Genomic DNA, 67,958 nt, shown 5'->3' with positions numbered 1-67,958 from the left:
AACTAGCTATGACCTGATCTGACATGAATAACATGTGCAGCAGTATGTGCTGCTTGATTCATGACCAACTTTACTGTGTGCGTCTCTTTGATTTTATCTTATCAAACAACAGAAACATACTGTACTATACTCCTCTGAAACTGTTGCAGAATTTAGCAGAAAGTGCCATTTTTTTACCTATGTCAGATTTCTGAGTGCATGACAGCTCTTCAGGCAGTCATCTGTGATCAAACCCCGTTTTCAACGGTGAGGAAACATGCATCAATATGTCATCAGTCCTTTGTGCACCATGCCGTCAATCTGATACGGTGTATAGTGTGGTAAAAGGCCAAATGTGCTAAATTGTGTTGTACAGTCATTTCCAGTGAGCCACTGATGTTATAGGATATCAATACATCCAGATAGAGCTGCTAGAGATAAGAAGCTTGTGAAAAGATACCCTGTGCATGTGGACTGAAACAGTCACTGCTGCAGCAGGGTATTTAGCTTGGTGCTGGAAGAGGGCCCTGGTTTTTAGAGGCTTGGTTGTGAGAACTTAGAGTGGCAGGTACAAAGTGACAGCACATTAACTTGAACTCCCTGATGGCATGCCTGCTCTGTTCCAGGCTATCCCCCTTATTCCCCCCACTATTCCCACTTTGCGTACCCATGGGCTCTTAATGACACCATCTAGAAGAGAACATTTCTCACTGCCCATACCTAAGGGTCATGGCCACTCATTGTCATGGTTCCCAAACAATCTACCAAACTGTCAGTCCTCCAAGAGGCACTGCCTGCCTTCAGCTGGCCTGGGGCATGCCTGGAAGACGTGGCTCAGAGGGAGAGATGTAGGGAAGGAAGGAAGGAAGAAGGAGAAAAAGAAGCAAAGAGCAGATAACAGAACAACAAACAATGAAAATGTTTTGAAGACATTTCTACTCAGAATTGAAGATTTTTTTTGAAAGCTGACTGGACTTTAAAAAAAGGTAAAAGAAGAAGCAGTTACATATTTAAATAGATGTTCAGCTTTTGTAGGTTTCTCATCAATTCACGGTACATGAAGTGTGACTGAAAGGAGCATTCTTCTCGAGTGCCAGTGAGGTACTGGTAGAGAAAATGAAACAAAAAGAGCAGCAATTCATAGTGAGCATCAATATGAATATTGTGGCAAATGAGAATGCTGCACAGAAATGTTGTTTGCCACCACACCACCAACAGCTCACAGAAGAAGATCATGCTGTGTTGTTGGATAGACATCAAAGACAAAGGCCTCAAATAATTTCTCTGTCACACTGGGTGATCCAGCAGCACTTCACTTCCTCCATATGTACACAGACAAGCTGATATCCATAAAACCCATACATGCACACTAAAACACACACAAATATATACACGTCATACACTCTTATATACACTGAACACGCACCCTCTTTCATCTAAACCACTTACTGTTGTCCTGCTTTTTAACAAGTGGCATTTTACTTGGTTTCAAAGTCAGCTAACCCAGCACCCAGACACAGTATCACATTTGGGAATCTGGTACAGTTGTCTTGACCTTTGACCTCTAAGTCTTTGAAACCTGGTCATACTATCCCAGCGGCACCACCGACCCCATACAGACCCTCCCAATGTGGCATCTGTGGAAATGTACACCAGTGTTGTGCTCGTTACTAAAGTTAGCGTGGCAGAGGTCGAGCCACACAGGGAGAGAAGTGAGGGGTGAGGATGTTTTCACACTTTTAGAGTCTTGAGATTTTGTGCTCGGTCTTTCCAGAGTGCCTTCGGTTCCTCTGAGGACATAAAACATTTCAGTGGTATTAATGCCTTTCTATTTGCAAAGTGTTAAGACAGGGTCGTTTTAAAACCATCTGACTGATGAGCATAAGCTAAATTGTCACTTGCCCTTGTGTGAACTCACAAGAAACTGAAAGCTGAGACTTCTTAAAAGCATGCTACATACTGTGACGCATTCACTGCATTCAGTTTCAAACATTATCCAAGAGAGGTGTTTAATTTGTATCTGACACTTATCAGGATGTATTGATATGATGCATGACTTTACTGGAAAAACTCACACTAACATTCACTTGTCTTGAATATTTGAGAAAATCTTAGACATTTGGTCACCAGGTTCAATGACAAAACTTGCATTAAAAAGTGTTTTGTAGTACTGAAGGCTATACAAACTAGATTACCTCAGAGAGCATGTTAAGGCTTTCCCATCTGTAAACTCACTAACTTAATTACAAATTGTGGGAAATTTGATTAGATAAGCCAATCATTTTGGCAATCAGACTCAATGGAGACCTACAGTATTTGGAAAAGAGAACACACAGACTGATTGTTCAGTTAGTATTTCATTACAGGAGTCTTTCCAGTAATAGACAATTAACTTCTAAATTTTAAGTTTTAATGTCTGATTCATCTGATCTAAAAAACACTTGATTCTGACAGTATAGAACACAGTGACCTTCAGTAGTTTCATTGGATTATTTTCTTTTCTTTTTAAATTTTTTTTAAAATATTTATCTTGATTTAATTTCATGCTTTCCATCATGAGGTTTTGCTTACAATCTCTTACTAACCAACATATATAATAAAACCTTAATATATAAGATAGTATATACTATCCTAGAATAGTGTCAGGCTCACACAGACACCTCTCATCCTGACCCCCGACCCTCTGCAAACACAACACACACACGCACACACATACGCACACCTCTCCCCTTCCCTTCCCTTCCCTTCCCTTCCCAATAATGGGAAGGGAAGTTCTTTGTTCTTTTTCAAGTCTTGTAGGGCATCATAAATGTACTTCCATACCTCATTGATTGCTTCATCTTATTGTTATCTTCAGAAAATGTCTTTTCTATAGTCAAAGAAATTCTAATCAATTCTTTCCAAATCTGTAAAGTAGGGGCCTCTGTTTTTTCAGTGTTTTATGATGAACTTCTTTTAAACAAGGGAGGAAAACATAATCTGCCATCCCGTAGGATATCTTATTTTTCGGCATTCTGAAAAATACACAGTCAAGCTGAAAATTGAATTTGTTTTTACAAGTAATAAATATCCATTCTTTGATTTAATTCCACATTTTGTTCACTTGTACAAAGCCAGAAGGAATGCATGAGGGAGTTGTGAGAGCCACACTTCATACACCGATCAGAGGATAAACACTTATGAATTATTACTCAGTATTTTTGTCATCAATTTGTATTGTATTAAGCGTATATTTTCATTACTGGTAATGCTGTTAGTGAGATATAAGCATTTCTTCCATTTTGTGTGGCTTCTTTAAAATAGAGATCTTTATTCCATTCATCATACAGCTTTTGCAGTGAGTAATGTTCCTTCAGCAGCATGTCGTATATTCTGCCATTTTATTGTTTCTTTTTTCCTTCTTTGAACAGAATGTCCTCAAAGGGTCCTGGCACCAAATCATAATGTAAATAAAGTGAATTTATTCTCAAGTTCTATAAATGTTTGAACCCTACTATGCATAATTATATCTGATAAATGTTTAATTCCCCTTGTGCCCCACTTCAGCTCCACATTTTTTATTTTTATTGATGGATATATATATATATATATATATATATATATATATATATATATATATATATATATATATATATATATTTAAATTTTGTTCCATGATTTTAATGTGCTATTTACAGTGAAGTTACATACTTTCATATTGTGTTTTGTAAATAGAGATGTAAATAGGTTGTGAGGCTTTAATTGTTAGCTTTAAATATTTGTCCAGGGTTCTTCAGTTGTGTTATTGATAATATGATCTATATAAAACATCTGTGAGGCATAATAATATGGTTGTAAATTTATTTTGAAGAAGAGTGCTTTATTAGACCAGACAAAACAGGTGAGTAAAGCATGAAGTCATTTAAAAAATATTTTGGAGGGATCAAAGGTATCTTTTGGAAAATAAAGAGAAATTTAGGCAACCATAACATTTTAAACAGATTTATCCTTCCAGTTGAAGTTATGGGCAAGTCTGACCACTTGTTAGTGCTACTTTTCAGTTCATTAATTAGAGAAAGAAAGTTATCTTTGTATTGAATTGTTTTTTTCAGAACTTATATAGCAACCTAGGTTTCTTATCTTTCTTTCCATTGAAAATCCTTAAAGTCTTGTGGAATGCTACAAGATCCTTTATTGATTGGTATCAATTCAGTTTTTTCAATGTTCATCTTATGACATGATATTTTGGAAAAATCCTCTATGATATCCATTGTCTTTGGAAGAGATGTTTTAATATTAGTTAAATATATCATTAAATCACCAGCAAATAAACTAAATTTTTATTTTGCTTTATCTACATTCATGCCACTCACTTCTATCTTTTTGAGTCAAAGGTGCAATTGCCGATGCAAATAAGGAGGGAGATAACAGGCAACCTTGTCCAGTGCATCTTTTTAATCTTAATATCTCAGATAAAGTTCCATTAACATAAACCTGTGCTGTTGGTGACTTATAAATGGTCTTCATCATGGTAATTATTTCTTCAGGAAATTCAAACATTTCTAATACTTTAAAAACACAAGCTCATTCTAATCAGTCAAAAGCTTTCTCTGCATCCACCACCATCAGTGTCAAGTCTAGCTTTTGCCTCTTGGCATATTGTATTAACGATAGACAGGTTCTAATATTGGTTTTAAGACTTCAATTTTGTATAAAGCCAGTTTGATTATAGTGAATTATATCTGGTAGTATCTTAGCTAGTTGATTATTTAGGACTTTGGTAAGAATTTTATTGTCGCTATTAATTAAACTTACAGGTTGATACTCAGACAGAGTATTGCCCTACTGTCCTGGTTTTGGTATCACATTGACAATTGTTTGAGACATTGTTTGTGGGAAAACATGGTGCCTTCATGCATTTTCAATAACATTTAAATGAAATGAGCTAATCTGTGTCCAGAATATCGAATAAAATTATATCGGTAATCCATACATACCCGGCGTCTCTTTTGGATGAAAGCTATCAATTGCGCTTTTTAACTTCTGATATTATTTCCTTTCTTAGATCTTCTTTTTGTTCAGCAGATAGACATTTAAATTTGACTAATTTTAAAATTCAAGCCTCATCTCCATTGGATTATTATGACTCTTTTATCCTTTTGAGTGTGAGGTCAAACAAGACATTTTGACCTCAGATGAAGGGAAGTCACTCACATAAACAAATTTATATATGCAACACACACACACACACACACACACACACACACTGAGTACAAAAGCACGATAAAAGCAGCTTCCATTACTGTTTGAAATGCAGAGACATTATGCAAAGCATTGTTTCTATTAAAAACAGCCTCAGGCCTCTCTCCCTCTTTCTATGACCTGAGAATTCTAACAGCAAACAAAGCACATGAGAAAAATCAAAAATTGAAAAAGTTTCATTGTGATGATTCTCACTGAAAATGCAGTGTGACTATGCAAGTGGATGGACTTCAGGCTGCCTGCTGTTGCCTTTGTGTTTGGTGTAGTGGTGTTTGTCCAAAAAAGATAAGGACCTGTCCATGGAACAACCGATGGGATTTAATTAACAGTGAGTGACAGGGCACAGTTGCTGGGGCGCTGTGTTCGCCAGCGATTTTTTATTTATTTTTATCCTGTCACAAAAGATACAGCTCTTTCCTTTTAGTTGTGGGCTTGTGGGAATTACTCTAGGCAACAAGTTTTTTTTGTAAGTATGGAAACGGAAGAAAACGTCTCATCTTAATTGCTCCAGCACTACTATGTCAGAGAATGTGGCTAAGTAAAAATAGCTGTTAACCCTGGATCGGTACGTCTACTGTGAGGGGGTTAGTCAGTGACACCAAATACTCCATGCCTTAATTACTCTTTAAAGTTGATGAGTCACCATCTTTATGACCTAAATACTAAGCGCGAACTTGGTTTAGACTGTGGTGTGGACATGGATTGCTGGCATGTTCACCGTCAACCTGCCACTGAGGATACACATCCTCCCTGGCTGTCCAAACAAATGCTGAGTGCTACAACTAGCCCCAGGAACAAACAAACATGCATTCATCAGCAGCGTCAATCAGTCACTAAACTGTTGCAACACTGAAGCTTTCAGAGGCACAAGTAGTCATTCCAACCCTGTCCAGATTGTTTTTGATTCCATTTTTACCCGCGTCTCCCTCATCACTGAACAAATGAAATTGGAACGTTGTAAATAAACATATCCATTGTTCTAATGATCTGGTGAAGGCTATGACGTAATTAACCAATAAGAGGCGGACTTTAAATAGCCTGACAAGGCCAATCAATGCTGATCCACACATGGTGAGCAGCAGAGGCTTGCTCTTAAACAGAGGCCATTCAGGCTTTGGTCAATCAGAGAGAGAGCTCCTGCCATTTCCAGTTTAAATGCAGTTGAAACTAAAAGGTTGGGAGTGGTGGATGGCCTTAAACAAAAAAGTAACCAAGGTTTAATTCTCAAACTCATGGATGTTTTCCTCTGTGAGTGAATTGTTTTTCTGAACTTTAACCCTAAATCTATTTAAGTTGTTTTCATTACCTATCCTAACTAGAATTTTTGCTGCTTAAACCCAAACCTACCTGACAACCACAGCTTTTGTTCTTGGCTAACCTTTTCCTGTGACAAACCCTCAAAAAAGGCACGTCCAATCTAATCCTTGCTATCGTCACATTACCCAATTCATAGAAAAGAAACATCAAACAGGTACATACATAATTTATGTCCTAGAAGCATTTTGTATTTCAGAGTACATTTCTGAATTTGAATGTTTTCCCGTGTGTCAGTTTAAAGCTTGTGTTTCTGTGCTCATGCATGGCTAAGCAGAGGACAAAAAAACAAAATGTCAGGTCTAAAGGGCTTTTACCTGCGGTTTGGACTGAACTCTAGACAACTTTAAAATGTGAAATCTTTTATTGCATGCTTTTACTCGTGGCTGTTTCATTCATTTGACCTCCATTAGAGATAATCAATACTTTATTGATTGCTATTACCATTTTGCTCCATTTCGTGAGAAGTTCCTGCACAGTGCGTATGTCAATATGAATATGCTTAAACAGTTTTCACATTAATCAACACCTCAGATTTTATTTTCAGAGACGCTTCAATACCTGGTTTGCATGTCCGTGTTTGCATGGAGAATGCATATGAATAAATCTTTCATGATTGGAATTACATGGAGTTTTAAGAGACAGGGATGTTATTTATAGGGATAAGTTGAGAACAGTGCTTTGAGTGTGTGGGTCTGACTTTCAGAAACTCCACTGGCACAGAAGTTCAGCATCAGCAACAAGATTAGTCTTTGGGAATCTCTATCTTCCTACGTATGTTGCAATTTTTGGAAAATTTCTGAGCTCTTTTTCCACTTTCCACACAAACATATCTGTCAAGAGATGAGACTGTAAGCCTTAGAAAAACATATCCTCTTTCAGAGTCAAGCACATTACCAATTACCATTACGTAAGCTGCAACCCACATTCTCATTTAGTTGTAATGTTCCCCAAAAAGATAGCAAGCATGCCTTTTCTGAGAGATTGTTGGAAGTGATATCTAAATGCTATGGTTGAAAGAACGTCAGCTGCTAAGCACAAATCCGTTTGAACTTCAAATAAGCTAGAGACAAACGTAGTGGGGAGATCAAGCATATAAATCAAAGTAGCAGCACTTCAAACACTGACTGCAGGGACAAGTGAATCATAAATGGGAACACTGAAATACTTACGTGTTATTTATTCAATTTATGGTAAGGTTTTTTTTTCCAGAGTTAGATCAGATTCTCTATTCTTTTTGCTTCTCAAAAATAATATTTTATCATTATTATCTATTCATGCTGAGGTCTGCATATAAAATATATTCTACATCATAGTGCATTCACAAAAATCAGTCAGTTACAACAGGAATTCTGCTTGCATATTTGGTCCAAATGCTATATTTAGCCAGAATTCAAAGGTTTCTCCAGGCATCTGTCACTGAGAAGAGTATGAAAGCAAAGTCTAGATCTAGACCTTGTCAAAAAAGTAGCATCAAAGGATGTGCAGTTATATCTATGACTTTAATCACTTCAGATCTAATTAGGGGGTAGCTGCAGATAAAGCTCAATATGATCTTCTCAGGAAATTCCTCTGAACTTCCATGAAACCTATAGTGACACAACACCGTTGTGACTCTTCTTACTTTGCCAGTCTCAGCACTGAGAGCAAATGAGAGATGTGTGACGAGTAAAGCCTTGGTGCTTATAGAAACCAAGCAAAACATAGCAAAGCTGAGGGCAAACAGTGGCAGGTACTGACACTGAGTCAATACAGGTTTCCTTACTCAGGAAGACAGATTGACACAAAGCGGAAGATAAAGAGGAAAAAAAGGAAAAGAGTAAAAGCATAGAGTTAAAGCTGAATAGTGAGAAAGATGGAAGGAAAAAGCAGTGGTGTGCGTGAGACCGGGCCTCGACAGTCAGAGGGAAAACGAGTACAGACTTCAGCTTTCTGACAACGGTAATTACTTCCCTGGCTTAACTCATGGCCTGAATCTCCTTCACAGCCAACTAATGCTAACCACTTGGGTTCAGTGCTGTATGTTCCTGTGATGAGAGATTGCCTGTAAAGAGTTTGTGCTTTACTTTTCCACAACCCAAGCCTAACCAGAGGGGCACACTTCTTAAAGATGACAGGACAGCAAAATTAATCCTCAGAGGGCGAGAGAACTTAAGGATTAAGTGCCATATCTCGCCAGCCAATGAGAGGATTTGAGCCTGTCTGGCCCCAATGTCTTGGCCAATCACAGCCAATGGCAGAGGATCAAATGCAGGGAGAGCAGAAGTGAAGAAATGATGCATTATGATAGGCATGATATAAAAGAGTGGCTCCTCACCAATCTGTAGGACACTGAATACAAAATATATCCAAAGAACAGATAATGGTTATATAGTAAATGATTTAGATGTTACTTCAGCTATCTCATAGTGAAATGGTAGGTGTGCATTTGCTTTAATGAATAATTTTGATGTAGACATTTATATAGCAGCCTGTTCAACTGTAATCATGTCAGTTTTCAGAGCTGTTAATATGAATTTTGATCAAATATTTATATCATATTGAGAACATTTTGTGCTTGTTTGGATTTATTTTCCCAGCATGTCAGTGTCTGTGATATCAATGCTGGGTGTGAATGCATAATGACTTTCATCTGTTAGGCTTGTTTAGCACTTGGAAGACAAATGCAAATTAATTTAATAAATTGCTTATTTCAGTATGCTATGAAAACCACATAAAAATGTTTTTTACTTTTCTTTTTTTTCTTTTTTCCCCTTCTCATTAAGAAGTGCATCTTCATTATCTACAATCTCTGTACCTACGTTGCTCTCATTGTATTGCAGTGCACCAAAACAACCAAAAGCGGTAAACAGAAATGCTAAGGTTAAAGGTGAGCAATATGATGGCTCCAAATTACTTTCTGTAACGATATGGACACATGTAGTAGTAAAACAAGATGCTTTAAAACTTGTAGCGATAGTTGTAATCAAGTTGCAGCACACCCACCTGTCCATACACTAACACACATGGACACACACAAGCATACCATACAGTGGCAATAGGAGCCCCTCTCACCAACATGACGTTGAAGTACATTGTAAAATTCATCTGTTTGCCTTCACTGCCCTCTAGTGTCAGTACGTTGGTATTACTCAAGCACAGCAAAAATCCAGTAAATATGGAACATTATCACATTATTATAGGTTTTGTTTGCTGACATATTGTTCCTACTGAATGTTATATAGAGACCCAGCAACAAAAGGTTTAACTCTGTATTTTTTATGACAGTGTACATACTGATAGAAACCGTTGTACCTCTACATATAGTACATAAACAGTCCAGACCATAAGTATTTGGATAGTTACACATTTTTTGTTCTTCAAACTCTGTGTGTCAACACATTCAATTTGAAATAAAATTATGGATACTACATTAAAGAGCCAAAAAGCTCTAATTTGAGTAGGTTTACATTGATATTGAAAGAACTCCTTTGCACACATAGTGCCCATATTGCAAGGGTTCACAAGTATCTGGACACTTGGCTACTAAATGTTTCTTGGGCAGCTGTGTGTTTTTTCAATGTAAGTTCATGCAAAAAAGTGCTCAGATGTGGCTCAGAGTTGATGGAGAGTTGACAGGTGTCATTTAGACTGAGGTGGAGTTGTCTGTCAGTATGAGGAGTAAAGAGGTGACCTTGCAAATGAAGATGATAATGAGGCTGAAAAAAACAAGCATCTATCAGAGAAATATCTAAGGTAGTTGGTTTGCCAAAATCAACAGTTGGGTACATTTTTAAAAAAGCAGGTGTGCACAGGAAAACTAGAAAATGGCAGACGAACTGGTAGACCGAGGAGCACCAGTCTGGAAAATCATTAGCATGGTGAGAAAAAGCCCTTTATGACTGCAGAGCAAGTTAAGCATGCTCTCCGGGATGTAGGTATACATGTTTCTATGTCAACAATCAAAAACTTCATTACCATAACCTAGAGGATTCAACATAAGATATAAACCTGTGGTAAACCTCAAAAACAGAAACGTCAGGACATACAAAATTAAACTGGTGGAGTTCTGGAACAAAAATCTATGGATTGATAATAGATGATTGTTAATTGATGGATTGATTGATGATGATTGATTGAAAGATAATTGATGATAGAATGATGAACATGTTGAGAAAAAAAGGAACAGCTCATGACCCAAAGCATTGCACCTCATCTGTCAAACATGGTGGTGGTTCTGTTATGGCTTGTGCGTGTATGGCTGCCATTGTAACTGGCACACTGGCATTTATTGATGATTTTACTGCTGACAGATGCAAAAGGATGAATGCAGAGGTATACAGGAACATTCTGTGTGTGCAGATTCAGCCAAATGCATTTCATCACTCAGCAGGACAACGATCCTAAACATACAGCCATAGCAACCAAAGTGCTTTTCAAGGTGAAGAGGTGGAATATCCTTGACTGGCTAAATCAATCAACTGATCTCAATCTGATTGAGCTGCATTTCACTTACTGGAGACCAGACTAAAGACAGAGAAACCAGTGAAGTCCTGGGAGAGCATCACCAGGGTCATTCACTGCAAAGGATTTTCCTAATTCTCCCACACACTTTTTTCCATATTAAACCTACTCAAATTAAAGCTGAGACTTGGCACTTGGCACAACATCCACATGACAAACTTTTCCACATCTCTATTGCATTCCAAAATGTAGCAGTCTGACCAACGTAACCTACATATTGTATTGACGGTGCTACTGTATCTCCTCCTGTACAGACATTTCTCTCCACAGGAATCATCAGGTTGACTCTGCAATGTTGTTTCAGTGACCTGCCAAAGAGGGGCAGTAGGCCATAAGAGGACTGTCTGGCACCTTTCGCTAGGAGACTGGTATACAACTCTAATTGATAAAGAAAATCAGATTGGTTTGTTTGTTATGCCTGCGATAAGATAAGACTACAAGCAAATCTAAGTTCATTACATAGTCTATTCTATATAATTGGACACTGGTGGACTTTGCCCTCACCTTTTAACTGGGTCACCTCCCTGATTTCCAGCATAGAAATTAATGTCATAAGAAACGTCAGTTGGCACATTTTTCACTGTTTGCAGAGAGTTCTTTCTTTAAAGTGCACTTACATAATAGTGCCTAATAGTTGCATGAAGATATCAGTATTCTGCACAGACAACTGAAATGTCTTAAATCCAGCTGAATAAGAGATCTGATATAAGAGATCATGTTTTGTTTATATATGGGAGGTTTTAAAGATATGTTGGTGATCTTCTTTTGAGGATATGTTGGTAAAAGCTTAGCAGCAATAAAAGTTTTCTAAAAATAATTGACTTGATTTGGTTAGCTGTCTTTGTCCCATTCCCCTCCTGTGTCTCCATAACTGTTTAAAAAGCTTATGGACAGTGACAAACAGCTGTTTTCAAACAGCCTTGTCCAGGATACACCTAACTACGAAGTGTGAGAATCTCACCCCCGCCCCACATACTTGCCCTTACCAGTACACCTGCTACTGCTGCGTCTGAACTTGATAACCTTGATTTGATATCTTTGGCCAGTCATATTATGTGAAGGGATCTTATCTTTCAACAACTAGATGTTACTATGTTAACTAGACAAATGAAAAAGCTACAGCAGAGTGTAAATAATAGTAGTCCTAAACTCTACTATAAATTTACTTAACCTGGAACAGTATTTGGCAGTCGTCCATAATACTGAAGTGAAACGTCCTGACTGTACTCTAATCGTAGGAAATTTGCCCCAGTTTTTCAGTTATTTACACTTCATCAGCTGTTTGAGGGCCACTTCCTGGTGATACACTGGGAACTTTTTGATAAACTAGGAAAGTTAGACTTTGAGAAGCATGCGTCCCAATGCACCAGTACATGTGGCACTGAGTTGGTTCAGTCTGGTCTTCATGCCATCTGAGGGACTAACCTTTGTATCACCTAAACTGGGACATAATTTGTGTGCTCTGTGGGAAAGCTATAGCAGTTTGGAACTTTGTTCCTCTGACTCTGGTTAAAAACGGAGATGGAATCTTTGTCTTGACTGCTGAAAGACATCAGTTTGAATGCCAGGAAAGTCTGGACTGGCACAATAATGTACTATTTCTTAAAGTATAGCATAGTGACAGCAGAATGATTAAATTAAAGCAAAGAGTACAGGGAAATCCATCAACTAAAATTATTGGGATGAGCAGGAATTTGCTTTGGTTTGACACACCCTGATGCTGGACTTGGTAACTGGCAGGATGAACAGTTATCCGACAAATACTTATTCCAGTAAACAAGCCATCAATAATTCCACTTCTCATAAATTGTAGGGCAGTCAGAACCAAGCAGCAATCACTGGGGCTGAAAAATGAAGCCAACGCAAAAGTGCAAAAAACTGCAGTTCCTCAAATGGCCACTTGAGGCTCGCTCCAAAAGCGAGTCAATCCTCATAGACCCACATGTTAAAATGCCCAACTTTACAGCAGAAATAAACATGTTCACAGCCTGGCACAAAAAAAACAAACAACAAAAAAAACGGTTTTGGTCTCTATAGCTAATTTTCCTGTTCATGACAACTGTGCGGGGGTGAATTTTTATATAACTCACCTGTTTAAATTTGGTTGAGGCTTAATGTCATGTATAATTAAGGGCGTGGCCACCGCAGACAAGTCGCTACCATGGCATCAATGTCGGTTAGGTGACATTAATGTAAACGATCCATAGTATAGGCGTAGTCGTAGCTGACATTTCAGTGTGCTATCAGTCCATGAAAGTTAATTGTAACATTTTGCTCACCTAAAAAAGTTCAATGTTTGGTTGTACTAAAAGACCCTCTAAGGAGTCAGATGTTCAGTTTTTTTCTGGTAAGTATATTTTGGTTTAATGGTTTTAAGCCTCTTTTTTGCTAGTGAAAATTAGCATTAGCATTAGCAAATGCACTGTGCTGATCAAGCTAGCAGCTAGTGTCAGGGTCAGCTCCACCCTCTCATTCAAATATGGTCACTTCTGGCACCAAAAATCCAAGATGGCGACGGTAAAAATGCAAACTCCATTATTTTTTACAGTCTATGGTCAGAACTCAACCGAATACAACTTTTTCCCCATACTGCAGACTGACAGTTTGAGTTCACCTGTTAGTGACAACCCACACAGACCCATATTGTTCATTTCACAAAGCCCTGAGTGTTTCCTGTAACTACATTAAGCAGAGGAAACAAGGCCCAGAAGCTTGGTGGCAGTGCAGATGGACTACAACATAACAAATACTCACACTTATAATAAATGACAAAATAGGTAATGTTCAGTATTGATGAGTGCTTGAAAAGTCAAAATACCGTAGCTATTTGTACTAAGATGCAAAGCTGTCTTCTTTCTGTAGAATACAGCTGTAAACCATCAGTGACTTAAAAAGACTTAATACATCTTTAAAAGACTATAATATGTTTAGAAAAATATATGTTTAGGAAAATGATGCCCAGAGCAAATGACTAATTCACAGCTAAATCATTCAACTGAAAGTATTCATTGTGGTGTTTAGAAATTCATAAAAATGCCTAAGATTGGTGATGTAAAGATCTCTCTGATGTCATCTATATTTCCATTTTAGCCCTCGTGCCATTTTAGTTAAGCTTCAGTAAGAATACATTATAAATTGCGCATTTTAGTATTCATGTTATTGAAAAAAAAAGCAATTGTGATTATAGTGACAAACCATCTGTATGAGACTGTGTTGCAGCCATTCCTTATTTCTGTTTTTGTAGAAGTTATTATTATTACAAAGTCAGCAACACATGCCCCTTATCACTTGTCTGTCTGCAAACTGCACACGAGAACAAAATGTGGTCACATGCCACGTGGTCTGACTGAACTTATCAGTGTTATTTAGACAGATTTTAGGAATGTTCTACTGATAGCGCAGAGCTTCCACTATCCTAGTTTCACTGACCTAGTTTAGACAGCTGTGGGAGTCCGTCTGTAAAATTCTCATCAAATTAATAATTTATATATACTGTCCACGTTATTTAACTCAGTGCAGTCTATATTTCTGGAGACAAAATCTGGAGAACCAAGACTCTTATCTACGGTGTACCAGAACTGCCACCAGATTTGAATCTGAATGTCCCAAATCTGCTCAGCTCAATTGCTACAATACGCATCTTAAAACTGAAACAGCAAATCCAATCTGAATCACACAAGGCTGAAAATGCTGCTACACTGCTTTCTGTAGTGTAAAACTTTGAAGCATTTTGCACTTTGTTGTTGATATTCAGTTGTCACAAGCAAAACACCTGTCGTGATGTCACTAATAGGGTGTCAGTGACAGTTTCTTTCAGTGCAAACTTACCCCTTTCAAATGTATTTATTTTTTCACACATGATAATTTATTTCCATATTCACTTGCAGAGAAACGAAAAATAGTAGAACTACAATGAATTTAGGAAAACAACACCAAGCTCAGATGGTGAATCATGTTTTTTCAGGGAGAATGCCAAAAATGATCATATTTATTTTGAAGACAAAATAAGGGGAAACAAATTAAATTATCTCCTGAATACACCTGCATTAAATTGAATAGGTATAATGCAGATTATTCTAGTCGCTATTTTAGGGGTACTTTGGGTTTCAGTGTCAAATAAATAGTGTAGAAAATCTTTAAATTGAGAATTTCTTTACAGCTTGTGTGATAAGCTGACTCACTCGTGCTGCAAACTCCACTGAACTCTGCTCTAGTCATGCTGACGTGTCATATCTCACCAATTACTAGGACAAATCTGCCACTGGCAGCTGGTTTCAGTTGAGTGTTGTGTTGCTAGTAGCAACCACTGTTATTACATATTACAGCCTTTTATCAGATCTATTATCAAGCTAATATTGACAAGCATCTTTTATCTAGTGTTACTCCCTAAATGCTCTCAGCGGAGAATTATCTGTAGGTACTATTTTTATTTTTGATTTGTGACGCAGAATTGTGTTTGATTGTTTTGTTTATCTGTAATCAGTTTATTGCTTATCAAGCTAGCCATTACACTAGTTATCTTAGGCTAACATGTGGCTAAATCCAATATTTTAGTTAGGTTAAGTAACTGTTAGTTTACTGTTGGTCTTTTCCTTTAACCATGTGGATTTTGCATTCATTTTACCAGATTAATTACTGTTTTATACTTCCTACGGGATTTAATGTTTATCTTTCATTGCTAATACTTCCTTTTTTCCAGAGGCACAATGTAGCTGATTTGACAGTTAACCGAGTCTATTGTTGTGACTTTAGTTTCATTGTTACTGTACTAATTCATTGTTACAATGATTTTCTTTCTTGGTATGTCGTTTTTTTTCTGATTGGTGATTGTGATCATTTCATCCAATTCTGTTTTCAGTTCAAATTTCACAACTCCTTCCTGTAAAGACTTCACAGTCTGGCTCCTGTCTTTAACCTTCATTGTAAGTGTATTTGGCTTGCTGCATAGCTGTGCATCAGGAATAATGTACAGCTTTTAAAATGGTTGATGCAGTAATCCCTTCGCTCATTCACTCATTCTTTGACTCTTTCCTGTCTGCAAAGACCAGTTTCTTCCTCATTTCCACCAAAAAACCACAGATACAGTAAACCTGCATAAGCTCAGTTTATTAACCTTAACAGGTTTATATGAATTCAGTAGGTATAGATGCAAGCAATATGTTGGACCAATGTCAGTTCAGATAATAAGTGTTTTTAAGTTTGAAATTGTTGCTTTTCATGAGGAAGAGCAATTATTTTCATTTTTAAGTGTATATACAGATGGTGGTCCCACTTTACTTTAACCTCTACATCAATGACTATACTACTGGTTTACCACTAGAGGGCAGTCTCCACCTGAATCAATCCTCAAACCCATCCTTTCAACAACCAAAGTGTAGCAGTCCCACTGCCTGAGGACATCATTACACACTCAATAAAGCAATAGTCAGTCATTTTCTCTGCTTAATTGATCCCACTGCTACCCAACAATGCGTGGTGTTACATTTTTTACTGCAGCAGAAACAGCAGCATGCCTCAGAGAAAGACATGCTATTTGCAATCATCATGCTGTTGTGTTCTTGCGTGATCGGCCATCTGTAGACAGCATGCAGTACACTTGTTGGTCAGCGGCCGAGGTCAGAGGCTCTGCAGTACATTCCTCCCGGAGCTGTCTGTATGGCTGTAATGACATCGTCCTGGCATTTAGCAGAGCTTGTGAAATGCTCGTCTGGAGAACAAGAACGCGGCACACTCTTGCTCAATTGAAAATTGTTTGGGAACAGAATTGACAAAATTGTAAACAAACACAGAGGAGGCCCGATAAGAAAATGTTTATAAGGAGAACATAGTCTCCCTCTCTTTCTCTCTCTTTCACACTCACACACTCACGCCTGCACAATAACACAAATGACAACAATGTGCATTATGCATTACATGAGATTCATAATGACATTAACTTTACATGATAAAAAAAAAACAAAACATTTATTGCCCTCCATATTGATTGCCATCCATTGACATGCCATCTATTGATAGTCCCTTACCTGTGTTTCAGAATATATCCCAGCTGACATTTGGTGAGAGATGGGGTATCACAGGGCTAACACATGTAGACAATCATTGCATTTACATACACACATAAACATGCATGTCTTTGGACAGTTGAAGGAATGGGGAGTACACACAAGCTTTACACAGAAAGGCCCCAATTGGCTGGTTTGGATTCCAAAACACCACCATGAATAGCTTATTTAAAGCTAAACTGTTTATAAATATTTGATGTGACTGTTTAGGCTTATTCACAATTCCGAGCAAATGAGCAAATAAATCTTGAACTCTAAAACCCATGTTACCATTGAGGATTTAAAAACTCATTCGACAGATGTAGGCAAAAATGTATTAAAACACACTATAGTTTGAGAAAATAAACACTTTTTAAATTTTTTTTTAAATGCATGTAAAATGCCGTTCAGGCAACTCACATCTACTGCAAACATTAATTATTTTTTTTCTTCCTTTCATAACTCAGCAAGAGACATGTTATCATGGCTTTGCGTGTGTTCCTGCAGCCTCCCTCACTCAGCCACTCCTTGTGCTGTCAGCATGGCAGGGTGGAGCTGGCAGAACAGCACGTTTTAAGCATGCTCTGAATCTTCACTCCCTCTCTATTTCCCTTCCACTAATGCGTGCACGGCTAAGCTGAAAAATAAAAAGGGAGGGCCCAGTGCATGTATCTAGTGACGGTCTTTACCAATCACAGGGGTTTCCCCACCCTCCCTGTCTCCCTCCCGCCCTCTTTGCTCCCTCCCTCTGTCTCTAGGCACGCCAACCAAAGAAAAAAAAAAAAGTGCAGGGAAAAAAGTGATAAGCAGCAAGCAGCTTCTGGGTTTTGCTTTCAAGCGCACTCCTGCTGAATCGGTGTGAGTGAGTGTGTATATGTGTGTGTGTGGGGCGTTCACTCTTTCTCCTGCCACAGTAGCAACACACTGCAGCAGCGTCGGCCCCGAACAAAAGGCTAAACGCAGCAGAGCCACAGGAGGGGGAAACTCAGGGATAGAAGCAGGCAGAGTGGCCCAGCGTGACTGCACTTCTCAGGGAGGAACTCAACCTGCCATTTAGCCCTCCTGGCCCCGGACTAGAGACAGAGCGGTACAACAGACCAGCCCAGGCTGCCTGTCTGTCTCTCTGCCAGAGCTGTGGAACACACCCTGATACTGACATTCTTTCATTCATACATCTCAGTCTGAGACTCCTGCACCTGCCCTGCTTCACCTGGGCGTCTTTTCTCTTCATCTACCTGTCCTCCGAGATGTCAGACGATGACTGCCGCTCGCCCATCGGCCTGGACTGCTGCAGTTGCTGCCTGGACTTGGCCAATGGGGGTGATGACTCCATGTCTAGCAGTCCGGCTCGGGGCCTCGGTACAACAGGGGGCCTGCCAGGAAGCCCCACCAGCCCCAGTGTCAGTCACTTCCGCCAGCTCCGCAACCAGCTGATGTACCAGAACCTGAACACGGACAAGCTGAACAACATCATGAGGCAGGACTCCCTGGAGTCGGTGGTGAGGGACCCCTGCTTCCTGCTCAACGAGGGGATCTGCAACAGCAACAGCAACATTGACCAGACCATGCTATCTATACTGCTCTTCTTTCACAGGTATGTTTGCTTATCTGACAGGTACATGTTTAGGATATAAATTGAAGGTTTATATTTGAACTTGATGTAAAAGTCTCCATTTTCACTTCTGGATCTGTACATATCAAATCAGAATATGAGTGCTGGTTAAGTAGCATATTTTGTTTAGATGAGCCAGATGGTTAAAGCAGACTAATCAGGTTTCTTGGATCAGCACTTCTAAAAATGCTGACATACGTGTTTACAGTCATGGATTAAGTGTAGGCTATGACAAGGGTGTTCATTTTGATTGCATTCCAAAAATGAGTTTCAAATAAGACTGTGTGGAAACACTTTATGAGTTCCACAAGAAAGTATAGTTACATCTAAAGTACTTGGAATAAAGGTCCAAAGCATAAAGCAACGTCCAAATATTTATGCAGCTCATGATGTCTATTTATATCTACATCATGCAAGCCTATCATTCTGCATATTTGATGTGTTACGTAACGTGACAATGACGTCCTAACTTCTATTACCTATTAGAGTTTATGAATTGTTGATGAATTGGTGTGCACTGTATTAACACTGTAATGCATTTTTCTTGATTGAGATTACTCAGTTTAAGGACAATTATCATTGTTTGTAGGACATGTTTAAACTCAGAGAAACACATGTTTCCCACAGCTGTTCCTAGATTTACACTCAAAGTACGACTGATAGTCTTTCTAAAGAAATCTTTACTACAAAACAACAAAACACAATGCGGAGAGAAAAAAAAGCCAGAAAAAAAGAGGTAAACAAAATCGAACCTAAAAAGAACGCCCTACAAAAACACACGATTACGCTAAAACAACAGTTTGTTGTCATATTGATTCAATTAAAATGCTCTTTTATTGTTAGAGGTCAATTAAAACTGGCCTGATGCCTTCTCTGTTGCTGCCAAATAGTGTTTATAAAACAGTGTTTGGCAGCTCACCTTGCAGTGTTTGTGAGGAATAGAATGTCCTGCTACAAAGTTGCTGCCAGTTTGATAGCTTGTTTGGCAGCTACTGTCGAATGACTTCAACCTCAAATTAACAGTTACCGTCTCTCCAGCCGGCTACAGTTCTGACCGTCACTGAACTCCTGAACCTGAGCCAGCGGTTACAGTGTTCACTTGGAGAAGTTGTGATTACATATAGTTGTATGCTTATTGGAAGAGTAAAATGAAGGAGTTCAACAGAGAAGTGGCAGTAAGCACTAAAAAACACACACCTGTTATCACTGTCTGAACCACCTTTGAATATCATATACTCTGAAGCTGTCGTCATTTGTGCCAGTAAAACAGAGATATGAGTTACAGGATCATGACACATTTGCCAGACGTGTGTCAAATGATAACATTAATCGGATAATTTGGTAATAAAAAGGGATTTTCTTTTTCGTTTATGGTGGTTTACAAAAGGAATTTTGATGTTGTAATTAACCTTTGACCTCTCTCTTACCAGTTCATTGGTTTTTTGTTAAGGGGCTGTTATTTTAAGTTACTGCAGGCTGGTTTTTATACTCTAAAGTCTCTTAATAATGCTGTTGTGGGTTTACTTTCTCAATCCCACTTCTGAAATACAATCTGCAACTAAGTTTGTGTTTTATTGATATTTCATGGTACAGAGAAAGAAAACAATCTCAGTATGTGTGATATAAGTTTGTTTTGGTTCAACATCCAAATCTTAGAGGAAATACTTTGAGTCAAATATGTTGAATACAATATTTTAAAACTTTTTTAAATTAAAGTTTTTCTTTAAGAACACATCTACCACTTTTCAATATGAGTTTTCCTCTGGTATAGAAATCCTTCTTGAAAAATCTTATTTTGAGCGACATTAATCAACATATCTGAAGAAAAGAATTATGAAATATCCGCATCAATGTCTATTCTGATAAAGATTTGTCCGGGATGGAGATGGCGGTGGAGCTTGTTATCATTGATTCAGTTGTTTGCAGATGTTATCATATTAGTAATGTTCTCCAGCCAAGGAGCATTATCAGTCTTTTATCAAATTTGTCCAGAAGCCGAGCTGCCAAAGAACATTCAAATAAGTTAAATTTTAACTTTGCTATATGCTATGGCTGTTAAAGACTATTCTTATCTCTTGTGGGATTGTTAAATACAGCATGAGTACAGAGAGTACAATACATGTAAAACCATTTACCACAACTGCAACTGATGGGGCTGATGGCAGCAATGATTAGGCCCTAAGTAGTTTTAGCTTGATTTTGTAGCTCTCTGCAATAAAATCTTATCAGTGTCAAACTTTCCATTGGAAAAACATAACAGTTTTTACATCACTTGGTTTTTAATACCTGACACACTGTACAGCATGGCAAACTGCTGCCTGAATAAAACATCACATACTGTATAGGTTATTTTGAGAGTTTCCACACTCACTCTATTTCTCCATCTGTTTTAATGCTGATTCATTTGACACCTTTTTAGGAGATACAGCTCATTGCTGTGGAGCCTCATTATTCAATAAAAGAACAGCATGTTCTTGATTTATTTATGATAGTGATAGGGTGTGTCATTATGGTACTGTGGGATGAAGAACAACGGGTGAAGAAACTTTGGGTTGAGGACTGCAGCTCCAGCTCCCTTCTGGCAGTGACGGCGAATGGAATCAGAGAGCAAATAATGTTTTTCAAACATTCTGGACAATACTTTTAACATGTCCTTAGACTAGAAGTGATACTTGGATATGTTTAGTTGAATTATTATTCACTGTGCTCAGTGTTTACAGTATCATACTTTGAATAATGCCTGCTGGCAGGGTTTTGTTACAAGCCTTACACAAGAGACTTCAGACTTGCTCACAATGCCAAAATTATAGTTTCACAGCATCATGGATTTTCTCAGTAGCCACAGAGTTATACTTCCATGGTTGGGCATTTTTTAAGAATATTAACATAAATTAAACATCAATTCTGTAATCAGAGATGTTTTGAAATCTTGATCTCCCATCTGTCTACGTGAAAATCGTATCTACAGTGTGGATGATTAAATTACACACAGGACTGTCATCTTGCAGAGAGAGAAAAAAAAAATCAAGTTATAAGCGATAAGCAATATTCTTGACATTTCTTGCTTGGAGGCAATGTGTTGACCCATGCCATTGGCCAATGTGACCGTGCATCTGTCTGTGCCAGCTCAACTGTTTGCCTGACAAACAAGAGTCTTTTGCCAGAACACTTTGTTCCTGAACCTTCCCGTCTCAAGATAGAATCACAGACATGGATCATGTGGCTGTCATGGTTACAGTAGGCTTTTTCGCAGGATTAAAACATTGATTTCAAATGTGTACCCTTACGGTTTTCCACGCACGCACGCACACGAGCAGAAACACAAATGCACTCATTCATTCCCACATGTACTCACAGTTTAATCCTGTCAGTTGAAACAAGAAAGCTGCCTTGCTGAGCTGAGGTTTGCAGAAGTTCATACATTTTTTAAGTATTCGCTTCGGGAGGGCCCGGCTGCTGATGAAAAGCCTGGCTGAGCTTTATACTGTGACTTCACCCTGGGTGGTCAATCTGCAGAACAGCGATCATTCTCATTTGCCACTTGTTAATAGAATAAAATGTTCAGCATAGCCTGAGGAGGCAAGCCAGGACATCTTTTGGACTTGAATATCAGGCAGCAGCAGTGGCCACCAAACTTGTTATCTAAATGATTCAAGGGTCACGGAAATGTGCTGAGAGGAGAATTTGAACTCATAAGTCCTGCTTGGTGTTTGAGGCAGAGCCAGAAAGCCCTGAGGGGGCCGGGATCTATGATTTCCACGGGATACAACCAGAGGAAATGTGTTGATTTACTTTGAGGCTTAGAGAGCTACACTTGGCTGGAATGAAAGCACTGCTTCTGCACACCTTCACCAGTCAGTCAGTATTTAGCAGCCACTAAACACCATCACATGCCAGGGTGAAGAGGGGTGAAGAGCCTGCAGCGATGACACAAGTGTTTATCACAGGACTCCAGGTCTATGACCAGGCAGTCAGTCTGCAAGCAGTCAAAGCACAAAAAGTAAAAGAACTTCAAAATGAGTGGCAGCACAAAGGATATCACAAAGTGTCAAAGACCTCATAAAAAAAGTTTTTTTTCAGGAGCAGCAACTAATGTGACCATAGAACATGGCTGACGAGGAGTTTTCATCCTTCAGCCTACAATACAGAGCTCCATTATAGCTTTACAGACAAGACAGCAGTTAAATCTTTGAAGAAAGAAAATGTTGTAAAGCAAAGCAAAGGTATACAGACTTTCTTGTTCCTGTCTCTAGCTCATTGTTGCAAAAGAGAAACAGCTTCAAAATGACAAGAAGTTGCACGACCAGACAAGAAGTTGCATGGCGTGTGTAAAGTTGCATGGTACTTTTATTAATTGGTTCAGGTCTGTTGGCTGAAAAAGGAAAATATTTTCCAGTTGGGTTGAAAAAGACATAGTATGGATTTTTTGCTTGTCAGTCAAAAAGGACTTTCTGCCTTTATTATAAGTCAAGGTTGGAGATGAGATTCACCTCATGTGCAAAAACTCCAGGTTTGTGCTTTGCATGACAAACTGTACAAAAATTGCCTGGAAAAGTATTTTGACAGAAGATTTACACCCTTTGACTAAGTTTGATTTCCTGCTGTGAGACTGCTGTATGTCTGGCACTTGTGAGTGTATTGTTGCCATGGTAACCTATGCCTCATTACAGTGGTAAATGTTTCACTTTGGCCTGAGATGACCACTCGCTCTTGGCTATGGTCCACTTGACTACTGAACATGACCTTCGCCTCTCACAATAAAGTAGAGACAAGATCCAGCTGTGTCAGGGACCCCACTGGGCATTAAAACACCACTCTGTAATCCAAATATAAACCACAAAATAGATTCACCAGAGGTCCAAGAGGTCCAAGCTTTTTCAGAGTGAATACTTCTATTTAGTCAGGGAAAGTGTCTTTTTCCATGTGTAATCCAGCGTAGAATCCATGTATATTTAACTATACCATAAGCAAAACATGTCTTTGAAACTGCAGGAAAAGTTTTTTTCTGCATCATTGTGGGAAAAAAAATCACAGTTTTGCATTTTAGCTTTAAAACGGGAAAGGGGATCATAATAATCCTCCAAAAATACAATATCTTCATCATCTTGGATATGCTCGGAGAGTGAGCTATTGAGCAAATTTACATGTAGGTTACATGTAGAGCTGAATACAGGGACAGCCCTGCATGCGCAGTCTTTGAGAGCATCATTTGCATGACTGGTTACAAAAGCGAAACACACTTTTGGTGAACTTGCCCAGGGATCACAGTGCACCGTGTGGTGTTTTAGCTACACTAAGTAAATGTACAGTAATGAATCAGTAACATTTTGTTCCACCTGCTGTACTGGTCAAAACAGAAAAACAAACGGAGGGAGTAAGAGGGGAAAAACTAACGTGGTAAAAAAAGAAAACTTGTGCTCCAGTGTATCCAGGCTTGTTCTGTAGATAACATTGTGGTGCTATAGAGGCACACAAATCAGTCAGGAATGTAAAGATGTACGGATAAGATAAACAAAACACAGTTTCCTCTGTTTTCCCTACTGCTGTAAAATTGCCCCCATTTACCAGACAAATGCATTACAGTGAAAATACATCTTCAGCACATGAGACAAACTCAAAACAAACTTACATCACAATTACAGCATCATTGTCTATGAGTTAACATATACAAGCTGCTACAACCAGTAATGGGCGTAACAATCAGAGTGAAACTATTGCAACAAAGATGAAATTCAAATTTCACATCCCTTACACTGCTACAAAGAAATTCCTGGGAGAAAGCAATGCATCTTAAAGTCCCATTGATTCCCAGTCCCATTCCAATCTTCAAGTCTCATTCCTGTTGTTGGCTCTCCCAGTTTTGCCCACATAAAAGGATATCAAACACATCCTTGCTGACAAAAGAACCTGCATTCAATTACAATTTTTTTTTTTGGATCCAAGCTGTTTTTTAGATTTGGAACAAAACGAAACAGTGTAACTTGATGTGCCCTGTAAAACGGAAAAAAACTAAGAGTCCTAAGTTTGAAGACAGTTACATAACTTCATGGGTTGCAGGTGTACGGGAAAAACAAAAAACGAGGATTAGTGGCGAGAAGGCAAAGGGAAGGATGTCGGGGTGGAAAGGCAAATTCATGGCCAGGCAAGTCTGAGGAGCCAATTCCAAAGAAACCAAGGCCATGAGGGCGAGGTCTCAGTAATGTCAGGGGAAAAAGAGGGAGAGTGAGAGAGAGAGAGAGAGATTGTCAGAGAAAGAGAAAGAGGTAGACAAACAGCCAGGCAGGAGGCAGGTGCGAAGACAAAACATGAACAGGACTTGCTAAAAATAGCGTGCTTTTGGCGCTTGGTGGAATTCATAGACATAGGTAGACTGCGGACGTCTGTGGTAAAAGTCACAACCTTTTTCTATAGCTAAAGGAAGTTATTCTTTGGTGGTGAGAGCAAGTAAAAAGCCATTAAAAGTGTTTTTTTTTACGGCTGTTTTTATGAGTTTCCTCAATAACAGGCTTTGACCACTTCGGTGTTGAAAAGAGACATTAATGGACTAAAAGACTGATTCACAATATTAGAAATAACTGGATTTCTAAAAAACACATGATGGTATATTTTTGGTGTGTTTGCACCACTAACACTATCCCTGTGCTTGATTTTATCACAGAGGGATCATTTTAAAGAGAGATGCACAATAATGGCTTTTTAATGGACGTGTTAAGTTACTGCCCTGTTGTGTTGTGACTGTGTGAATAGGCTGTCCTTGGAGCTGCGCCAGAAGATGCCTGGAACTACTGTTGATTGTGTGCAAGTGTTTGTGTGTGTGTGTGTGATTTTGAGAGCTCATCAGTACTAGACACTGTCTGCTGTCTGTAAAATGACGATCAAGTTGTTGTTGAGCCTTGCAAGGAATGCACATAATTTATCATGCCTACATTTACCAGCTAAACACTCTCACAAATACACACAATATTACATTATTACCATCGCCTGGCAACCTGATAAACATGTTCATCAGGTTGCCATTTTGGTTCTCCATGCACAAAATCTGCTATATATTGCTTATATGACTGGGAAGTTTTATAACCAATATTACTGGTAAATAATAATAAATATAATTTTTAGAAACTGTGGAAACCTTTAAATTAGAGTTGAAGGTCTGGTGATATTTTATATTTTTTATGGTCAACGAATCCAACTGAAATACCAAAACCAACAATGAATTAATCCTACTGACAGAGCTTGACATATGAGATAATCCTCTGCTCCATAGACTTTCATTGTTGTCCAAAAAACACATCAGACACACCATAGCACTGGGTGACATGTTCCTTCATGTAGATGAACTCTGTAATTTGTTTCGAGATGATCCCACAAACACTTTCCCAGTGCCACAAGTACTCACTAGTACACCAAATCTGCGGTGATGTGGTTAAATGATTTAGACTTTCTAATAACAAAATTATGAATCTAAACATGAGAATATACAGTATATGCATGTCCAGTTTTTACAGATTTACATCTTGAGACTTCACAGCACAGACAGGTTTGGGGAAGTTGGAATATATTGTCGACGATAACAAAAATATCTAATGTAGCCGTCCTCATCCTTTAAGGTCGTGTTAGAAAGAATCCAAGATGACCTTGATGGCAAATGTCTTTTAAAAAAATAAACCTTGTAATCTTTTAATCACCCAATCCTCTCCAATACTCTCCAGTGACAGCTGCAAGGGTCAGGAATGAGTAATTTATCTGTCTGTCTGCAAGACAGACGACACACTTCTTGTCAGCACACACACAAACACACACACATACACATATATGAACACACTTAAAGTATACAGTACACAGAGGTGACCCACAGCATTATGCTGCTGTTGACACGTCACCACAGCAGAATCCAGCTAAGCTCTTTTGTGTCTTGAGTATCAGGCAATGGAGACACAGTACTGTATGTACCAGAGGTGGATTAGAAATCTATATGTAACACATCATGTTTGCCATTTGAGTCAAATCCTCAAGATCAGAGTGTGCTGGGAAATTTTTCAAGATTTATGAGAAGGGATTACCCCACCCTTCTTCTAAATTTACTTGTCACTGTCTTGTTATGGAAACATGAGATTGAAGTGGATAAAAGCATGTTAATAGAACAGAGTGTACAATGTTTTTTTTTACAGTTACTGCTTGTATGCGTCTGCTTTCATGAATGCACTAAATATACACATACATCTTGAAAACCTAATTTATTTGGCAGTTGAAAACAAAGATGAAAAAACAAATTAACTGAAAGTGAAAATAAAAATCTGCTTAATGCTATTTTTTTTTAGTAATTGTTATCAGGCTGCGGTTATAAATCATAAATATAAAATAGTGTCAAGGAAATACTGTTTGTGTTGTGGTAATGGTGCAAAATTTGTGGAGAAAAATATTGTGGTTTCTGTTGAAAACTCTTTGAACTAAAGCCCAATAGGCTCAACTTGTGCCACACAAACATGACTTAACAGACTGGTTATGAATTCTTGTAACAAGTCCATGAAAAACACATATGAAGTCAAGACAAATACGAGCATCTCCGCCCTGCCGGCACAGCTGAGTGCAGACACCTGTAAGGAATTTGGAAAGAGCAAATTGGACAATATTCCAGGGGAATGAAAAGAAGGAAGCATTCTTAGAAAATGATTCAAGACATACTTCAAAAGAGGGAAGCAGTACCACCCATCCATTAAAAGTCTTTCATGCTTCATGTTTTTGCAACTCTCTTTGTCCTTCCCTCTTTTATTTGCTCCTTCCCCTCCCTCTCTTTCTCTTTCTTTCTCTTGTTTTTTCCTCTGTCTCGCTCTTCTTTCTCCATCTCTCCATCTCGGTTGCTCTAGTTGGCAGCAGTTGGACTTATATAAGTCTGAAGGCGGGGTGTGTGTGTGTGTGTGTGTTGGAGGGGGGGGGATTGGAGTGACCATGGCTTGCGTTCACTGCCTTATCTGTTTGGACCACAGCTATGGCGCCTATTTAGATAATAAGGCAGCCTGTCAACACTTGCCATCACACACTCCCCCACACACACTGCCCTGTACTTGACTTGAGATCACAGAAAAGTGGTGGGTAATAGCATCACAAATAGTCAATATGTTATAATTACACTCTTTAAATAGGCATTAGACAGTAATACAGCTTACATAACACTTGATATTAGGGGTTATAGTGCGCTGTGGTTTGTTCTTTTTATCAGACTACTGACACGCACGCACGACAACCTGCTGTACCACAGTGTTAGTCAGACAATGGAAAATATCTACATTGTCTCCAGTAGAGTTCATAGTAGATTCAGGGGAAGCTGAAATGCAGCAGTTATTAGACTTGCACTCCCCATACCACCCAGGCTGAGCTGTACAAACTGCCGGCTGGGGGGCAGTAAAATTTTTCTTTCTGTCCTATTTTCATTAGCATGGGATTCCCACTCTTTTTTTCAAACTCTGTAGGAGAAGTGAGAATATGGTAACCCACTCTGCTACTGAGGGCCAAGCAAAAGTTTGGCTGAGGTGAGGAACAGTAGATCTGGAGTGGAAACAAATGCTTTCATGAGAATATTGTATCCTTCTCCAGCTCCACAGGGGGTAGAAACAACTCTGCTGCCTGCATATAAAAAGCTTGACTGACTTTTTTCTATCCAAAGTGAAAGAGTTTGTGGAAAAACTCAGATGAAATTATGGTACAAATTTTATTTTATTTTTTTTTTGCCTGGCAGCATCCCTTACAAGGACTGGCATGCTCAGACTTAATTTCAGATTCATTTAGATGCTTCTTCCTCTGTTTCTCTCTGGACGCCTGTTTCAAAATCCCAAGTGCCGTTATCCCACACTGAGTCAGTTTTTTTTTCTTACCACTATAGTCTGCTACACAATGCAGCCAGACAGTGCTTTTGTGGAGCAGGCCTGAGCCAGGCCTATCATTAGCCTATCTTATTCTCCCTGGGCGCTATTCACACGCAGGTTGGGTACATGATGTACCCAGAGCGTGCACACACACAGATACAGGCACACATACAAAGGGAAGAGAAGAAGACTAAAATACAACAGAAGTCACCTTTGATTATGATTCACAAACATGTGCACATCCTTATGCAAAAAAACACATACATACACACACCCACATACTTACGCAAACACTCGCACAGAGTCTTTGTCCCTGCAGGGCACGGAGCTAGTGTTAGACATACTTTAGCAATAGTGTTGCCACAGCCCATTACTGAGAATTGCTCCTTGAGTCGCTGGAAAAAGAAAACAATTACTTCTCCGAACCTCGGCAGGTCATGAAGTCACGCTTTCAGGAACACAGGAAAGGTTACAGCACCAGGACCAATCACATGTTCTATTTTTGAAGTTACTAAACATCTGCAGTTTGGCAACGCAGTGTGTTTTTCTTTTCTCACTGCACTTCTGTGTTCTCTAGTAAACAATTTTGAGCTTTTGGGGTGGATGTGTAATCTAAGTGGCCAAAGTTTCCCAAACAGGACTCTGCTGTCATGCAATGAGCGAGATGGTAATGCATTTGGTATTAAGAAGCATAAAAGAACTCAGTTTTGGTCAGGGAGCATATGTCATACTCAGTTAGTTAAATACTCAGTTAGTTAAACACCATTATGTTGTTTTGGCTCATTAAACAATTATGTAATGTGGGTGTATAAAAGTAAATGTGTAATTGGATTATACTGGAGTCTCTGACATCTACCTCCTGTCATACAATCATATCCTTAATTTAATCTGCGGTACCTGAGTGGCGTTTCAACAATTAAAACTTTCTGAAGTGTTTACCTCATTTTGAAAGATGTGTCACCCCAAAAACTCCATGTCTGGAAACTCCTGTGCCATTTATAATTACATCATTTAATCAGGCCTTTGCACAACATTGAGAGGATAGGAAAAACAAGCGAAACACTTCACACAGCTGTGAAGCTGGGAAGCTGAGTGGAGATCGTATTGGGCAACCTGCTCATGCTTTGGTGCAATGGGTTTGTTTCATCAGATTAATTGAAGTATGCAAAACACTCTGTGCTACATCAAGAAAACATTTTTAGTCTGCGAAGGTACAAGTAAATACGGCTTGGCAGAATGTGAATGTAATGAAACTGCCACTCTGAATTACAGTTTACAGTATACATGCTCTGAAAAGGCCAAATGACTGGCAAATCCCCATGAACCATAATCAAACTCTGACTTTTGTGTAATGAATATGGTTTCCTGTTTGTTACCAGAGCTTCCAAATTTCCAAACTCTCACTGGCTTCATGTGTTCCTGCGCTTTTGGAGAAGGGCCCTGTGAGAAAGAAAAAGAGAGAGAAATTGTGGAAAAAAAAGGAAAAGCAAAGTAAAAGAAATTAAAAGTTATAAAAGAAAGAGAGAGAGAGAAAAACTTTCTCTTAAAGTCAAGTCAGTTCTTCCCATCATAACTTCCACAGAAGGACCAGTTTGGTCCCACTGGCTGGCAGCAGTGGTGAAATGAAAAGGTGGACCTGTCCTGCCAAGCTCTTTTTCTCTCTCTAGATGCCTTTCTGCTAAACAAGAGTGTGCAAGAGAGTGAGGGAGAGGAGAAAAATGAACGCATATGCCAAGTTTCAGTGAGTCTGTGATTGTTTCTGGCCATTCCCCAGCAGAGAGAAAGGGAGCGAGATAGAGAGGGAGGCGCTTACAGACCCAAATGAACGAAAATAACAAGATGTATCCTGTCCAAGACTTCTGTCTTTGTGTCCACGTACCATGGAGCGGCCCGGGCTGGTCGTGTCTGATGGAGCATTATGCCTCACTCCCCTGCCATCTTATTGTGCCATCATGAGGAGCAATTAGCGCCAGTGACATTAAACGACCCCTTTCTGCATTCCTTCCACTATGGTGTCATGGAGAAGGATGAGTCACAGATCATCATTATGTTTGCATGCTGTGGTGTTTACACAGTCTGGGATTAGGCTAAACAAAGGCCCTCTGAAAACATGTAGATGCTTCTGGAGAAAAAAGTAATAGAGCTCTGATGCTGGCTTCAGAAAACCAGCGAGCCCACTGCCAAGAAAGTGTGGGACTTTGGGAGGAATGTTGACGAATGCTGAAACTCTCTTTCCCTCCCTTCCTTCATCTGCTCCTCCCTATCTCTCGTGCTCTCTCTTTTGCAAATACTCGCGCACGATCACGCACACGCGCACAGATTCCATCGAGGCTGCCATCCACGTCTCTGACACAAGTCTTTCAGGGGGCTGCAATGCACACAAAGACCTATTTATTTCTAGCCTGAATGCAAGGTGTCATATAAGGGGAAGTGGAGGCCTGCGCCGCTCTGGCAGAGAGAGAGAGAGAGAAAAGAGGAGAATTTATGTAACACATGAGGTCACAACCTTTCAGCGCTTGAGCGTCGACGGTGTGGAAGTTAGTCGGGGTCAGGAGGGTTTTTTTGCGTCAGCAGGGGCGTGTTTTGCTGTGGAAGAGCTCGAGCCGAACAGGAAGACTGACAGTTGACCCCTTTTTCACCTATAAAGTTGCTTGGTGATTAGCAAAGGTCAGCCTTAATAAGTCAAGAGAATAGAGTTTCAAGCATAACAGATTAAATTAATTCCAAAGAGAAAAAAAAAACATGGTTGTACTGGAAGCTAAGCTATAAATAGGTTGTGGGTTGGTGGTCACCATTTTAACTTTTGAGGGATTTATAAGCAAAATTACATATTAATCATTTTTTTGTACTCGTAAAAGTCTACATCTACAGGAATCTGACATTAAATCATAATCATCTGTATGGTGCATGACTCTTTTCTCTCCTTCTCCTCCACATTTCCATCTGTCAGTTTCACAAACTTGTGCACCCTGACCCTGATGTTTTTTACTGATCCATCACCCCCGGGCTTGTTTAGCATAATTGAAGTGTTGTTTTCTTGTAAGTTACTCTCATATGCCCGGTCATGGTGTGTGGGAGGGAAGCAGCGCGCGTACAGAATAATACAGTTAAAAAACTTCTCTTTTTCTCCCAGAATGTTGATGACTTGTCAGGTTTCTTGGGGCCAGAATGTAAAGTTAAAACAACTGTTGTAGCTTATTTAGCATGTAGTGGCTGTGAGGTTCAGTGTAGGCATCTGAAATGAATTGCAGAGCCGCACGCAACGGAGACAAATCGAACCAAGTAGAGCCAACGGACAGCAAACTGGAAGATCTGAGTTCAACTTCAGCTGGTGTTTATGGATTAGTTTTCCAAATATTTATGTAGTTTAAAGGACTCAAACTTAATAAGATATAATCCAGTCATTTCCACCACATCATTTTCTGATTTGATGTGAGGTGGCAGCCAAAAATGGAAGAAACCATCTCGCCACACAAAAGGACATCAGTGTAAATCCAGATTTAAGTTAAAGCCCCTGAGTCCCCATCATTAAATATTCATGACTACTTAAACAACAATCAGTTAACGTTTGAAAAAAGAAAGCATGCTCAGCTGCTATTTATCAAACTTTATCAAACTTTATCACAACTGTGAAGGTGTGGATTTGATTAGATCTGATTAACTGGATTTTCAAGGCCTTTCATGTGGGTGATGAGAGCTGTCATGGGTTGGGTGCAGTTTTCAGCCATAATAATCCGTAGGGCTTCAATGGCTGACTGCTCCTACTGATTCCAAGACTGCGTCCTGTTCTCACTGAAGGTTACATAACAAACAGACAGACAAAAACAGTGTGAAAATGTTGGCAAAACACAGGCAATCTTCCATGTCTTTTCAAGATTTTGTCAGTGTAATCATCAGTTCGTCTTGGATTAAATGCATCGTTATCTGATCCATTTAGTGGTTTGGAAGGTGTATTTCTAGCGCTCTTTTTGTACATGGACCCACTTCCTAGCCCTCCACTGGGAAAGGATGCTATTGTAGCTCATATCAGTGGGAAATTCAGAGAAACACCCTGATAAAAAACAAAGTCCCTTGCTGTTATTCTATGACAGCCAGCAAGGGGTGGATATAAAAGAAAAAACACTGAAAGACAAGCAGGATACTTCCTCTTATTCATATTCAAATAAGCCTTCTAGAAGGAGATATCAGATTCAGACAAGGCAGTGCTTGTCCCTTGAGTGTTTTCTTTTTCTTGCAATACTAAGTGGCAATAGTATCTAGGCCATCGCATTGAAAACAGCATCGCTAAGCACTTCTCCTGGGTCTTGTCTTTTTTGGAGGAGTCTCTCATTTTCCCTGCTCACGTTGGCATTTGCATTTCACTGAAACAGATGGAAACAAACGCAATGGTTAAAACTGGATGTTCAATATGCAGCAAGCGTTCTGAGTTCTTTCCAAGCATATCTTTTGGGAATCCCTGTCTTAAGATTCATGATATGAAAAGGGCAACAAATGCTATTGCAGATATATTGAACTCTAAATAACTTTGTGACAGCAGAAGTGATTGTGCTAAGGCTGTGCCTTGGTGTCACATGTTTGTTCTGCGATAACTTCCTTTGTTAAGAGGGTATTCATGTTTGAAACAGGTTTCCACACTGTCCAAGGCCATAATGGAAACAACAATAGGGTATATCAATTGTGAAAACTGCCCCGCAGTGATAGTCTAAATAATCCACGGCACCTGCAGTCACAAACAAAATGAGACGTGCAACAGGACAGATTAAAGACTTAGATTCTGCTTATCATCTTGATTCCATGTTAAGAGGCTAACAGGTTTTGCAGATGTCTGCACTGTTGCTTCTGCACAACATCCTACTGAACAAGCTCTAGGGTGTGTCAGCTCATAAGCACAGGTGGGGGTTTGATGTAGTATAACTATCTAATTTCTAACAAAATGCTTAATGTTAGTGCATGTGAAATTTAATGGGCATTTTACAATCAGTATCCTGTATATTGTTGCTATCAGATATAAAAATTTCTACATCCAAAACTGTAAAAGAGACTTGGTTTAAATTGACAAATGACAACAGTGTATCTCTGAGGTTTTCTGCTGCATTTTATCAGGTTATGTGTGGCAGCAATTTTTGAACCACATAGGAACAGGCCAAATTAAATATTTGGTTAAATTGATTTTTTTTTTTTACATCTTTGTCATACCAAAACACTATCTTTCTTTTTCTTTTCAATTACCCTCGCATGCCCCCTCACCACTCATATCTCAAGGTAACCGTGTGTTTTTTTTGACAGTTTACCTAAAGAACTGGGAGTACAGCCAAAGCCTCCTATCAGAGGAAACACTGCCGAACAACAGCTGTGAAAGCCCTCTCCTCCCTCCCTCTTTCTCCTCCTCTCCTTTTCTCTTCCTCATTTTTGCATTTTCCTGTTTTGGTGTTTGGTGGCTCTTTGATACAAAGCAAGGGGCTGTCCTCAGGCCGCAGAGCACAGGCAACACAGTATCTGGTGAACTGTGCTCCGATGTAAGGCGATACCGTGGATTCTTGTTATTGCGCTAATTTATGTCTGTCTGCTACATGATTCTGTATATTTGTTCCCCACTGTTGTTTTTTTTTCTTCTCATACAGAAAAAAAAACTGTTTTGATAGAGGAGCTGAGAGACAATATGAAATCAAAACAAGAAATATTATGGGTATTTTCTGCTGTCTCACAATTACACAGTGTCCTTTTAGCCAAATAGAAGAAATATTACCTCAAAATGTGGTTTGCTGTATCTCCGAGCTAAGGGAAATATGCATATCTTGTAGCACTTCCTTGACTTTCATGGGCGTGTCAAAAAGTGTTTAATCTGCCTGAACATGGGTCATTTATGTTATGCATGCAGCGTATGATATATGTTTGTTCACATAGTGCACATGTGTTTATGTAGAAGTGCCCACAAAAGCTCATCCTCTGCAGTTTCTTCTTAACAGACTAAATAAGGGAACCACAAGTTGCTGCATGATGTGTGTGTGTGTGTGTGTGTGTGTGTGACTGCACTGTTTGCTTTCAGCACTGTAACAGATAGATGTTCTGTTCCTTGATTTTTTTTTTTGTTTTGTTTTTAACAACAGGATGGAAGGGCATGACCAGGCAGCTTCACTGTACTGTAGGTTCACCTTGATTCGAGAATACAGCCCAGACATGGTACACTTACAAAGTAAACACAAGTGTCTATGTTCATTGTGCTGATGTTGTTTAACCCTGACCCCTCCTACCCTTGAGTCCATATGCAGTACAGAGTTACATATACAGAGCGCAGTCTCGAACTCTCCTGCCCTTGTCAGATGAACATGCATGGTGCAATAACAACACCTGTGCCAAAAGGTGAGCATGTACCAGACAATAACTAGGAATATGACGAGACAGGTCAGAGACAGGATAATTACCTCGAGGCAGAGTCAGGGTTAGGCTGTCCTGAAGTATGCCAGTCAGATAGGATTTACTGCTCAGAGACAGTGTGAAAGGACAAGAATAACAATAGCTGTTAGAGGAGGAGGGGTGCAGCGGAGACAGAGAAGAAGCGAGACGGAGAGAGCATAGCAGGACAAACGCCTGTGCACAAGGTGGCAGACGAGATACAAAAGTTAACATGGCTGAATCAATCACTCACTTGTAAGATACATTCAAACATATGCCTTTCTAATCATTTTGAAAAAAAAAAATCAAGGGGCACTACTGTTACCAAAACTATGATTCTTTAAGGAGGGTGTACATGTTGTAAAGGTTGGCAGCTACCTCGCAGGCTCTACACAGTGCTCCTTCCTTTGTGGGTTGGACTATAATTACAGTCTCACCAAGAAAGAACACCACAGTCATTAAATGGGTGTGAAGAAGACAAACTGTTACTGAAAAACAAAGATAATGACTTGCTGTTTTTCACTGCACGCATGTGTGTGTGTGTGTGTGTGTGTGTGTGTGTGTGTGTGTGTGTGTGTGTGTGTGTGTGTGTACCAGGTATTCCTCATGTTGTGGGAACGTAAATCTGTTGTGGGGACTTGCCTCCCTTTAGGGGGACAAAAAGCAAATCCCCTTAATGTAAATCATTCATTTTAGTTAAGGTAAGTTTAGGGTTATGATACGGTTCGGGTAAAGTTATGCACGTGGTGTTTATGGTTAAGGTTAGAATAAGTCTCCAGGAAACAAATGTAAGTCAATGTAATGTCCCCTGAGGTGATGGAAACATGAATGTGTGTATGTGCGTGTGTATGTAAACTGGTCATGAGCCATCCAGTGGGTGTGGGAACCTGTGAAATACCCGATTTTGTTTCAGTTCTGCAACTCCTGAAATAGTTCCTCTAAATAGCTCCTTTAGCTTAACTGACATGACTTTCATTTACAAATTGTAGGCGCATTTACTGGAACAGCGTAGTGCTGTAGGTAAGATGAATACCAAAACAGGTTAAGTTGCACTTAATTTGAAATAGTTATAGAAATTAATAAAGATATCAAGCAGTTTTACAGTGAACCAAGACATTAAAAAGCTATAAGATGTGCACCTTGTTTATAAGACATGTCATTAGTGAAGCTAGAAATGTGGAAATCTAAATGTAATTGGCTAAATACTGATACAACACAATTGGATGGATTGAATGAATTGCTGACAGAATATACAGTATATCAGACATAACTCACATGCAGGCTGGCACATACTTGCTCTCGTGTGCAGTAATTCAGCAGCAATAAAACTAAGTGGGGCATATATCTCCGATTTCACAATCTGCTGCAGTGTGCTTTTGTGTTGTTACAGGGCTGAAGCCAAAAACAATCGTGCATCAGTGCGCTGCCCCAGAACGCAGTGCCTGAGTGTTTGACCTCCTTGACCTCTCCCAGTCTCTTCCTCTCTCTAATATCTTCTCTGAATAGTTTTGATTGCTTTCCAGTGAACACATTTGAATCCTTTGCAATGTACAGTATATGCTGCTCTTATTAACGGGTAATTACGTTTCAAACCGTCACTCTGCTGCCACATGTTTTTTCTCCCTCATATTGCTGCGCCGGCACAAAGCCGAGACACTGCCATGCTGGTGGGAACCTCGTCCATCATTGCCTGAACTCTGTGATTTTGGCATGAAGATAAGGTGGCAGCTCGCTGGCTCCTAACCACTGCTTACGTGGGCAAATCTGTTCATCTCCAAAACAATAAAGGGCTCTTACGCACATCTTCTTGTCCATTGGCCAGATCTGATTAGACCTTTTACGTCAGCTTTCATTCCAGCAGATTTCAAGCATAGCCATCCTGTTCTTCATGTTGTTATATTGTGCACTTTCGAAAATGTTTTTTATTTTGACAGACGCCAGAGAATGACATTTTCAGAAGTTTGAGTTTGCCATTTTTCCTAAATTCAAGCTAGATCGTGGTAATTTAAATCCTCCATCTTCAAGAACATCTTTTTTCTGAAGTGTATTTCATTTAGAGTAAAAAGAGTTCACTCATACTGAAGGTGTCAGGTTGGTAAAGAATCTCTCTATTTCAGTGTCTAAAGAATGTGATCTTTCGCCTGCCAAACACTGTAAATCTACACGCCCAGACAGAGACAAAAACAGAGTGTGTAGCACTTGTGCGTGCTTGTGTGTATTCATTTTTGTACCTGAGCTTTGTCTGCATATGTCAGTGACCTCAAATTTCTGTGCATATGCATGTCCATTTCTATGTATGTGTGTCTACGTGCCTTGATATGCTTTTGTCCTTTTTGCATGCATACCTGAGTAAGAATTTCACAGTGTTGTTAGCGTCCATGCTTGAATACGCACCTTTGCTTGCACGGGAGTGTGACTGTGTACCTGTGCAGTGTGTGCGTGCAAAACAGATAGGAGAACGTTCTCTGGTTTCATAAGTGAACTTTGGACCTCCTGGGTACATGCTGGAGGCCGGCCAATTTAGTCTGCATTGTTTACCCAAGCCTTTATACAATGACTGGGATGGCAGATCTTGTTTACTTGCTCTTCTGTGCAGCTTCGAGACCAGGAAAATGACATCTCCAAAAGACAATTTGTCCTGTGTGCTCTGACCGACTTCTAAGTTCAAGAGTCATTTCAAGTGGAAGCATTTCCTGTTTGTTTCTACAAAGAGATCATGGACCTTAACTTTTTGCTGTCAGCTGTACAAATAATTTAAAATGTTTTATTTGTGAATAGAACTGGGGTGGAATTAATGCTGGATATAAGCTTAAACTCAACAGCAATAGTTAGATGTGTTTGTATTTAAATATTCCCAATAAAACATGTCTCTACCCCACAAGTAATTTTTCATTTTTTCACAACTTGTGTTTTTGCAAATTGCAAAGTAGTGACACCATTAGTATAATTTTCAGTAACTGCAGTATAATTTGCTCGCTTAGTCCAAAAATTTGCATTCATCACAAAGCTGCATGCTCAATGAGCTGATGCCGGGAGGTGTTTTCAATGAGCTATCCTCATTTGTTTTGTTACAGGAGCACTCACAGTTCAAAATAGCATGATGAAGGAAATGACCTCTCTAAACTAATTGTATTGCAATCTGTTGTCATATTGTATATGCTTTATATACCTTTTATTCATATTATTTTATCGCCTGTGTGAAGTAAAGTGTCACCCCTCGTTGAATTTGTAAGATTTTCTGAATGCAACGATGCCAAAGTCAAGTTTTCATCTCTTCCTTACTCCTTGACACAGCTGCATGTCTTCAAATGGATCATGGCAAAAAAAGAAAGAAAGAAAAGAAAAAACTCTCAAATAACCAATCAACGAAGCTTATAAGACTTGCGTCTGTGTCTGAGGGGTTTCGCTGCAGCTTTTTGAAGGCAGGATAGGCTTGGGTTCCTGTAAACTCCCAAACAACCTCCCAGCCCAGCACCACACAGTGTTGAATATCACTATGTCCCCAGTTTATTTGGATCACACAGCAGCTTTTGATGGTGATCCTTCCCCTAGCTGAGTCACATCCTGAAATAGTTCTCTTGTATTACATTATAAGTCCTGCTCAACTGATTTAAGTCATAAGCAAAAAAACAAGAGGTTTGAAATATCTGAATTGCCTTCAAATATATGTATAGAAAACTTGAATCATGCTCAAGTATTGTTTTACTGGCTGAGACATAACTGTTACCATTATTAAACTAGGCTAAGAGAAGTGGTTTCTCCATCAGATATGCATCAGGTTTGAACCTCTCTCTTCAAATATTTGTTTCGATTTTAAGGACAGAGTCTGTTTCATCAAGAAAACCAAATAAAATATGTACAGTATATATTTAAGATCTCTCATAATTCCATAACTCACATATTATGGAACTGTCTGTCAAAGTATACATGCAAAAAGGACACAGTGTCACTGACATGAGTTACCCTACACAGTTCAACAGCACAGCAAAGAGGAGGCAAGTGAATGATTTCTAGTAAATCAATACCCATGTAGGCATCTCCACAGTTTAATCAGACTTATACACTCACTTTCACTTAATCAGGAACACCTGTACAATCTAATGTGATCCAATACAGCTCTGCCATAAATTCTACATTTACGAAGCTTATACATTTTCAGTTTTTGTTGACACTGTCAGAAAGGTGATAATTCTACTTTATATTTATTGTTGAGGTTGTAGTGGGTGGTGGTGTACCAGAGTGCATTATATTGAAAAGTGTTCCTAATATTTTGCCCCCCTCATGTGTGTTACTGGAGTGGACAAAATAATCAATCAAAAGTGATTACTGCTTCAGAATACCATTGAACATAGGTAAAGTATATAAGTAAGATGATTGTAAAAACTTAATTATTGTCACATCATCAGTAAAATATACCCCTAGTGATGTAACAAGATGTTATGTTATTATGTTACTCATCATTTTAGTACTTTTAATCCTTAGAAAGATTAGGACCTTATCAGGCATGTAACAAAAGAGATAAAGCATCCTCAAGGCTGCAATTACCACTATTACTTTTTCTTTTTTGAGTGCATTGTAATTAACACTAATAAGTCCTCATTAACTTTCCTCAGTTTAGCAGTGAGAATCATGATGTAACATGTGTTTATAGCCTGAATGTATTCGTTTTACAGTTTTCACGCGGGTGGCCAACATCTGGATAGACATTTCAGTTTTTCTCCTGAAGAAGATGTGGCTGCCTTAATTGCACTTTTCCATGAAAGCTTCTTGAAGCTCTCTTCTATTAAATGGCAAAATGTTTCCTTTTGAAACTCAAGGAGAATGGGGCTCGCACATCTGGCCTTGTCCTCGTCTGTCTAAGCCCATCCTCTGTCGGTAGGTGATCCTCACCACGCGGACAGGCTGAGGAAACATTGTGTACACCATGTTCTCTCAGGCTTCAGCCCTCCTCTCTCTTTTTGCATGTAATCCACACGGTGCCCCTGTGGGACGGCGCAGACCTATTGCCCCTGTGGTTTTTTAGACTCCAAAGTTGAATGGTTTTAATCTGTGATGCTATTCGGACAGGAGAGTTATATGAAGTGCTGAATATACATGAGGTCTGAGTTGTGCAGTTTCACAGCTGCCCTTTGAGTTATGTCAGGTTCCCCTTTGAGAGAAAGTAAAAGTGGCTTTTCTCAGTGAATGGTTTTAATACAACTGCACGGCTTGGCTGAATTTATGTGCATACAGTATTTACATATGAAACACAGCATCGCTTGATGTCCGAGTGCACAGATGCTGTGTCTGTAGCGATCAATCCAAGTTTACAATAGTGTTCTTCAATAAAACAAAGTCTTGATGGGGAGGAGAATAGTTCCATCAAACAGGGGGTTGACTCCCTGGAGTCAACGTTAGAGGACTACATATTTCAACATTCAGTACCAAGGAGAACTGGTCCGAAATGTTGTTTCATTTCAGGCAACCACTTAACTTTCAGTGTGACAATCAGATAGTCCTGTCTGTGTTATTATTCCTGATTTGAAGAGAGACAGCAGAAAATTATGTCTATAACATTAGTACTAGCGTTATGTAGCCTGTGGATGTATGCATATTTTTATATTTTAAGTCCTCAGTTTAGTTCAAGATATCATACGAATACTCAAATATCCTGAAATTGTTGCTGCTTCATAAAACATTGTATTGACGCACATCTTCAGTATCTGTATATATTTCAGCTGGCTTTTATAAATAAAGTTGCTACACCCCAGTATCAATAGCATATTTTGCTATCACCACTGTTTAGATTTACAGCTCTCTCTTGCTTGAGTCAGAGCATGCCGTGTGTCAAAGGGGGAAAGCTGACTGAATTATGATCTGAGTCATTCCTGTGGTCTTGTTCGAGGAGAATAATATTATTTGTTTGGCTAGAAGAGATCAGTGGATGGCAGGCCGGTGAAACTTCCTCAGGTTAATTTGAGTAACTTAATGGAAACATCCATGGGGTCACTGATATCTGTGACTCATCTCGGAGGCCGTTTCTTGAGATAGCTCTAAAAAATACTGTGATTTTGCAGGTGATGGTTTAGAGGGAAAGTGAATCAAATAGATTCACTTCTATTTGTTGACAGCATCATGTATAGACTGTATTTTAGAGCAATGGAGATGTCAGTGCAGAGAGGCATGGCACAAAATCAATATGTGTAAAACAATCAGCTCTAGGAATTATATGAAAAAGGAAAACTACAAAAGGAAAGAAATCAATTCTCATGTTTGATTAAATACTATTGCATGGCTTTTACTTTCACTGGCACATTTTATTGAAATGAAATGGACTGAAATGTGTGTTTTTTAATGTCTTGTTGTATTAGGGTGTGTTTAATGCTTCATGTTTTCATGCAGTTTTATTAAAACTCCTCACTCATGTAGTCGTTAAGATGTTAATGACCGCCAGTGACTTGTCTTAAATTATCCATGGGAACTTAGCCATTGCTCCATCGTCATCTCGCAGGTGACAAATGATTAGCTTTAATGCTCAGCAGAGGAGCCTGCTGGAGTCTGTGGGAACGACTCAGTGTTTGGATGACACCGACAGCGAGAGTTAGCAGGGTGCCTATCATCCGGTTAAATCCAGATCGTGCTGACGAAGCCAGACGTGCATAAGCATGCACATATGCAAGCGTGTGGCCAACCACACGCGCTAACATACACACGGGCGAACAAAAACACGAGCAAGCACACAAACACACTCCGGGTGGACGGCTCATCGAGGGCCCGGCTCCCTCCAGTGCCGTCCCAGTTGCTGGTGACTTGGGTCACACATCTGCATGCTCAGCCAGACACATGGCTGGAAAAAGAAGAAGGGAAAGTAGGGAGATGAAGAGAGGGAGGAATGGACGAAAGAAGAAGGTTGGAACATAAGAGTGAGAAGAAGGAAAAAGGGTAGAAAGAGGGAATAAGGATATTAGATGTAGGCCAGGGGGATAGGAGGTGAACCAAAAATTAAACCAGGTGATTTTATTCATTTTGTCACCTCTCTGACTTTATTTTCGTAAGGGATCCCAGCACATACGGTAGATTTCCTTTTCGCTGTGTCACAACAGTCTTGTGATGGATTTCGGTGCAGTATGTACCCATTAGTCTAATGTCAGCATTCCACAGCTGAAGGCGACTCAGATTAGACACAACCACACCAAGTCAGACAGCTGAGGTGTACAGTACACTAAAGTAACATAGGCGGATGAATATAGACAGGTGGCCTTGAACTCTGTAACATTTTGTTCTGGGACATGATCCAGCCGACAGTGTATTTATCACAGGTGCCATGCAAAGTGGCAGCCATTGCCACTCAGCGTGTTTGATTCCACTCTTTGAGTGACCCTATTCACGCTTTGTATCAAGTAAATGCAATGTGTTTAATGAGCAAAATTAGTTTATTGCTAAGCAAAATACACTAAGCTATTTTGATTAGAAACTCTAATTAATTTTCAGTGCTGTCTGCCTAAGTACACCAGAGCACAAAAAATAATGAGCAGCCCAATGGCTCTCTCATACAAGTCTGTGGTAAACTAGGCGGCCCATAACGAGTCAAAGGGCTTTTCCATAGCTAATAAAAGTTCACTGCTATTTAACACTGCATGGCCAATTGAGTCCACAACCTTTGACCTTTTGTAGAGCATCCACAGAGTCATTAGTGAGATCATTTTACTGCATCCAAACCCTCAGTCTAATCCCTTATCTTTCAGAGCAGACAATCTTGTATGTGTGTGTGTGTGCTTGAGTACGTGTGTGTGTGTATGTGTATATGTTCTTATGTGTACACATGTTTGCACTAAAGCACAGATGGGAATCTTATGAGCTATAGGCTAGAACATACTGTCATTCCCTTTTTGGTGGGGGGGTGGAGGGGTTGTGGGTTGACCCAACAAGGCTGTGATATTCCCTTATCACTCTCCACTAGGTCTGCGCTCTATTTCAGTATTTTCACAGTAAATTTAGCCAGGACATTCTCCCCATTAGAACACAAGGTAAATCTTTACATTATAGCCTAAAGCTGTCTGACTTCTGCTGAATCGCAGCCCTGGTGCCAGATGCTGCAAAGTCCCCAAGCTTGTTAACTGCAATATATGGAGCACAGCAACATTTGCTACAGCACTGCTTGTTCTGTTGTAAACTGCTATTAGTTCCAGTCTAGGCTACTGTAAATAAACTGTATATCATCTTGTATGATTGATTTGATGGATTGTTTATTGAAGTGTCCTGCACCTTTCTGGTGACCAGTCCGTATGGGCTTACAAGACACTGAACAATAATAACCAGGAAGGCAGCATGATGAATCATGATGTGCAGTTCCACAGATTCAAAAAGAGAACATTTCAGAGCACTCAGTTATGATGGATACAGCGTGTCTGTCTTAGCTGCCAAGCATCTCCTACAAATCTTGCCAAAACAAAAATCTCCACATTAAAAAGCCAAACTCAACATATCAGCTTCAGACAACCAAAACAAATCAGGATTCTTCAGTTGGATCTTTTCAAACAAATAATTTCTCAAGTTACTGTACAAAGGGCGATGAAATACAAAATAAAATTCATCCTCGACAACAGCAAGATCACAAAAAACACATACACACATATGAGTGGAAATTAAGTGTAGTCATTTGTGGTAAGCGCACTGTGGGCCCCTGTGTTGTCTCCAGGAAATTAATCAAGGCAAGGAAAGTGAAAACAGAGCGATTGAACAACGGTTAGAAAGAGGCAAATGTTCAGTATCAAAGGAGGTTTTCTATCAAGGCTCTTTTCACTTAGATATTTTTAAAGTACAGATGTTGTAAAGTACAGATGCAAACAAACACACACACCTTCTTGTTGTGTCTTTTGACCTTGTAACAGTTGCCTTGAGGATAAACAAAATAAATGTTTTTACCTTTCAATTTATGCAAATCATGATAACAAATTACTGTAGCAAAGTACAGCCAAAAAGTTGGTCTTTTCATGTAGCTTATAGCCACATTTTACCCTGTAACCAACATTTAGTTAAACTGCTTCACACAAGAAGTCAGCTTCATAGCATAATCATAACTTTTATACTAAGATAATCATGGGTGAAACCTATTTTTTACTGTAATCTCATACATACACAATTGATGACATCATTGCTATCATGAATAGTATGATAGCAAAAGTCATATTTATTTTTCTCTTCACCCTTTCTTCATTTACTCTTCTTATTCAAAGATTTAGGGAAATGAATTACTGTTGCTAAACACAAGATAACATGATGACTCAGACAAGTAGATTGACCTTGTCAATCACCTACACTGTTCTCCTGTGCAGGGTGTGTGTGTGTGTGTGTGTGTGTGTCTTTCCTTTTTTTTTTGAACAGTATTACTCATGTGTGAAACGACCACCTAACGCCTTACAGAAGAACCACCTTTAATGGCTAAATGTCATTGAGATGGAAAAAAACCCCACGAAACAAAAACATTCACCTGAGTTTCCATGACTTAACTAAATACAAAGTGATCTAGATTTTAAATGAATTGCTCCTGACATGATGGGTATAAACATGCCCAATATAAGCCGTTCATTCTCTTTGCTGGTAGTGTGCAACCGTCCAGAACGAACTGAGCTGCTGTCAAAGATTAATGATTGTGATCAGTGATTTTTGGAAACTGAACTCAGTGAACCTGAAATTCCACTGCTGCAGGAAATTCTAAATTACATTTTGTTGGTTTAGTGGCTGTGTGGTAATAATTCACTTGCGCAAAATATGACATCTATCTAACTATTGCTATGTAATCTAATTTTCTCCAATTAATAATATGTTTTTATATAATAGACTAGATACTAAATGAAGCTTTCTGTTTGATGGTCTTGTATATTCAGGATAGAATTCACCCCTCAGTTTGTGGCACAAATCATTGGAACATTAAATCCTGTATGGTGATAAATGCCAATATGCAAATCTTACAAACCAAAAGATCCTTATCTGAGAAGGCAGCATAAACTAATTTTACATGACAGTCTGTGGCAAACACTCGTCTGCGCATCACAATCGATATACAATGTCAAAAGTTCAATTGCCGACAGGATGGATTAAATGGAGAAAGAGATGTGAGGCTTTTATGCAGACCTGTCAACCTAGAACGCAGCTTGCAATTAATCATGGTGCAAGCGGCTTACTTTTGCTGTCACCCCTTTACCGGCAGTGATAGCTCTCTAAACATTAGTGTATTAATTACACCTCTGATGACAAAGGACGCTTACTGAAGCTGACAAACCCACTTCATCAGAATTATAGAGTGTTTAGGGGATTATGACACATAACACACATAATCAGAAATGTAACAAAGGTACCGTTGTGCTAGTTAACTTGCCTGAGCTTGATTTTACACACAAATTATAAGTGGTTGCGTAACAAATTTACTGTGGTGAATGGTTCCAAAGCCATTCCATATAAGTGACCATATAAGTGAGCAAACACTGCTCTTTTGGCTGCCTTTAGTCTCTTGGTGCCCAAAATACTCATTATATGGAGAAAAGGTTAGTTCCACATCCTGGAACAATGGTGCAACTATGTGTTTTATTACCTTACATATTACCACTAATTAAATGAGGTATGGAGATAGGCATGATGATTGTTCCCTTCAGGTATAGTTGGAGAAAGATCTTTTACTCTGTCTGCCTGACACAGAAACTCCAGCAGTATAAAGATTAAACAGCTGGTGCCATTTCAGGAAAGTGTCATTGTCATTGTGACTCTGAGGCCATTGTGTTCCACTGGATTGGAAACACATCATACAAGTGCCAGTCTGAGCATGGCACTCACAGTTATGGCTGCATATCCAGAGGTATCGCCTGTGCTCAATTGTCTCTTTGTGCTTTGAGAGCACAGTTGTTGAGAACAAACAACAGCAGAACAGTGAGCAAAACAGTCAAAGGGCTCCTGCCTCTTGAGCAGCCAATTCATTTGGAAGCCAAGATGGGACAGTCGCAGACGCGTCCCTCTGAAGTTGCCCCTACTTGGGCTAAGCCGCCCTCTCCCAGGATGGTGTGTTCCCTCCGACTGGCTGAACCATCCCAGAGATTTTGCTGTCACTACCAGCACTTCAACTATCCCGAGAGAGCTATGAGCTACTCGCCCCCTTACTCACCAAGTCTGTTCAAGAGGCCAGATCGGCGGTAAGTGTTGGGAGGCAGAGGATAGTCAGGCAGTTTGTCTTGTGTCTGAGAGGATGTTTGGAAAGAAAGTGACAAGTGTCATTGACTGATGATCATGTTCAGCACAGTTCAGAAGAAGGATGATAACTGCAGTGTGTCAGTGTCTAAATTATGTGGTTGTGGATGAAGTGTCATAAAATGTCCTGGATTACAATTCCACTCAAATGGGAGACATTTTCAAATTGAGAGTCATTTTAAGCAGTGCTGAATTCTTTCACAGTTAAATGAATAGAGGGCAAAGCAGAAGATTGATTTAATCAGAAGTGTATGCAAATATGGAATAGTAATACATTTTACATTTCTGACATAAACCTGAATGCTCATGTTGTTAAAAGTCTTGTTTTTAATATCCATTGTCTGAGATGTGCATTGCCGGTTGTTAAGCTTACTGCATAGAACTCGGGCAGAGAGAGTGATATCTCTGCCAGCCTTTGAATCACAATGCCAGTCCTGTCATCATCTTCTGCATGTACGTCATGTTTGATGCACCCTGTCACATAAAGCATAATGACATGCAGCCTGGTGAATTTATTGAAAAACCTTATGAACAAGACCAAGGTCATGCGCCTTGTTGCTATTCATGGCTCTGGAGACTTAAAGGTAGTGTGATAATAATGACTGCCTCTGGGCGTCCAAATGTGTGTAGGATGTTCAGTATTCATTGGTTGTAACCAGTCCTCTTGCCCACACTGACAGCTTCCTCTGAGACAGCCTCTGGCTGTAGCCTATGGCAAGCCTGTGTCTTCTCAGGCCATACTCTCATGCATGCCATGCATTTGAAAACTGTGAGTGCAGATAGGGCATAAAAAGCATCCTCTTGATCAACAAATGATCTCAAATAGATATAGATACAGATAGATATATCTTCTTTCTTTGAATATGGTGTTTCTTATTTGGCTGTATTGTTTACATCTTTTGATGTACTTTTGGTGTAATTTGGTGAGTCAAGACCACAAAATGCTCCTTATAACAAAAGCTGGGAGGCTAGCGGCATGGCGCAGCTTCATTCTTCTTCAGTCATTGGTGCAGATGAATCACAGTATTATATAACGTGGTTGGCTCTTGCACAGGGGACATCTGATGGAAACCGTGGCACATCGCCTAGCCTTAGAGTGACTCACCGGATTTGGCACACGCCAAACATGGTCAGGAAATAAATGTTCCACAGAAATATGAGCAACTTTATTTCTTTAAAAGACCTCATGGGTCAGTATTTGTATACTTAAACTGTTTAGAAACACGCAGATACAATTTAAACAAGAACTGCTCTTATGTTGTGCGTAAATTTCATCCACTTTGTTAAGACTTGCGTTGGAGGAGTGCTTAAACGGTGACTAAAGCTGACGAGGCAGGAAGGTTATGAGCTTCCCAGTTTATACTGTCATCATCTTACTGCATGTGGCTCATTAGATATATTTTACTTCAGCTAGGACGGCTCCCTACTGTCTGCAGTTTCTATCTGGGCATCTTAACCGAGCCACCGGCAATCGGTGTGACTCCCCCCTCCTAAATGGGACTATCACAGCGGGGCAAGGTAATTCACCAGCCCCTCATCACCAGAACAGGGCCTGATATTAAACCTGGCAGCTGTACTGTCACAGCACGAAATCTGAGACGACAGCCACTATGGGCCCTAATACCCAGTCAATGTGCTTTCTGCTTAGCCTTGTTAGACCAACCAAAAGTCAGCCCTTCCACTCTAATTGTTTTGTTACATAACAGAACTCCCTTTTCTCCAAGAAACATGGCCCATCTAGTCCATGCACCAAGGAATTTGGTTTACTATGCAGACATCAGAAGGTGAAAGCCCTGGGTTATTTGTTGTCATTTAAATGCACATACTTTTTTCTTGTGCATTGTGATCTTACTAGAAATTTGCATAGAAATCCATTTTTAACATTTGCATTATTAATTTTTTGCATTTTTATAGGATATTGAGCTATTTTTATAAGATATGAAAAGATATGTGTGGACCAAATTTAGCAGAAAATTTCCATGAAACAATATTTTGACTACCGGGTAATGTTTTACAGGTGGTTGTTGTTTTGGAAGAAAATGCATTACGCAACTGAGGCCTTCTAATAGAAATTTAATTGGTTTATTATCAGTATTGAATCAGATAATTGTGACAGAAAAGGGAACGTAATGTGACAGCTGACAGGCTGAACAATTATATTAAACTATTAAAACCTGCATGAACGCCTCATTGAAAATGTGAATTGCTCAATAACAGCCAATGTCAGCACTCAGTGGAAAATGCTGTGGGGCAAAAAGGGATGACAGAAGGTATGTTTTTCTATGTGTCTTCTGCGGTCGGCTTCTGTCACAAATTGTTTATTACGTTTTAGGAGCAGTGCAGTTGCGTCACACGCCATAACATGCAAGGGTAAAAGCATATCGGGAGTGCAAAAGGTCATACATCAGAGAACAATGCTTGGTCTGTTCTGTACACATAGCATCTATTGCATGTCTGTCTGTCTGTTTGTCTGTCTGTCTGTCTGTCTGTCCGGGAAGAGGGATCTCTCCTCTCTTGCTCTTCCTGAGGTTTCTTCCTTTTTTTTCCATTTAAAGTGCTTTTTTTGGGGGGGGGGGTTTCTCTGAATTGATGGATAGAGGATGAGGCCTCCTGAAGTGATATTAGGCTGTACAAATAAAACTGACTTGACATCAGTTTTAGAGTCGGATTGATTCCTGTATGTCCTTCCCGTGAGGAAACACTTATACTAAATATAGTTTTGGTGGACACAACACATTAATATCTGGGTCAGCCCACATACATAAATACATGTCACCCTTTGAGAATTTTCCATATATTTTCTAGGCAGGAAAAACATCCTGGGAAAGTTAAATTATGGGGCCAGGAAAAGGTGTACGGAAAATTCCTTGTAAACACCGTCCAGGAACAAACCTATGGAAGGGTGTATTCTACATTTTCACCACTAGAGACCAATAGAGTTCAGATATAGACTGAGGGGAAATTTACCGAGAGTGGATGGAAAACTACCTATACAGAGCATATGTGGAGATTGTACACTACATTCTGTTATTGTACTGCGACAAACAACGATCAAACAAAAGGAACAAAATATATAGTTGTCGTTACAATGTTTCTAAGTAGGAGCAATTTGCTGATTTTAAGTTGTAAAAGTTTAAATTGGTAAATCAAGATTTAATAAACGACTACTTTTACATTTCATAGCCTACTGAAAATGAATGACATTAAAATCACGTGTTTAATGACATCACATAAAAATCAGATGATATATTGATCAGCGGCCTCTCTGTGGTTAATCGGGTTCTTATTTATTAGGAGCACGAGCGCCTTGTTTGTGCTCACATTGGCGGTTAAAATTGTTCTGTTGGTTGTTGTGATGAAGTTTGCTGCAGTCAGTGTAGATTTCGGTCTGTGGGTTAACTGCAGAAGAAAGAGCAGAGAAGTTCAGAGGCAGGGCAGCTGTAATGCTGCATTCAAATGCTCCTCTTAAACTTGTTATTTCGATTAGCGACGTTGTTTACGAATGACAGCCTGATACAGCCTGATGTAATCTAAAATGCATTGATTTGGTGACCTTATTTTTTAATGTTGTAAATTAATTAACCGGTTGAGAGGCGTACTTTGCACTGCATTAACTGTTATATTGTAGTTGACAGATAACACCAATAGCAGGTTTGTCTTCGTATGTTTGTGGATATGAAACCTACAGACCTATCTTTGTGACTGCAGTAATCTTAACATACTTAACCTAACAGCCAGATAATGGGAAAAAAGTCTTGAATTAGAAATTTAAGTGAAAGTAGTTTAAAGTGTAAGTAATAGTAATATTCATTCTGCAATATACTGTTCATGTATGATTAATGATGAGTAAACCTGTAGTTGTAGGTGAATGTTGCATGTACTCAGTTTCATCATATTTCATGAGGTTATTGTTATGATTGTTTTCTGCACAATAGGATCAACAAAAAGAAAAAAAAAACAAGACAAAAAACCCATTCTCCTGACAAATAGTGGTTTAAAAGTCAAAAAGTCTCACAAAACAGAAATATTTAACTAGGGCCACCTTTGTGAATACTTGAGTATTCGTTTTCTGTGCAAGGTTACCTTGTAAAGTCCTCCTCGGTGTTTATGAAAAAAGTGGGTGGACGTATTTATCACCAAATGTTTACTCCAGTCCTAATTCCAGTTTTTCCTGCAGCACGGGAAGGCACCATAAAATCTGACCCGCCAACTCATTTGACTAATATATGCACGCGTCACATGACGTCAGGAGGCAAGCCATTCATATACGAGCCATGGGCAGAAATAGCATCAGACAGTCGCTTGTTAAAACAGCGAAGCTCACACACCGACACAGCACTACGCTCAGCCAGCGGCAGCGAGATAGTGCATCGCGATTCAAAGAAACGAAACAAACTCGGATATACACTTAGGTGACCAACCAGTCGCAAACGTGGCGAGAAGTATAATTCAAACGAGTCTGGTACTCAACATGAGCACGGAGATGTTCGGTAAAACACCAATGGAGGTGGCTGTCTACCAGTTACATAACTTCTCCATCTCTTTCTTCTCCTCGCTACTCGGAGGAGACGTTGTATCGGTCAAACTTGACAACAGGTAAATATGCGATACAGTCGCCCGCATGCTTGAATACCTTGTGTCGTTAATAAGGCGTTAGATTTATTGTTAGTCGGGTCAAGCGTGAATCTGTTCAAAGTCTAATGCAGGCCTGTATTTTTCTATAGCGGTTTAAAATATATGCAGCTATGGGTATTGTCTCATATTGTCACCAAATGCCTCAAAATATTGTGTCCAGCTGTGTTTCTCTGTGCTGCTGTTTGTTTGGACTTTGAACAGATATGTGTACGTTTACAGTATCACTCTGCCACTGTCTCACGTTACAATCTGTGCTTGTCGTTGCACTGTAACTTAAATAAAGTCTAATCTAACTCTCAAGGCAATCAAAGTGCAGCATATACTTTACATAATAAAAAAAAAGCAAACCTAGATGACAGCTGGGTGAAACAATTTTTCTTTCTGTTTGCAAACTTTCTGTTTCACTGTCACAGATCAGTGCATTCAGGACGCCCCAACATGTCTATTTTGTTGTTAATCATGTGGCAGGGATCTGATATGAAGTTGGCAGTTTGGTGTGGTTTTTGGACAGTGAATTAATGTCCTCTTTTCCTTCTCTTCTGCAGTGCCTCTGGTGCTAGCGTTGTGGCCATCGACAACAAGATTGAACAGGCGATGGTAAGCTGAGATAACAAAACACAAACACCAGACAAAGATATGTAGGTTGCACTATGCATGCAATGTGTTTTCAAACAAAATGTTGCCTATTCAAACCCCAGTTTTCTTTAGCACAAACAAGTAGTTAGTGTTTCTCAAGGAGCCAATGCTGTGATCCAAAGTTAATTTATAATAATGACTAGTAGCAGATTCACATTACATCATCTCCAGCATGAAACATATGACCTTTTAGACTGACAACTTTGCTCATCAGTATGTATAGAACAGTTGTAACCCACTGACCTCCCCCAAAACCCAATTTTCCATTTGCATTCTGCACAGAACCAGTTCTTCATAAATGCTCTGGGAAGTCCCTGTTATTTGAAGGCAGCACAAGCTACTTTATGATTTATTCATGTGACAAAGTAGAGAACTAATGCAGTACATGGCAACAGGAAGTCCAAAACAACAGAGACTAATAATACTTTTTCCAGCATAGAATTACTAGAGTCACCTTGCATGATGTCAAAGTTGCATCATGTCTACTTTACTGTATCTCACAGGAAATCCATGCTAGACAAAATGGAGTTGCAGATATCTGCTGATAAACTCCATCAGTCTTTTTAGCAGATGCACCATCAGATCAGATCACCCTTAGAAGTCTTAACATCATTCTGTTTTTATATCTAAACTGATCCATATTTCCTTCTTTGTTACGGCAGGATCTCGTCAAGAACCACCTGATGTACGCTGTGCGTGAGGAAGTGGAGATCCTCAAAGAGCAGATCAAAGAGCTGGCTGAGAAGAACAACCAGCTGGAGAGGGAGAACTATCTGTTGAAGAACCTGGCCAGTCCGGAGCAGCTGGAGAAGTTCCAGTCTCGCATCCCGACAGATGTGCTGCTACCCCTGGATAATCAGAGCACCCAGGTGACCCCAGACCAGCAGCAGCAGCAGCAGTCCAGCAACCACAGTGCTGGCTCTGCTGTATAAGTGGCTCTGCCTTGGGGCGGGCAGAGCCACTGTCCCTTTACAGTAATGGACCTCCATTTAACGTCAGCGTTACAAAAATCGCCGCCGCCGAGAAGCCTTCAAGACAATGAAGGAATGGCATTGGGGCTGTAAATGACAGATGGGACATAAAAGAACAGTTGACACTGATAAGCACAAAACAGAACTTGAGACGCTCTGACCGGTGCGGTGTCAGGCCCGTCCTCCGATACCGTCCAACTCTTTGTCGTAGTCTCTCTTTGTAGACAAAAGTGCTAAGAATAGAGAGAGAGGGCTGACTAGACACCGACGAGCGCTTGCTTTCAGACAAAGGGGGGCTTTCCCTGCCAAGCCGAACCCTTCCAACAAGCACCCTTTGCTCCAGAGAGAGGAGGGGTGAGGAGGTGTTGATCGGGCTGGCCCTGGCTGCAGGTGCTAACTTGGAAAGTGAGGGGGGAGGCTACTCCCTGCTCACCCAGTGTAGACCCATCTGAGATGGTCCTCCAAGTCTCAACGAGTAGAGCCCCATCATGTGGATTTGTTCAATCTCAAAATACAAGTTTCAAGGACTCCCAGCTTCACATTTCAGTCACGTAACAAGGACTTTTCCTGTACCTACAATGTATTACTCATGTGTTCATGTACATTTAAGCATAACAAAATTAATCAACAGGATAAGCTAAGGCAACAGAGGTGAAGGTTAATGCAGTATAGCCTTAAGCTGGTGGATCGCTGCAGTAGACTTATCAGTATACTGCAATGATTCATAAAATGTAATCTTGTATTGTCTGCAGTTGGGGCTTGCTGCTTATGGGGGAAATTAATCCTGCTATATCTTCTGTTTTTGTTTATGATTCTGAACAAAATCAGTTGTTTGTAAAATAGGAGCATTGTACATGGTCTTAAAAAGATTATTTTTTTGTATACTTGTGGAGGCGGGCAGGCATATCTGCCCACCTAGTTTGCCTAGCTCTTCACAGTAAAGGATGACTACATTGTGCATAAAACTGAAACGTCCTGATGTAAACACAGTGGGGATGGTGAGCAAAGCAGACACCTGCATTTCTCTCGCTGCAGATGCACTCCTGATTTTCGCAGCGTCGTCCAGTATCTGGTCTGTTCTTTGCTCAGATGCCAACTTGAAAACGATGGCATGACAACAGTGCCTGTCCGTAGTAAGAGAGGAAACACATTTCCACACTGAGCTCTGTTGTTGTTTTCTAGCTACCAAAGACTTTTTTTTTTGTTTTTGTTTTTTTTTTTTCAAGAAGGCGAGCAAACCAGGACCATGTGTAAAACTTCACAGGGAGAAGTTGTGTTTGTAGCTAGTGATGTGTTCTATGTGTTTTGTAAAGATAACGGTATTGTTGCTGTAAAGTATCCATAAAACAGTTGTTGGCTATGGTGTTTGGATACGACTGCACATTTGCAATAAACCTTATGTTTACACAATAAAATCCACTGTCTTTTGTCCATTAACTGCACCCATATAGCTTCTGCTCACTCCATGCACAACAAAGACATACATAAGAACCACTATCAGATTAAAAGTTCATTCATTATCAGCTTTGTAGTTTTACAAAAATATGGAAATTCAGTATCTGGATATGTCAAGACCTAGACTAAATAGTAACCCTACCCTCAAGTATGAGTAATTAATGGGGAGTAACATACATTTTTTTGGACAAATATAAGCATTTGACTGCATCTCAAACAAAACATCATGTGCCGCTATTACATAATGTCGAGTTTTCTCATGCTTAACGCCCTAATGCGCTGTAGTTCAAGGGGAATGTCACTGATACCAGATCAGATTTGTTTTTTACATCTCTCTCAGAGCTATGTTTTGGAGTTTACCATATTCTGTGCAGCAGAGAGATTTATTCACTGGATATCCAGTCACGCAAGGCAGATGAGGCGGCTGTAACAACACCCAGGATGATTTCATTTTCTGGTGCTGAGACAAGAGAACCACTGTGAAATCCCTCTCATTTGTATTTCAGAAGAAACAACACGATGTCTGTTCGCAAAACTAACCCTGCATTCTTGGAAGTTGGAGCCACTCCATCACAACATCTTAGAATATATGTTGATTTCTATTCAGCTTTGTGAGCCTTATGTGTGTGTGTGTTTACAAGCTCAGCCTGACAAACAGCATGGGATTTGTAAGATACAACACAATATTGCAGTGAGCCACAGGGCTCTTCGGACAAAGTTGCTTTTAATTTAGCGTGTAGGCTCTGCAAACTCAGGACCAAGACCAACCTCACAATCTGACTTGTTTTTAAGGGGGAAAAAGTTAAAATACTAGTACGTTTTTTTTTCCAAAGTCAAAAACAGGGCGACCACTAATGATAGTGAGGTAATAATAGCTATGTTTCCAGAGCATTGGAATCTGCCAGAGTGAAAAACAGTTTGTCCTAGTAGCATTTCCCTTCAGACAGTTTGGCAGCCAGTCAGTGCAGCCTGTGTGTAACTAGATATTTTGTGGCTTCCCTGGTGCGTAGACCAGGCTCACATCCATCTATTGCTGAGAACAGAACCACCACCAAAGATCAAATAGCACAAGAGTAAACACAGTGTCTTCCCTATTGCTCACTTTTACAAATGAAACCCAGCTCTCTCCCGGTGTGTTGTGTCAAAACAACTGTGTGAAACCGACAATCCTGATCGATAGACCTGCTCAGAAATGTGGTCTGCGTTTAATTAGTGGTAGGATGGATATTGACTGAAGAGGACATTTGTTTAATGTGGCAAAGAGGAGAGGGACAGGCATTTATTGGCTCTTTTACACAAGTTAATTGTCTTTCTACTTCCCTATATAGATACCTGAACACTTGGTGCATGTCAATGAAAAGAGAGGCTGCAGGGTCAGCTAGAGCAGGATGTGATACTGTAGGTTAATGATACTTATGCTAACAGCTAATGCAGCCTCAATCACAGTGGAAAAATTCACCAGGCCGTAAAGCTAGTCTACACACGGCACAGGCTCTATGCACTCACAAACAATCTGAAGACAATTAAAACTTTGGCTCGATTTCCTATTTTGTTTTAACAGTCGGTTTGTCAGTCTATTTTGGGAATGGATTAGTCACACTGTGTCCTAGAATCACTTCAATGCATGAGGGCTATTTATCTGAAACAAATTCACCATGAATCTCAAGTCATGGTTCACAACACCATGTTTGCTGTTTAGGTTGCTCCATTGTTCTTGTTTATTTGTTCCCTCTACTTACCTCTGAAAATGGAGTTTATTTCAAAAGGCACAAACATTGATGATGAATTGAGTGAGAGCTAGTCTAAAATGTCTATTCTTACCTCACTGAGACACATCTATGTGGATGTGGGAGAATGTTTGAATGAAACTTACAGTATGTAAGTCATTTAAGCACCTCTAGCCAAGGTACATAACTAAAGTACATAACCCAATTTTCAAAATGTTTTCTGTTCTATCTTTCAAACATTCATATCACCCCGGGTTAAAAGCTGACTAGCTGATGTGTAGGACGTGTTCGCATTCATTCAGTTGTTAATGACTAAAGACAAGCATCCATTTTTGGTTTCTGCCTGACTGTTTAAAAAAAACAAGAGCACAGACGATCCAAGTCAAAGCTACAGTAATTCAGACATAAAGTACAGTTAAATATTAAAAGTGTAGGAGAGACTTAGTTATGGAATTAACCTTTTGATTGGAGCTTGCTTGCATCCAGGAAGCCTAGAGAGGAGTTTGTGTTGGATTACAAGTGTTATGCAATGAAAGAGAGAGAGAGAGAGAAAAAAAAACACATCTGTTTCAGCTGGAAATTCAGGGGTGGTGCTGGGATAAGTGAGAACCGCCTCAATGTGGTTAAGTTCGCATGCAGAGGAATAATTTAGTCTGACTGCTTTTCATGCAGACATATACAACTTGTGTGTCCTCTGAAATGTCAGCATATTCATCATGTCAACATAAAAGTTAGAGCTGAATGAAACAAATGTCAGATTCGTGCTGTATGCAGGATTGTTATGCAGAGCTGTGCATTGCACATTTCCTGTAATATGAACAAAAAGTCACTCTGCTTTCCAGAAAAGTTGCTCAAAAGAGTTGCAAATTGTTGATAACAGCTGATTAAGTAATACAAAAAATGTGCCATCATTGCTTTCTCAGATAAGAGAACATTTTACTAGCTGCAGGGGTGCAATACCTTACACAACTTAAAACATTACTGCATTAATGTGTTCCCTCACAACCCTTATTTATCTGTTGACAGGACAATGTAAACCATTACAAAGTGGGTGTTAATGTTGACCTCTGAAAGAGAGAGGGGCAAAGAACAGAAAACAATGAGATCATGCAAGGGTTGGTTTGATCCTGTCAGAGCCAGAGCAGTTTATTGCTGCCTTAGTGACCTATTACAAATTTGTAGTTGCATTTTCTTCAGGATGAGTACGCATAGTTATCATCTTAAGTACCTCAGCTTAGTTAGACATGTTTATTTTTTGCTGTCTGATCATAACCATGTGGCAGTGCTTCACCCTTATGATGTTGAATGGACAAACTAAGACACAGAACACAAACAGACACAGACAGATAGATGTTGAGTAATGCCTAATCAAATTAATCCATTGATAATCCTTTGTATATCTCATGTAGCCATGTTTGTCCTCTTACATGCTGCATTCTATTTTTATCCAGTTTACAACAAGTTGGGCTAAACAATAATCCTCTAAGTTGTCAGCATCAGAAATGAGGTCAAGAGTTGACGTGAGTGAGGTTTTTTGGCTCAAACTTTGAAGTGGGCTATAAGTGCTTGCTCTATCAAGTCTTTATCAACAGTCATGACTCTCTCTGTGTGGTAAAAAGGGGGTTTTGCATCAGCAGTCATGACTCTTCATCCCTCTATGGTAAAAAGGGGTTTTTGCAGCATATATTGTATGCAACTTGCAATGCTCATCTTTGACCCATCAATCTCCACTTGTAGAAAAAAAAAAGACTTCCATGCAGAAAATTGGCTGTTAAAATTCATCTGTTTTGCATTTGAAAGGTGACAACTGATGAATATTTTGACACATTCCTCCCGGATGTTAAATCATTGCTGACGCTACTTGGGAGGATGAACCTGATGAACCTACGGGAATTTAAAGTATACGCATGGGGGCTGAGTGGGTCAAGTGTCTGGAGTTTGTCATGTTTCTAGAAACCTGACGTAAACTTGAAAATGTTTATCACACTTGAAGAGAGGATGACCTCAATCCAAGGTTTTGGCTGGACTTATCATGCTGACTAAACATAGTCTCAGTCTGTTTAGCAATAACTAAACATAAAACAGGAACGAACCACTCTTAAAATATGCTCTTGCTTATCTGTGATAAAACGCTTTTTCTGAGAATCTTGGATCTAAATTCTTTCATCTAATCAGACTGTATTATGTGGGGTCATTTTACCATGATGAATTGAAAACACACATTAAGTCTGAATTGGTTGTATTTCAGAAAAACTGCATTTGATTAAACATGAAAAACAGCAAAATTAAAACAATACAGTAAGCATTTCAGTGGCTTAGGTCTTGGCTATTGCGAGTGATCACTTGAGAACCTCTTGTTTTTATTCATGGTGGTGTCGGCTGTGTTTGTATATCAGCTGATCAAAGCCACTCTTGGAATGTGGTCAGCTCAGGACATCTTATTCATAAAGACACAAGGTCAGAAGCCAGTGGTTTCGGATTTACGGCGATACCCCCGTTCATGGCACCACTGCACAGCAAGAGCCTGAACTGAAATGAACACAGACCCCTACTGTGCACAGACCCCTACCCTAACATGTGACACATGCAAGGTCAAAGAGGAGATGATTGCGTAACCTGCACATTAAAAAAGTACATTTCCCAAGCTCTGTTCCTCCAAAACAGTGGTTACCAGTCACAAGATTGTCTTCCTGATTGCTTAGCGAATTATGACACAGAATTTCTGTATGATAATCATTAAATCAAACTAAACAGACAAGGACTTTTTACTTCTAAAATTTAAAATAGGGCATTGCGGTTTGGTATAAATTGTTTTTGGGGTTGCTGACTCTCTCAATTTTGTATCTTGTTTTTTATGGGAACTGGGTGTGCCCTTATGTACACAGATTTTTAGCTGGTAGAAATCAAGTTCATTTGAAGTGCACAGAAGAGCCACATTGTTTTTAACACTGTGCTGTGCAGCTATAATTTAGGAAAAGTCAGTCTTTGATCTATATTTAACTTCTTGTATATCTGACGCAAGCTATAAGAATGCAAGTGAACATAATAACAAATGAAGGATGTTCAGTTTTTTGTGGGAATACTTAAAAGCTGAGGGTGGTTGCCTAGACTTGAATAAGCCTTTTTAAGTATGCAAAGATAGCAAGGCAGTTTACTGTGTTGAGTTTATGGAACAGTTTACGGCAAAATGTTTATGGTCATATTACTTTCTACCACAGAGTTTGCAAAGGATTATGCAACTCTCCCTCCTCCATTGTGGTCTATTTGTGTGACTGTGCCTTTTGTATGGTAAACATCCCTCATCCTCTGTTCCAGTTTTGGCCCATGTGAAGAGAGTTGTCAGTGGGCTGCAGGAAGTTTAAGATGTAAACAGAACAGGAAATGAACTCCAGACAACCTTGGGAATACATTTGTGTTATAAAGAGATGGTAGAGGATTCTCCCTTAGGCTGGTCATACACAAAGATAAACATCATCATTAATTAATGACTTGTGATAAAACTTTGAACATTATATGTCACATATGAAATGATCATAAAACATCATGGTCCTTGGTGTAGACGAACTTTTAGATGATAAAATTACAGCATCAATAGAGAAATGTGATACATTTTAATGTGCAGGCTTAGGTGAGATTGCTTTCCTTATGTACGTGTGAGCCGTTATACCTCCCTGATATCAACACAACATGTCTAAATCCGGGTTAAGTCTGTTTTTATTATGTGCTGTGGGGTGGAGCTGACTGAGCAGCCACAGCAAGTCATGTCAGGACTGAGGCAAGCATATCAGAACAGTGGAAAAAAAAAAAAAGATAATAACAATCTTAATACTGTTACGGTCCTATTTATGATGGTATACACCCATTTCTGATAAATCATACATAGAAGGGGAAAACAAAACCAACTGAAAGAAATCCAGTCAGTTGAATGCAAAAGCAGAAGAAGAGTGCTGCTGTTTGAAATACTGCTTTCTTAAAACTGATGTAGTCCAAACATATTTCTCTCTCAATATGTGGCAAATCATGAGATACAAATGTTTGTTTTCCTGTTACAAGTATTTCTTGACTTGTCATAGTGGGAAAAGCACAAGTGTTGTAACTCAGACATCATTAAAGGGTAGGTTCACATTTTTTACAAGTCTATCTTAAAACAATACTCACATGCCCTTAAATAAGATTGAAACAGTTTATGTAGAGTGTAACTGTCCATACTGGGACAGAAAAGATTCCTTCCTAAAGTGATTTCAGTGTAAGTGATGGGGCACAAAATCCACAGTCCTCATTATTACTTAAGTTTAGCTGACACTAATATGAGGCTTCAGCAGTCTGAGTTAGTCAAATCAGTTTGGTTGTTGTCTTGTTAGTACGAAAGTCTCTCTTTGTGCTCCCACAGACAGCACTGTGTCATGTCAGAGGGATAGTAACAAAAAAAATACTTAAAAGACTGTAACTTTGAAAGATAGCCTCTTGATTTGACTAACTCAGTCTTTACATCTGAGAAAAAAAAGGTGTTTTGCATTTTAAAACAGTGATGGACACACTTGGCAGCATAAACCATATTGTAATAGCTTTGTAACAATGTTATAATTTGGGAAATATGAACAGTGCAAAAGTAAGGTTTCTTTAAATAAAGACTAACTTTGGAACATCAGTTGTTGTTTCTGCTAATGTTCATTCTCCCCAACTCACCAGATACTCTATAGCATGATGAAGAATGGATGCTCCAGGTATTCTGAAACACTGTCGGGTGTAAATAGTGAGCAGGGTCAGTGAGGTGTTGAAATGGCAGAATGGAGATATAGAGCAGTCAGTACTGAGTCTGACCTATTGACTTTTTGACTTGTCGCACCAGGAGAAGCACAGGTGTAACAAATAACGTTAACGATGGCTCTGTTCCATCATGTGTCCCAGTAAGCTATTCCCGTCAACCTTGCACAACACCAGGGCTCTGGATCTGACTCATCTCAATATAATTAAGTCATTGGAGATGTTATTAATTATACCCGCACTTTTCCTGCTGCGACATGTCAAAATGGCTGCTGTGGAAAATGTTAGTAAGCTTAGAGAAGAAGATGTTTGAGGGGTCAAAAAGGCAGACGTTTATTAAAGACAATACCAATGTAACAAAAACAATGTGACAAATACATTAATCAGCAGGCGTTCTCGTTGTTAAACTGCTCCTTATGCTGCAGGATTCCTGCAGTCAGACTGAATGTCGTGTGACTGAAAAGAATTTTCTACAGTTATAGATAAGATTGTTAAACACTGTTAATGTCTGGAAAAAAGTTTGTCTCAGGCTCCGTGTTTTTCAGAAACACAATAATCCATTGTGCAATGTGAAGCAGGTTGGAATGGGAGAGTGTTATTGTCATTAGTCTTTGTCACAGTCACACATTTTCATTGTTGGTTATAAAAACATCTGTGGAATTTGGCTAAACGTGGCATGAGGAAAACAAAATATTGATGGAGCCTGATTTTCAGTGAATTTTTGATATGCTCAATAACAAAAACTGCCTTTAACATATGAGCTCAGTGCGCCACTTCTTTCTTATGGCTTAAATGTGTTTTTAAGCGTCCCGTCAGCTTGCAGTCTTGTGACCACTTACAGTTTCCACACCGATTTATAAGAAATACACCAGGGAGATGTTGTGGAAAGAAGAAGCTGCCAACTCAGCAGAATTTCCCTTCCCCAGAGCCTTCCAATTTCTTAACTCATCTTGCTCAGATGAGTTTCAAAACTACCTAATGAAATTTTGTCACCTGTTGTGACCTTGGTTGCGTGAGCCGAACTGAGTAAGTCAGAGAGAAAGTGGTCCAACAGGCTGGAGATAGACAGTATCAAACAAAAAAAACATTTGACTTTGTACTTTCCAGTCTTCTCTGAGGCGTGTCTGACATGTTGACGTCTTAGAAGTGAACAGGAGGCAACAAGCATGTCAAACAGGTGATGCCAAAAACTTGCGCAATGTTCAGTCTGACACCTCTACACAAACAATATCAGAATGAAAAGACATTACATAATGACCCAGTTTGATCCAGTCTTTGCAGGATATATGTCAACCAGAGGCCATGCTGTTCTTTTAGACACTACAGCACACATGCCTATTGGCCTGAATTAATTGTAAAGTTACAATAACATCTTAATTGGTTTAATCAATCCTTTTATTTTTTTTTCTTATGGTTCAACAAATTTCCTAATCATGTTAATAAGGCAAGTCTTGCCATGTTAAGCTCTCTCGCTCCCACATATGTGTAATTTACAATCAATTTTATGGAAACTGTGACTTTTTTCAGGAACTGATAATGTTTTCGATCTTGGTTTTGTATTGAGTCCTAACTGTACACATAATGATGTTGTCATGATGTAAGTAATTTGGTGTCTATATATATATATATCCTGCTCTTTGTCATGTTGACCATTTCCTGATGACGTAGGGTTGAAATGTTGCCTTTTTCAGTCAAATAAATTCTGCGCGAGCTAAAAACAAGTGTGCAGACACCCTACTTTGTTGTGCAGCACTTTGTTAAGTAACTTCCTTTGTTTGTAAGCTCAGCTTATAAGGAGAACTCACCCTTAAATCATATATTTAGACACATAAAATGGAATCCTATAATTGCACACCTATAATTAGATCATATAATTGCACACTGAGTAACAGACAGAACGGAGCGAGTCGGGGGCATCCTCTAAGTTCACACCTGTCCTGTCCTGCTTCCATTTTTGAAGGCAGCCCCTTTTGAGCTCTGTTTGGATGGTAGAACAACATGTTCTCTAGTGGTTTATTGCCTTCCTGTGGTTTTCCGGGGTTGTGAACTTTATGAGTGTTGCTTTACAGCCGTTTAACCTGTCCCCAGCTGTGTGGAGCTATTGTGGATCAGAAAGGATTGTTTGCTAGCAGGCCAGATCATTATATACCTATATCGGTAGCTAAATTGTTATGTGTTTTTTAAATTACAAGTCAGGCCACCCCTGTTTGTCTAGCTCGCTTTACACTTCTGTTGCATTCCAACAGTTATTCACTACAGATGCTGCGTCTTCTGGGGGCGGAGGTTTCATACATAACCTTTATATAACATTGCAACAAACAACATAATGATAGGTATTATTGATTTTGAGGACCAGACCAGCCATGATCCTAAACTTCATCTTGCACTTCACACTTCAGAAAATAAATTACAATGTATAGATTTATCTCATTCATACATGAATGCAAAGTAAATCTACATGAATTCTAATAAAAATCTGTTGCAAATCTGCAGCTATGACAGAGGGTACAGAGTGTAGGTCTGATCTGTTACTATGCAAGTTAATATGTTGGGATCCCTTCCTCAAACATATATGAAACAAAACATCATAACTGACAGTTTTCATTTGCTTTAGGTTTAAGCCTTGTGGGTCACAAGGGAAAACACTCATGCCATCATGAATGAACGGTATTATATAGTAATGCACTGAACAGAGTGAGGCTTTCATCTAAAAAGTTGCCCCTCGCATGATGTCTTAATTAAGATTTTTCTATTTCCATAGCGTTCATATTTACAATTTTGCATTTAGCTGCCATACAAACATTCAAGTACGGTTGATAATCAATCATGGAAGCAAAACATCATGACAGCAGCGTATGTCTCCCCTGAAGATTAATGACGTACAGACTGTATCGTTGTGCCTTTGAGCTACTTTTGTCACCTGCAGCAGTGGTATGTACTGTACTTCTCACTGCTGAATGTAATATTTAACATTCAGTATGAATGCAGTTCCTTCCTTCAGGGAGAAAACTAAAAGTGACAAAGACTATATGTTAATATGTGATGAAGAGCTTGGCTATGTGTATCTATTAGTAATTGAGTCTGCATAGAAAATGGAATTCATTATACAGTGTATAATGTGCATTTTGGCATAAATGTGTCACTGCTAGTGACTGATTATTTATATGACATGAAAGAAAAAGTGTGAAAAGCCTGAAAAAAACCCACATGAACAGAAATGAATAACTTGAGATTACTGTTCTTAGATTATATGACTTTATGGGTTCATGATTTTCATGCAATAATAGTGATAAATTGTGATTACATCTATCTACATCTTCATCTAACCATTATTCTTTTAGTTATTATTTATATTAATGGTTGATCAATGAAACACAATAAAGGTTAAAAAAAAGTCAGTCTGCAATGCCTTTAATTTGTTGTTGTTTGAGTTCATTTGCGAAATGAATGTGTTTCCATGGAGCAGTTCACACTTTGTGTGTGTTACGTAACACGCTTTATTGCCAGCGACAACACTTAACACATTCACACACATGTACTGAACCTGAACCCCAAGTGTACAACAGCATGTAAACACATGGAACTCTCTGTGTTATATTACTTAAAAGCAATTATACTGATATTCTACTGCTGCAACACCTGCCGAGTGCTTACAGGCACACTGAAATTATATAATAAATATCAGTCGATGGGGCAACAACTTTTTGCATCTTGTGCTATAGAGAATGTAACAAGATCAAAAAACCTTACATTTACATATCAAAGGTATTCAGTTTTTGCATTTTTTATAATACATATGTACTGTATTTAAACAGTATAATGAAGTACAACAATCAATATACACAAATATACATGTGGAATAGTAAAGGTTTAAGTTAGTTTACCAAAAATAAAATGATGCAAACACTAATTAAAACACTAAAATTGCATAGCAACTACAGCACGTTAGTCAGCATCATTAGCTAACCAAAGCCCATAAACAACAATTATCACATTCACCAATTCAGAATAATTTATAAAACTGCTTGAGCGTTTTAAACTTTTAAGAAATATGTGGCACTGCGCTAATGCTACTAGCATAATATATCAATCGTAAACATGTGCATGTCCACAGCCTCTTTGACCAGTAAATCATTTGTCAGCAAGTGGTGTCGGTGAGCTTTGAGGCTATGAGGTGTCGATTTGCAGAGGAGACACATCAGCAAACAACATTCCCAGCTGCTTGGGTTCAGGTGACTCGACAGCCTGAAAGAAAGAAGGCCAGACAGATAACACGCCGTTAGCGGAGTGGAGCGTGAGGCGCTCGCAGCCAGGGTATGATGGGTTTGACAGGTTGCTAGCAAGGCAGAGACATTCATCCTCCCGCAAGAGGCACATATTGTACATACTCCAGATATTGAAATAGACAGCGCTACATTGCAAAATTCCATTCACGTTGAGCTATCACTAGTAGTCGGAGTGCAACTGTAATGACTGAACGTACAGAGAGAATACCAAATGTGTGTTTTACTGGAGGAATGTACAGATTCAGCAACAATGTGTCTGTTACTGTGGAGTGGTACATCAGTTAACATCATTCCCTCCATTTAGCATCATTGCCTATTTAGGCGGCGTTGCGGTAATCCCTCAGCCTTCCAGACAACATTTGAAGAGGTGCTGAACATTGTGATCTAATTCTTGGCATCATTGGAACCACAGTTACAGACGATAAGGTTAAGAGTATAAACATAACTTGGCCTGGATTCAGGAGTCTCACCCTTGCTGTGTTGCCCTGCAGATTAACGGGAAAGGCCGGAGGCATCGTGGTTGTGGCATGGAAAAAGGGTGACACACACATGCACAGGTTAAAAATAAACTGGGTGTAAGTGCTTTCCTACACACGCATTAAACTCAAACACAAATATGCCCCAGCAGGATCCACCACATGCAAACCGAACACAAACAACCAAGTAAGCACAGCAACACACAAACAAACACCCACTCATGCACACACACTGAGGCTTATGCAATGGTTATTATGCAGAAAGGTCACCCACATGCTGCTCCTTTTCTATGGTATCAGGAGTTGACCTTCACCTCTGACCGTCAGTCTTGATTGTCAGACAGGAACTCATTCAACTCCAAAAACATTCCGTTGGATTTAGGAGATCACAGGGTTTTTTGACTAATACGCTGGATATACCTGTTCAGTTAAAAAAAAAGAAAATTCCGCGTTAATGCTTTGATGGCTTAAACTGCACAGAAAACTTTAAGTGTTCTTTAGAAATGTGGGAGGTGTGGCAGGATGCGATACAAGAAATACCCAAACTGGAGCTAGAGTCTGTAAAAAGTAGAGAAAAAGTAGAAATACACCAAAGGTCTGTCTGTTCAAATATACATGACACATACACACACACACACACACACTGACACACACATATAGACACTTTAGGGCTTTATGCAAGACTCACATTAATGTGTAAGATTATCCCCCGCAGCACATTCTTTACAGCTTCAGATCACATTAAGATGTTCATTACCGTGAAAAGGTAGACGGCTCCTCGCTGTGTCATAGTGTCTGTCCATCACAACAAACCTTCATTCAGAACCTTCATTGTTTGAAGTGTTTTTAGACGGTGTCTCAAGTAGCTATTACACACACTGAATGCAGGCTGACAGTCACAGTAAACCCCTTCGCCGTGACAGGCACTTACAAATTTCATCATGTTCTCATTGTACTGTGAAGTGGTGGAATGAGAGTTAAATAATGGGTTTCATGTTTCTATTAATCCTTGTTTTCCAGCTACTGTGTGGAAAGACGGCTTCAGTGTGATCGGGTTGTTTATTTAATTCTTACACTTCTTCATTGTAGCTTTTTTTCCACTGTTTTGATCTTGTGAGATTTCTCATGTTCTGTTATTTTTTCTCTCAGTAAACTTGTAATTTAAAGCCATAATTACTAAAATCTGTTTCATACCTGTTAAGTTTTATGGCCTATAGTTGGTGGACAAATTTGGTTTGTGCCTTGGCATCAAAGGTTCCCCTTATCTTGCCACAAAATGAAGGGATTACTTCTCCTGAATTGCTTCTATGCTTTTGGGAACTGAATATAAAGTCAAATAAAATCCATTTATATAGCCCAGAAGGTTATTTGAATGCTCAGAGAGCTTCACAATCTGTAAAGAATACTACAGAGGCTATCCCTAGACCTTACACTCAGATAATAATAAAAAAACAAACAAAAAGGAGATTGAGATGTTTGGAAAAGCATAAAACTCAAATCACACTGGAATTCTCAGGTAAGTAGGAATTTATTAAAGTAAATTTAAAATTTAAAGTTTAAAGTGGAATTTAAGTCAGTGTGTCAAATATCATTACTTTGAAACATAAGGAGCTGAGTTTTCTAGCATTTCTAAAGAATAAAAAAGAAACAAACATTATAATGCAAAAACCTTTTTCTTTCTTTAAAATATTAATGGCGGATGAAAATTTTACAGTTTCCACAGTTGTGACTTAGAACCATACAGTACGGCTATCCTTGATTCTTGCCGTGTCGGGCCTTGTTGTGTCTGTCTTGTGTCGAGGACAAATACGTACATAGTGGCAGGTCAGACCTTGCTCTCTATATTTAGGTAGTTTGTTCCCAGGGGAAAGAAACACACTGTTCAGAGCAAACAATACATATAATGTACACACACAGACAGCAGGTCATGCACACACAGGCTCGTGAACCAACATACGCTGCACGTGGAGTGAAGACTTCCACGAGGAAAAAAAAAACATCCTGCACCAGTCGTGTACCTAAACTAAAATATCTGAATTTGGTACTTTTGAGGAAGTTTGAAGAACTTTTACTTTACTGGAGTGTTTTCCACTATTTTATACTTCTATTCCAATTGGAGGAAAATTGTATTTTTTACTCCACTACATTTATTTGACAGCTGTAGGTACTTTTCATATTAGGATAAAAAAATAGTAATAAAGTTTAGGATATTTTGTAGAAGAAAATACCAGCTACAATAGTTGCTTACACATTGATGCATCAGTATTACCAATCTAACTATGTAATATATAATACTGGACGCTTTTTGTGCAGAACAAGTACTTTTGATACTGTAGGTACATTTTGTTGCTAATACTGTTGTACTTACTTTTGAATGTAGTTTTACTTGTACTGCAAACTGCATGCACACATTTACACATACACACACACACACACATACTCTTGACCCTGCTATCAGCTTGCCGCCTTTCTTCCTACGTCACTAATAACTCACCACACACCTTAAACACGGTTTGATAACATGGTGACATATCATGAACTGGTCGTATCACCTCATAAATAAACCCCCCGAGATAACCTCGGGCCCCACTAATGAATTGGACCATTCTAGCCAGGGGCATAAAAGTGACAGCTGCACATGAGAATATGATATATACTGTACTCAGTGCCTGAGAGTTTGTGGCTTCCAGCACTCACTGTACCTTACTGTACTGTACATTCCGAACAAGCTGGATATAGATGCATCTTTGTGTATGTTAGAGGCCAGATCGCGTGTTTGCTTTGCTGCAAGACTTGCAGCCTTTTAACGCAGATCTCTTAGTTAACCTCTTTAGATCTGCCAAAAGTG

General features: G+C 39.3%; 1 protein-coding gene and 1 long non-coding RNA gene across 3 annotated transcripts; one reads left to right on the top strand and one right to left on the bottom strand.

Annotated features, from left to right (window-relative positions):
- Nucleotides 1–17,900: 17,900 nt before the first annotated feature.
- tsc22d3 (TSC22 domain family, member 3) lies at nt 17,901–53,817 on the top strand. 2 transcript variants are annotated; one of them, XM_067599415.1, is made up of 3 exons: nt 17,901–18,672; nt 51,341–51,392; nt 52,094–53,817. In XM_067599415.1, exons 1-3 carry the CDS (start codon nt 18,326–18,328, stop codon nt 52,361–52,363), a joined length of 669 nt encoding a protein of 222 aa, XP_067455516.1. In that variant the 5' UTR covers nt 17,901–18,325; the 3' UTR covers nt 52,364–53,817. The 2 variants fall into 2 exon arrangements, with proteins under 2 accessions (XP_067455516.1, XP_067455517.1); XM_067599416.1 differs by lacking the exon at nt 17,901–18,672 and adding an exon at nt 50,439–50,756.
- Nucleotides 53,818–63,763: 9,946 nt separating this feature from the next.
- LOC137188776 (uncharacterized) lies at nt 63,764–66,447 on the bottom strand. Its single transcript, XR_010929514.1, has 3 exons — nt 65,385–66,447; nt 65,105–65,119; nt 63,764–64,593 (listed from the first exon to the last, which is right to left on the bottom strand). It is a non-coding gene; the product is annotated as an uncharacterized lncRNA (long non-coding RNA).
- Nucleotides 66,448–67,958: the final 1,511 nt, after the last annotated feature.

The sequence above is a fragment of the Thunnus thynnus genome, chromosome 9 (assembly GCF_963924715.1).
Source record: "Thunnus thynnus chromosome 9, fThuThy2.1, whole genome shotgun sequence".
Classification (NCBI taxonomy): Eukaryota; Metazoa; Chordata; class Actinopteri; order Scombriformes; family Scombridae; genus Thunnus; species Thunnus thynnus.
This window is presented reverse-complemented; position numbering and strand designations above follow the sequence as displayed.

Excerpts from the sequence above, each read along its gene's own strand:
- tsc22d3 (XM_067599415.1), top strand. The coding sequence starts at position 18,326 with ATGTCAGACGATGACTGCCGCTCGCCCATCGGCCTGGACTGCTGCAGT. Across the intron at positions 18,673-51,340 it reads ATACTGCTCTTCTTTCACAG|TGCCTCTGGTGCTAGCGTTG; the intron begins GTATGTTTGCTT and ends TCTCTTCTGCAG. Across the intron at positions 51,393-52,093 it reads ACAAGATTGAACAGGCGATG|GATCTCGTCAAGAACCACCT; the intron begins GTAAGCTGAGAT and ends TTGTTACGGCAG.